The 60,948-nt window shown below is 48.8% G+C and overlaps 3 protein-coding genes and 1 long non-coding RNA gene across 4 annotated transcripts in view; 1 reads left to right on the top strand and 3 right to left on the bottom strand.

The window, feature by feature from the left end:
* Positions 1-764: 764 nt before the first annotated feature.
* Positions 765-25,843, bottom strand: UBE2G2 (ubiquitin conjugating enzyme E2 G2). The gene is made up of 6 exons (XM_081139341.1): positions 25,753-25,843; positions 15,606-15,641; positions 15,468-15,513; positions 7,268-7,386; positions 5,226-5,366; positions 765-2,494 (listed from the first exon to the last, which is right to left on the bottom strand). The coding sequence occupies exons 1-6, from the start codon at positions 25,793-25,795 to the stop codon at positions 2,382-2,384; spliced, it is 498 nt and encodes a 165-aa protein (XP_080995467.1). The 5' UTR covers positions 25,796-25,843; the 3' UTR covers positions 765-2,381.
* Positions 25,844-25,924: 81 nt separating this feature from the next.
* LOC308558131 lies at positions 25,925-33,693 on the top strand. Its single transcript, XR_013998960.1, has 3 exons — positions 25,925-26,111; positions 26,434-26,701; positions 31,962-33,693. It is a non-coding gene; the product is annotated as an uncharacterized lncRNA (long non-coding RNA).
* LOC308558124 (small ubiquitin-related modifier 3-like) lies at positions 27,729-35,504 on the bottom strand. Its single transcript, XM_081139333.1, has 4 exons — positions 35,141-35,504; positions 32,446-32,574; positions 30,749-30,820; positions 27,729-29,081 (listed from the first exon to the last, which is right to left on the bottom strand). The coding sequence occupies exons 1-4, from the start codon at positions 35,429-35,431 to the stop codon at positions 28,989-28,991; spliced, it is 585 nt and encodes a 194-aa protein (XP_080995459.1). The 5' UTR covers positions 35,432-35,504; the 3' UTR covers positions 27,729-28,988.
* A 10,646-nt stretch (positions 35,505-46,150) lies between these two features.
* PTTG1IP (PTTG1 interacting protein) overlaps positions 46,151-60,948 on the bottom strand; it is a 19,595-nt gene continuing 4,797 nt past the window's right edge. The window contains exons 2-6 of the mRNA XM_081139340.1: positions 59,327-59,379; positions 56,696-56,804; positions 51,884-52,058; positions 50,848-50,894; positions 46,151-48,014 (exon numbers count right to left, since the gene is read on the bottom strand). Coding sequence (XP_080995466.1) covers positions 47,968-48,014; positions 50,848-50,894; positions 51,884-52,058; positions 56,696-56,804; positions 59,327-59,379 — 431 coding nt within the window. The 3' untranslated portion in view covers positions 46,151-47,967. The remainder of the gene's footprint in view (positions 48,015-50,847; positions 50,895-51,883; positions 52,059-56,695; positions 56,805-59,326; positions 59,380-60,948) is intronic.

The raw sequence follows: 60,948 nt of genomic DNA, 5'->3' as shown, positions 1-60,948 counted from the left end.
CTAAATGCTGCACCTGGTGTCCCCGACTCCTCCCCATGGGGGTCTTGCCTGTGCCTTATATCCTTTTACTCTCCTGTATCCTAGCTGTGAGTCCAGCAAGTCACCAACCCTGGGATGGTCTTGGGCACCCCAACTCAAAATCACATCAGAGAGCACTGCTCAGGGAGGAGGGATTTGAGCCTGAACCGGGAGCACCTCAGAGGCTGCAGAGAGCTGGGGGCAGGAAAGGAGGGCCAGCCCTGGTTCTAGGGAAGCCTGTGGACGACAAAGAAAAGCCGACTATGACAGTCACCATAGTACTGCAGGTCAGCAAGACTGGCACCTTGTGCCCCTTTACTAATTACACACTCAGGAGCTTCAGAAGCAGGTCCCACAGTGACTGTGACTTCAAGTCCCGATGAGAATTCACGTGTGGTCTTGGCTTCCTGCTCCCACAACTGCTCTTTGCTGCCCACGTCCACAGTCAGTGGTAAACACAGACATCTCCTCTACCCAAGATCACAGTCCTGAAGCCATCCCAGACCCCAGCTAGGATCCCAAGCATTCCAGAAGGAAATACACGGAGAATGGAGGAAAGGGACTGAGAGAATGAACCTCTCCAGGGCTCACACAAGTCTTCAGAATAGAGTCTTGGTGCCCATGGGCAATGCCCACAGGAGGGCAGCTCTGCTGAGGGGCCTCTGGTGTATTCCACGGTGGGCAACTTGGCCATGGGTCTCCATATGATTATATAAAAATGTGACAAAGAAAAATACAGTGCAGAATGGGGAAAAATATATAACTTTATTTTTAACCAGGGGATTCTCTTTTCCATTTAATTGTATTTAATAAATACAAATTAATAAAAATACTTTGTTTTGCAAAGAGACCACCTCCTCTTCTTTCTCCAGATTTCATGGAAGCCTGTGGCCACCTGCTGATGTGGCCACAACGTCCACACTCCAGCCGTGCCCACAGACCACATCCCCACACACTTTTCCTTTCTGTGGAGAGGGCTCCACCTCCTGCAAACGGGCCTACAAATACTACTGAGGTGCAATGCCTCCCTTCTCCCTCCCCTTCCAAATACAAGTCCTTGCACTGGATTCCAAATCTTAAAAGACGCCCTTCTGAGGAGAGAATCTGGTTTCCATTGAAGCCCGATGCAAAGCCCCTTCAGCCAGTATTTGTTAACCCAAGAAATTACGTGTGAGGTGGCAGTAAAACAGACGCCACGGCCTGTCCACCAGACACATCATGAAGGGAAGGGAAGGAAAGGACAAAGTAAAGTAAAAGCTATTCTAGGTCTTGGAGGCCGTCCCTTACTTAAAAAATAGAAATTCCTATTTGACAGCAGCCTGTTGAAACAGGCTGAATGTGTGACTGCAACAGGTCTGTTATTGCTCATAATGGACCAGACATCGTGCTGCTGAGCCGCCCACGCTGGAGACCGACGGCATCAAAACCACAATCCACACGTAAGTGACCTGTGCCCACCAGGGCTGGGACCTGCGTGCCCCACTTCCACGAGCGCCGGTCAAGTTTGGAGATAAGGCACGCCTCTGCACGGCGCCAACAGTAGAGCCCTTCCAACTCCAAGCTGCAAAGAACAATTTTGTCCCAACTGTCAAGTTCCTACTGCAGCCACAATGTACAAAGGCCTAGAACTCCCCGGTTTTGAGCTTGGGGAAGACAAACTCCTGTAGATCCAGAAGAAATCTGACTAAAACTCCAGTCTCCTATCCCCCGCATTAGCAACTAAGACACGGCTGGTGTCTGAGGAACGCGGTCAGGAAAGATGGGGCTGTGTGGTAGCAGTGAGCTTCCCCACGGCCCTACTGTTCATTCTTCCACATTCTTAGAAAGTATTTATTTCCTGAAAGTATTTCTAAGCGTGATAGTTTGTAATATACAACAAATAAAAGAGATGTAACTAGATTATAAGAAAAACACCTGCTTATAAAATATAACGTATTCGTGGGCACACAGGGAGCCGGAGGGACCCATAGACACCTGGCCCCGTTTCTTCGGAAGGAGCATTACTGGTTCCAGTCCCGGGAGGCCAGCACATACCCCTCAGCACTCAGGAGGGAAGGGAGGCTACTAGCTGTTGGGTTCGCAGGCGCTTCAGCTGGGAGAGGTAGTGGTGACAGCCTGGACAATCTACCTGAACCACCTTGCTGGGAACACTCCAAAGCTGCATCCAAGTGTCATCATCCTACATAAACTGTAATTTCAGAAGAGAAGCTGTTTGGGGTGGGAAGGGTGGAAAAGAAGACCAGAGCTGCAGTTCTGCGGCCTTGCCTTGTTTGGTACCAGCACAGAGTGTCACTGTCACTCAGCGTCCTGGAGGAGAAACACTGGAAGCTGCTTGGTGGTGACTGTGCACACATGGCAAAGCCTTAGAGCCCCAGAGACTTCTGAACGATCTGCTTGGCAATCTTGTAAAACTGCTCTCGGTCATCCCGCCACATTTTGGAAGCATCCACATTAGCGCCGCTTTCATCATTGGGCTCTGAAAGAGAAGGCATTGTCCGCTTGAGAGGGGCTCTTACAGTGAGATCTGAATTGGCAAGCTCTTCATTTCATTCAAAAATACTGAATACATCCCTTTTCAGGGATGTGTCCCAGAAATCAGTGAGAGGCTAAGGGCTGAAATGCCTGGGGTCGGGGGGTGTTCTTTAACAAATAAGAGGCCCTCGCCTGAGAAGAGGTGAGAGGTCAGTGGAGAGAGGCATCTCAGGGCAAGATCTACTCTCATGACTTGGACCTCCTGAGCGTCCAAATGTGCCCACAGAAGTCGCCTATCTTGCTCTGGGCACACAAGAACAGCCTGAACATGACCTGTGGGGTGCCCAGAGAGCATGCCCAGATGACCCACCGCCTGCTTATTCCCCTAGAGCATGCTCTGTGCAGACTGCTCCTCTCTCAGAGCCCTTCTCAGTGCAGCTCCCCGCTAGCTCCTACTGGAGTAACGGCCAGGCAGATGTGGCCGCACATGGACACTTAGCCCATGTGGACACCTCACCCCAAGCTAACTAGTCTGTGAGCTGGCCAGATGGGGCCAGCAGTGGCTCCAGGAGAGAACTAGGAGACAAACAGAGAGGCAGCCAGGGCCTTTGGGAAGGGGACAGGGGAACCGGCAGTTAGAGGTGCAGGCAGTGACCACCATGCAGGCAGTCAGAAGGCCGAGAAGCAACCAGATCAGAGCAGAGAAGGCTGCCTAGAGATCAACAGAATAGTAAGCACAGTCCTGATCCCAGCGTGGCCCAGGGCTGCTCCCTCCCACTCAAGCCCTCCTTCCCTAAGCTGTCACACCTTCTCTGACCCTCCAATAGGATTGTTTCCCTCCCTCCTTCCATTTATTGAACAAACCCTTCCTCACCAGGCCCTACATGAGGCCTCACTCTGGACACTGGCTATGCAGCCGGCCCCATGATCTGAGCCCTCAGAGAGGCAGCATGTACTGAACCCACAGAGACCACTGACACCCACAAACGCCTCATTTCAAACTAAGTGCTACAAAGGGGAGAATGAATAGGGAAGCAGGAGGCAGAATGACCGGGGGTGCACAGGCTTCTCAAATAATATGGTACTTAGGGGACCCCTGACTAGGGCAGGCTGCAGGGAACATCCACCCTGGACAGAGCTAGCCCCCAATCCCTGCCCAGAGACTCTGACCGAGGAAACCCCAATGCTCTGTCGGCTTGCAGAGGCCCAAGGGACACAGCCTCCTAGAGTAGCACCAGGAGGGAGACAGCTAAGCAGGGGAGGCAGCCCAGCCAGACTAAGCATGGTGCCAGCACTAGAAAAGCAGCTCAGAGCAGGGGACTGGTATTCCAAAAGAAGTGTGAAAAGACTATATTAAACCTTAAAAAAAAAGTAAAAGAATTTATAGCAAAATGTTTATAACAGAATTTATAGCTGACATCTGAAGATAGCCAAGTTACTGCCTCTCTCCCATCTTCAAACACCTTTCGTCTGATTCCGTCCACTCAGTGGGAGAATGGAGAGAGCCTCCCAGCTTAAACCACACATGCACTGAAATCCTCGACTTCACTGCATCCCAGGCGGTCAGCCCAAACCTAGTGGCTACTCAGGCTGGCCTCCAGGTGGAACTTCCCCCCGGGCCTCCTACAGCACTGTCAACTTCCTCCTTCAGACATGCTTCCATTTCCTACTGACTTTCCAGACCGCTCCCCCACACTTCTCTGAGGACCCCTTCCTTCTATGTGCCCTTTTTTCTATTATGCTCCTTGTCCCACCCGTGACCCACTGTCTTATCCACAGATGATCCCACCTCACTTCCACAACCCACCCTCGGCTGAATGGCTCCCAGACAAGCCCCACAGGGTGGACACTCATATCCCAAACTGTTCCCTCCCCAAATCCTGCTCCCTCTGGATTCCTGTCCCCAAAGACAGCACACCCCCTTCCCCAGGCACTTGGATCAGAAACACAGGAAGGAGTCACCTACACCCCAGTAGCCTGAGTTCTACAGCCTGTGTCTCCCACACCCTTTCCCTGGGCTCCAGGATGCCCTGCCTGCTATAACCACTGCTACACCTGGCCCACAAGTTCTTGTGTCAAGAAGGATCTTTCTAAGGTTCAGTTTGTATGATCTGACATCCCATGGGGGGCAGACTCTAAGAGAGCACACTTCTGCAGGGCTCCCTGCCACAGCTGGGCTCCAGCCATAGAGGTCCTGGCAGTGCCTCCACCAGAGTTAGCGCCTTTCCTTCTCCGTTCCCTCATAGCTCCCAAATGTCCTAAACTCATCCCAGATAGTCCCAGCTTGGGAGCTGGCCTAAGAGCCCAGATATATTGCGGCCACAGGATTTATCAGAGTGGCCTGTGATGGCTAGTGAATCTGGACTGTTTCCTCAGAAAGTGGGGCCCTAAAGCTGGGGTATGTGTCATACTGGGCTTTACACCCCTGGTGTAAAGTGTCTGTACACAGTAGGTCCCCTGATAAATGCCTACCAAATGAGGAGAGGCCCACGGGAGGCAGCACGGCTACTTCTGGTCAATACCACATATACAACATGATACCATCTTTAAAATTCAAGATTATGAGAAGTATGGTTACGCTTGGAACAGTGTATACAAATAACAGGAATAAAAAAGCAGAAAAGCATATATATAAACTCCCCAGTGAAACAAGAAAGGAGGGAGGCAGCACAGCCACCGAGCCATCTGGCTCCTCCACTAGCGGTGAGCCCATAGCGACCAAGGCCTTTCCTTACCTGCCAGCATGCTCACCACTGACAGCAAGATCTTCTCCACGCTCTGCACAGGGCTCCACCTCTCAGCGCTGCTCTCGTAGCCCATGGGGTCGTCACCGGGAGCATGGAGGATGGAAATGCAGACTCTGCCATCAGGGTAGACTGCAGGGGCCAGTGACACGGCACGTGGTCAGGCCACAGAGGAAGGGAGCAGGAGGTGCAGACACAGAGAGTCGGCTATCTGCACAGCTGGAGCACAACCTGAGGCCCCAAGTGTCACACTCCCGTCCACATCCTGGTGGGCATAGGCAGGCCCTCAGGGCACTGCTCATCCCGATGGGGCTCTAGGCTGGTCTGTCCAGTTCTAGTCATCATGGGACAATTCCACCTTCATATGGTTTTTGTTTTTTTTAAATGGTCACATGGCTAGGACAAAGGCAACTGGACTTATTAACTTACTCTAATATAAAAATGATTGTCTGTACTCTCTGGAAATCAACTATGTTTAAATCTAATCCCTCTCTCATCAAATAGCATCATTAACAAGACGCCCATGGACTGACTAGAGAGCAATGAATTTTCAGTTCACAGTAATGTAATCACTCCTACTAAAAATGTTAAAAAGCAGCCCTAGCCGGTTTGGCTCCGTGGTTAGAGCATCGGCCCCAAGGAGTAAAGGGTCCCGGGTTCAATTCTGGCCAAGGGCGCATACCTCGGTTGCAGGCTCAATCCCTCACTCTGGTTGGGGCATGTGCAGGGGGCAACCAATTGATGTTTCTCTCTCTCTCCCCCTCCCTCTCTAAAAAAAAAAAAAAATCCTCAGGTGAGGATTAACAAAGGGAAAAAAAAAAGAACATTATTCTAAATTTGGTCACTGAAAACAACATTTTTCCTTATTAACTCTCTTACCTGAAATCTCTACCTACCTCGACAAGGAAGACATAAACACTACAGCCACTCAGGAATTCTAATCCCTGATACTAGATACTTTTTCAAATAAAGTACAGTAAGTTTATTTAAATCACATTAGTTTCCTCTTTTTTAAAGTAATACATGGTGGTTTTAGCGGGAAAAAAAATTTATAGAAAGAAAAGCTCATCCCATTGAGAGAGAATAAATTTTAACAGTTTTGCCCGGCTGGGTATGGCTCTGCGGTTGAGCGTCAACCTGGGATCCAGGCAATCGGGGTTCAATTCCCAGTCAGGGCACATGCCCAGGTTGCGAGCTCGATCAATGACTCTCTCATCATTGATGTTTCTATCTCTCTCTCTCTCCCTCTCCTTTCCTCTCTCTGAAATCAATAAAGATATAAAAACAAAACAAAACAAAACAAAACAAAAACAGTTTTGTGCTACAGTTCCAATTAAATTGTAACAAACTGCCCAGCCAGTATGGCTCAGCAGTTGAGCATCAACCCGTGAACCAAGAGGTCATGGTTCGATTCTCGGTCAAGGCATATGTCTGGGTTGTGGGCTTGATCCCCAGTAGGGAGCGTGCAGGAGGCAGCCAATCAATGACTCTCTCTTTCTCCCTTCCTCTCTCTGAAATCAATAAAGATGTATTTTAAAAAATAAATTAACAAATTTACAGATTATAACCTGCTTTTCTCATTCAATATAGCACAAATATCATTAAATATTTTCTAAGTCATTTAAAATATCCATGTAGTATGCTAACATATGGATTAGTACAACTTACTCAATGAATTCTCTATTGTTGATAACCCAGGTTGCTTTCAATTTTTCCACTGTTAAAAACACTGTGACGAGGAGGACCAGGTGGCCCTCTCTGAGCACACACCCACTCTGGCTTCCTCCTACGACCCCACTACCAGCAGGATGGCCAGCTCAAATGGCACCCAATGTTAGGTCCACATTTTCTTTTATCTACATTTCACTGTCCTTCTAAACTGAAATCACTGTCAATATCACCATGATTAATCTGCTCAAGTTCAGAACATAAAAAATATTTTCAGTGGTCTATGTCACTTCCTGACACTACCTTTCATGTAGTTACTCTGGGACCCTCCTCGAACCATCAAAGCAACTTCCAAAAGCACTTACTGTTGGGATGAAACATCTCACAGGTAAATCTCATCTTTGGAGGACTCAATGGGTAATCAAGAGGGAAACTCAGGATGGCAGGAAAAACACCAAACTCAAAGCAAGTGTCTTCTGGGCCCCTGGAAGATATAAAATACATAGCACTTGAAGGTAGATTTTTCAATGTCTACCACACTTTGGAAATAAGTTCAGGACATTTTTATTGTTTTACTGCACATGAAAAGATTATCTAAATACTAATGACAAGTTGGCATTTTTTCCTGAATGGAAAATACTGTCTCATTGTCCCTTTCTAATCTAGTTTAAATCTTAGGTACAAGCACAAAGACGAAGTTACTGGCAATTTTTACATAAGAGGCAGCAGCAGGGCAGCAGAGCCTCCATCATGGATCAGAGAAAATAACTAAGGCGGCCCGGCAAGGCCCTGAGGACTCTGCTTTTCTGTGTATGCGATACAATTACATTTTCGGAGAAAGACATAAATTATGGCACCTGTTATAGCAAGATTCTACTGTAGCAAAATATATAAGGGGTTGAGAGTTGTTTTCCAAAGGCTATTTTTAATTTTCAAAGGAGCCTCAGAAGTAATTTTTGTAACCTTCCAGAAGCAGGTAAGGAGCACACAGGTGGTCCCTGCCAGGTTTCCTGCAGGAGGCTAGGCGTGCACACGTGCAGCAGTGCAGCGAGCGAGCCCTGACCTGAAGGCCTGAGCTAGGGGCCACACCCTGCACCTACACGGTCACCCAAGCACTCAGTGTCGCCAGGCACGTGCATGCCTGTCTGCCTGGGTTCACCAACTCCTCCTGTGGAAAGTGGCAGAAATGGACTGAACCACTTCAGAAGTCCCATCACATTTTAAAACTCTATACGCATCAATGAACACTCTCTTGATCAATATACATACAGTGGCCAGCAGGAGAGGAGTGAGAGCCACCAGCTCACATCTTAACAGAGATGAACTCGTCCGCCTCATACAAATGTCATTTACAAAATCTGCATTAGAGCAGTTTTAACACATCTCAGACCATTTTTCCTATATAAATTTTCAAAGGAAACAGGACTGCTGAATGACAGCTACAAACACTACAGCAGCAACCACTTTGGGTACGCCCCATCAACTCAGTAAGAAAAGAAATCCCACTCTATTCTTGAGAACTGAGAGGAAGCCCCTTTAGAAACACCTGTCTCTCTCTAAGCAATGACCCTAACTTGTTAATCCTACGGCACAGGGAGTCCATCACAGGGACTGAAGCCTTGGCCACTGCAGAGGCAGTTCAACACAGGAGACCTGTTGCCTCTCAAAATAAATAAATACAAGATATGGCACTGGAAAAAAATTAGACAAAAAATTCAAAAGCATAGCTTTAGCCCTGGCCAGTGTAGCTCAGTTGGGTGAGCACCGTCCCCTGCACAGAAGAGTTGCCGGTTCAATTCCTGATCAGGGCATATGCCCGGGTTGATATGTGTGCAGGAGGCAGCCAACTGATGTTTCTTTTCTCTCTCTTTCTTTCTTGTTAATCCTCACCAGAGGATATTTTTCAGAGAGAATAAAAGGGAGTAGGAGGAGGAAGAGGGGAGGGAGGGAAGGAGAGAGAAATATCGCTGCAAGAGAGACACACAGACTGGTTGCTTCTACAAGTGCCTGGACCAGGGGTGGGGAGTGAACCTACAACCGAGGTACATGCCCTTGACTAGGAATTGAACCCTCGACCCTTTGGTACACAGGCTGACGCTCTAACCACTGAGCAGACTTACCAGGGCTCTCATAGATGTTTCTCTCTCTCTCCCTTCCTTCCTCTCTCTAAAATTAATTAAAAAAACATTTTTTAAGAAAAAAAGAAAGGGAAAGGACAGGAAAGAGCTTTATTTTCATTTGGTGTCAACACTCAGAGCTTTCGATGACACCACCACAGTGGAGGCCAGGACGCAGTCACCAGCCTTGGAGGCTGGGCTGCGGTAAAATGGTCAAAACAGGAACAAGGCGAAGTGTTCGGTGGAGCTAAATATTTTCCATTTAAGAGGCTAATCTTGATTCTGAAAACTGTGTCCTTGCTACTTTGGGGGAAGCCATAGTGAATAGCTACTTTGTTTTGGAGGATGTCACTGCAAGACAGCGCCCTGAGCCTTGGCCTGAAACCAGGACAGGAAAGCCACATGAAGAGGCGGGCATTGGGTGGGCCCCTGGAAGAGAGGTGGCCCAGCTCCGCTGCAGGGGAGGGTGTCCAGCCTGGGACAGGGCAGCTCCAGCCCTGCTGTGCTCTTCCTGAATGATGCCTGGAAGCCTATCCTTCTGCACACAGGTCAGCACAGACCACTCACGGGAGATTTCCCATCGGTCCACGCCTCTTTCCCAGAAGCTCAAAGCAGACAGGACATGCCACTTGGACCCTACTCCACATGTCTTGATGAAGACTGTCAGGAAGTGCTGCTTTCACTTAAGCAAAGCTGGGACATTCAAGGATGAAATGAGTTGGTCAAGGTCCTAAATCAGTTCAGTTCCAGAGTTAATAGGAGAACACAGTTCAAACTGCTAACTCAGAGGTTGGGCAATAAGAGATACTATCGTTAAAGCAACAGTGTTACTATGTCAGGAATGCATGCCAGGGCTTCAATCTCCCTGGCACCCCTGACAGAGAAAAATGTCTGGGTAATGTCTTTGGAATGAGCCAAATGGTACTTGCTCAATACTTTGATAACAGTTCTTTGTTTCTCATAATAGTGCTTTCTTTAAAATTAAAAAAAAAAAAATCCACTGGGTCGTCTGCAGCCTCAGAAACATGATCAAACATTTCCTAAAGTGTTCCCACATCTTAAATATCAAAGTGATTTTCAAATGCTCTGGTTCGCTACTGGTTTAAAACCAGGGCTCCTTTCTCGTCCAGAAGCTCTGGTGCCTGGGAGAGCCTGCAGCTGGGCCACGTGGGCAGTGGCATCCAGCTGACTGATGGAAAACACTAGCGAGTAAATTCCTGAAGCAAGACAGGGAGACATAATTAGTATTATTTTTGGACGCATTTTAGTGCCATACTCCAGGCAATACAGAAGTGATACAGCCTCACTTCATCACTAAACGCTCATCTCAAAATCTCCAGGAAAAAACTGTACAAGAAAAGCAAAGGAAACAAATATTTATCTGAGGCAAATACACGTTCTTCAAAGTCCCAAAATTACTTTTCGTCTTATTAATTAAAATAATGGCCTAAGTTATCTCAGAGCTCTGAAACAGGTGCTTACTTATTTGCTAAGATGAGTATTAAAACAAAATACCCATGCTGTACTCTGTAAAAGAAATTGTTCCAAATCGCTCACTCTGATCACTGGCTCAGGTGAGCCAGATGCCGAGGAACAAATACTGAGAGCAACACCGAGGTCTAACCCTGACCGCTGGTTCACAGTGACTGCTCTGTGCAAGGGACAGCTGCCTGTTGCCTCCACCCGGAGTCCTGGCACCCCGATCCTGTACCATCCATCACAACCGATCACCTGTGGAGCTAGGTGCACCTGGTGTGAGCCACCTGCCCTTGGGCGTGTCCCAGCACCACAGCCCACACGGCTCTCCAGCTGGGGCAGGTGGTGAAGACACTGTTTTTGCCATTCCCTTTTTCAGGTTTGTCATAGCGCAGGAAAAAAAGTCTCATACATATGACCGGGGTTTAAATAAAAAAGACTGTAAACCCATCATTAGTACTTAAACTTGAATTGGATTACTAAGGGACTGCTTTGCTCCAAAGATATAACTGCCTGAAGCATAAAAAAGAAAGGCACTGCCGGGCCAGCATGGCTCAGCAGTTGAGCATCGACCCATGATCCAAGCGATCGAGGTTCGATTCCCAGTCTGGGCACATGCCCGGACTATGGGCTCGATCCCTAATCGGGAGCATGCAGGAGGCAGCCCATCAATGACTCTTTCATCGTTGATGTTTCTGTCTCTCTCCCTCTCTCCCTTCCTCTCTCTGAAATAAATAAAAATATATTTTAAGAAAAGAAAGGCACATTACTTTCTAACACCCTCCACTTCCAGAAGGGTCCCCAGCACAGCCTGGCAGGCCATGAGGGGCCTGGTCAATGCACTTAGTCCTCAAGGGAAAGCTGATCAAATCCACAGTAAGGTCCCACTTCATACCCAGTAGGACGGCTGGAACCAGACAGCACCAAGTGTGTGTGGTGGGAGGGGGAGGGGCAATGAAAACCCTCATGTGCTGCTGGTGGGAATGTAAAATGGCAAGTGAACTACTGTGGAAAAGTTTGACTTTCTTAAACTGTTAAGCATAGATTTACACTACCCTCCAGGAATTCCAACCCTGCGAATCCAGCCAAAAAAACGGAAAAGCATGTCCACACAGACAGTTCACAGAGGCACTAAAGCCCAAACATGGACACCCAAGTGTCCATTGGCTGGGGAGTGGATACATCAGATGTGGCCCATCACAGAGCAGAACATGACTCAGCAACAAAAAGGAAGGAACACCAACACCCTGCAACAGAGGATTTCAATCTATGCAGTACACGGAGTACCAGAAGTCAGACACAAAAGACTAGGTATTTTATGATACCACTTGGAGGAAAGGTCCAGAAAAGGCAGCTCTATTGAGTTAGAAATTAGAGCAGAGCTGTCTGCAGCTGAGGTGGGTATGGGGACTGGCTGCAAATAGGCATAAGGACCTTCTTAGAAATGTTCTAAAACTGGATTGTGATGATGACTACAGAACTCCATATTTACTAAAATCACTGACTTGACAGTATAGGACAACTTAGGGGATATAAATTACATCTCAATAAAACTGAAAATCTTACACTGGGGGATGCCTCATGCCACATCAGGGTGTCTCAGCCTCAGCACTGCTGCATCTTGGGCCAGACAGTCCCATGCTGTGTGTAGGGCCATCCTGTGCATTGCAGGGTGCTTAGCAGTGTCCCACTAGATGCCAGTAGTGTAACTCCCGCTACTCAGTTGTGACAACCAAAAATGTCTCCAGACATTGCCAAATGTCCCTTGGGAGTGGAGGGGGTGGAGGGTGAGATCAATACCAGCTGACAACACTGGTCTAGACATACTCTTCCAGAGTTTGCTTCTTCCACCCCATAATCATTGTGGACCCTTCTCTAGGCCAGTGCGTGGATGCTGCCTGACCCTGTCCAAAGCCACATGGCATTCCACTGTGTGGATGAGCAGTAAATTACATTAGATAGTGGCATGTCCATATTCCTGCAGTAGTGTTGCGTAAATGGCCTCACACAGAGATCTTGACAGCACTTCTGTTGAAGAAATACCTGGGGTTGGGACTTCTGGGTCAGAGAACATACAGTACAAATCAGAAGCATCTATTTTAACATCTCGGGTTTATCTTAGTAGGCACAACACCCATGAGAGAAGCTCTGTGGTAGTCTTCTGTAAACTAGAAAGCCCAATCTAAGGGTGATGCTGTGACCACGATGTTCATACCTGGGGTAGGCCAAGCACAGTCCTGAGAGAAGCAACAGCCTGGGAATCCTCACACCCACGGTGGTAACCCAGCTTGGACCCAAATGTGCCACAGTAACATGGGGGTAGAGTCAGCCAAGGATCCCCAACCATTCAAAAAGGGGAAGTCTTTGTCATTTCCCCCTGGTCTGGAGAAGGAGCAGCAGCTAGGCCCACTTTGCACCAGGGAGGTCACCACCACCAGCTACCTGGAGAATGCTGGGAAGGACAGAAACAAGGTGGCAAAAGTCCAAGGGACTTCTGCCTTTGCACCGCAGGGCTCTGTCCTACTGAAGGGCTCCAAAGAGCGAGCACACCCAACCTGCACAGTTAAGAACCTTAGCTCCCCCAACCAAGGCCAGGGGCCAATGAGGTCATGCAGCAAGACTCTGGAACATGAAGCCACTGTCAAAAGGATGCTGAACCTCTGTTTTGATCCAGATAAGTGAAGGTCAGAGAGGCACAGTGATTAGTCAAAGACCATAAAGCCATGGCAGCCATATAGCCCTGCCCACCCCCCGCCCCAGTTGCAGGCTCTAACATAAGCTCCGAAGAGTAAACAGAGCTATTTCCCACTATTAATCAGAAAATAGGCGGTGGCAATCTTATTATTTAGTTCTTCCCGTTCATTAATTTCTTGTGCTCCCACCCCAGTCCCTAAATCTTGTTCTTTCAGGGTAGAGGTTTGGGGTCACTCCTGACATGTCTGTATCTGTGAACAACGGCCCTAATAACAGGCTCTCAGTATCTGTGTCTGGGACATGTGGAAAGATGTTTTCTTCCCGGCACGGCTGGGACGGGGGCTCCAAAGGCAAGCTGCAACTCTGGAAAATGAGGCGAGCGTAGCTTTTATAAACACCAGGGTACAGAAGAAACTCTGGAAACAGTCACAGAATAAAAAGAAATAAAAGAAAACCTATCACTAAGTAGAAAAACTCAGCCAGCTGTCTGCCAAGACAGGAGGGTGAGCCGAATCAACGGGAGGACAGTTAATTCCTTAATAGATGTTTTAAGCACACTGGTGAACGGACTCTTGTTTGTAAAAGGATCTGGAACAGGACCAAAGCCCACAAACTCACCAGATCCTGAAGCAGGGGAATTCCACATTAAAGCAAAAGCCTTATTCAAACATAAAAGTGCTTTACCTAAAAACAGTTCTAATTACTTTTTAAGACAGGTTTTCAAAATATTGATTTAATTTTATACTGTTTATCTAAAATTAGTAATCGTTACCCTAACAGATTTTTAACAATAGCACTATTAAAAAAACATAGTGAAAGGCTCATGTGTCCCTTTAAGGGCTTCTAAATAGTCTCCTGGGCTTTGCATGGCCACTGCCTCCCAGAAACAAAAGACTTATCAGGTGCCCATGGACCTCTGCACTCAGAAGAGACTTCCAAAAATCTGCCCCTACAACCAGGCCTGCTGCTTGGTGGTATGTGTGTATGACCGTGTTAATATAAAGAGTGCAAGTGATACAGTAAATGAGAAAAGCAGATTACAGATCAAGTCCCTACAGTGTGATCTCCTGTTTCTTTAAAACACAAAAAGCTACACTAACTAGTGCCGTGTTTCATTGGAGGTAGGTCACCGATGACGCAATCCAATTTATCATTGCTGTAGGAGTGAAAGACACAATACCGTATAGATACAAATATAGGCTGCAAAGACATCCTCATGCCAGAAACTAAAACAGAGAAAAACTATGAAGTATCATGGACTCAAGCAATGAGGTCATTACAAATGATCAGAAACATTAGCATGCTGCTGTACTGTCTCTGGATAGTGTTTACTGATTTTGAAAATATTTTGCTTATCAAAAAACTCATCTTCAGCCCTAGCTGGTTTGGCTCAGTGGTTAGAGTATCGGCCCACGGACTGAAGGGTCCCAGGGTCGATTCCGGCCAAGGGCACATACCTTGGTTGCAGGCTTAATCCCTGGCCTTGGTCGGTGAGGTGCATGCAGGAGACAACCAATCGATGTGTGTCTCTCACGTTGATGGTTTTCTCTCTCTCTCTCCCCCATCCTCTCTCTGAAAAAGCAATGGAAAAAATATCCTCGGGGGAAGATTAAAAAAAAAAAAGGAAATGGCCAAAAATTGCACATCTAAGGTAGAAAGAAGAAAAAGAGCCTGGGTCACAGAGACATAGAAGACTCTAAAATCAGAGGTCCATTTGTTGCTCTTTAAACATCACTGTACATGAAATACCATGAAATCCAGTCACAGTCTTTCTAGAATGGAGCAGGAAGTGTACTGGTCATCTCAGAAAAACTGAGCATGCCTCCTGGTCAGGAACATGAAAGGCCAGGCACACAGAAGGAGAGGCAAAGGGGCAACCAGAGCTGGTGCACAGACAGGATGGTCACCCCCACACAAAAGAGCCTTTCCAATCTCAAAGCCTTGGTGCTTAGAATTTCTTAAAGCCAAAGCCACCCATGCTGTTTGAAGGTAACGCTGCACAGCCCAGAACACTCAACATTTACTTTAAAACTCTACAAAATATATAATGCTTACTAAACCTTTTACTGGTGGTGCTAAGGAAACACTCATTTCTCATAGATAAATGTCTGTGTTGTTTTCCACCTTCAGATGATCAGATTAGAGAAGAGCTAAACTTCAGATGCACTTGGCCCTTTTTCTAATCAACACTCCTGAGCACAGTCGCGCTGCCAAACGTGATGCACAGGTCCAATTTCCAGTAAAGTCTTAAGACTAACAACACATATGATTAACTTACATGATCAATGCCTCCCATTCAAAAAAATTCTCTTCATTCATGGGGCCTGCAGGAAAAGAAAAATATCCACATTGTCACTTCAAAGGCAGCTTTAGCTACTAGAAGTAAATTAGAAAAAGGTTAACTTTAGTGCCTCACCTGCCACAATTCCCTCTGGAGGATTCAGTGTTAACTCTGCAAAATTAAAAAGTAAAACCATTATGAAACAGAACAAATATTATGTTGGTATTTTAACAAAACAACTGTAAAAAGTATATAAACTAGCCCGGCCGGGCCTGGCTCAGCGGTTGAGCATCGACCTAGGATCCAGGCGATCGGGGTTCGATTCCCGGTCAGGGCACATGCCCGGGTTGTGGGCTCAATCAATGACTCTCTCATCATTGATGTTTCTCTCTCCCTCTCCCTCTCCTTTCCTCTCTCTCAAATCAATAAAGATTAAAAAAAAAAAAAAAGTATATAAACTATAAATTACATAGTATACATATTAGCAGATCAAAATTCTTTGTACAAAGTGAATGACTGCTCCGGTTACAGTTCTGATAAAAACTACGTGAACAGTCTTTATACCAGCAAAAAAGCAGAATTTTAAGCTAGAAACCCGTTCATTCTACAAATGGAGAAACAAACAAAAGAGCTTAACTGTATTTCCAAAATACTCCTGCTAGTTATTTAAAGCTCATAAATCAAACACAGTGTATTATTTTCCAACTGAAAGGCATCTCATGTCACTATTAGACAAACTAGAGATGGGACCAGAGCTGAGGCTTCAAAAGCTTGATTGAATCAAGCACCTCGAGCACTGTTGCACTGACCAGCTGCCAGCCTCTCACATCACTGCACAACCTATGGGCCCACAAACATGATATACCACAGAGAATCAGACTGCAGAGCTGAGGCAGGAACAGTGAGAGACAAGTCTGCAGCAGCACTGTTCTGCAATTAACCATTAGTAGCTGTTGAAAAACTTGAGGCCCAGCTCTGCCACTTAGAAGCTGCCACTAAGAAGTGTATTTCAATTCCTGGCCTCCTAGTTTTTATATGAGAGGCTCCAAAGTGAAACTCTCCCAGTGAACAAATTCAGAAATATGAGGAGCACAAGATGAAAAATGGGCCAGAGGGGAGACAACACAGGAGGAAGGAATCAGGCCAAATGCATGCCCCGTTTGAGTGCTGGAGAAATGACTAAGATAGTAAGAACATGCAAATAGAAGATCAACAAAACCCAAAGTTGGTTCTTTAAAGAGACATAAAATTAACAAATCTCTGCTAAATAAACAGGTCTAAGGACTGGAAAAGAAAAAATAACCTGTCATTATTCACAGATGCTGTGCCACTGTACATAAAAAGTTTAAAAGAGCCTGAAGATAAATTATTAGAAAAACTGAGTTTGCCATCACTTTTGAATAGGCAGTGTGTATAACTGAGTTGTATTTCTATATATTAACAAGTTAGAAAGGGAAAGTCTAAAAAAAAAAGATACCAATTATAATCAGAAATATATAAAAATAACTTTTAAAAAGATGTGAAAGATCTGTAAACAGCTAAAAAGAACTTATTAAAGAAAGATTATGTCCAGCTGGCATGGCTCAGCGTTTGAGCACCGACCTATGAACCAGGAGGTCGAGGTTCCCGGTCAGGGCACATGCCTGGGTTGCGGGCTCGATCCCCAGTAAGGGGTGTGCAGGAGCAGCTGACCCTTGCTCTCATCATTGATGTTTCTATTCTCTCTCTGAAATCAATAAAAACTTTTTTTTTTTTTTTAAAGATTATATCATACTCAAGGATAAAAAACTTGGTATTATATAGTTACCAATCCTTCACAAAATGAATCTATGGGTTCAGTGCAACCTCAGCCAAAATCCCAAAAGACTTTCGTGTTTGAATTTGACAAGACTAAGGATACATGAAAATGGAAACAACCAAGAACAGCCAAGACACTCTTTAAAAGCAATAAACTGAGAACTCTCTCAAGACCACTACTCCAAAACTACAGTATGTGCATTGTGATGCTAGCAGAGTTCCACAAACCAATGGACTAGGATAGACCACAAGCCAGAAACAGACCCATGGAAATACTGACCCTCCATTCACTCTGAAGGCAGTACTACAGAAGAGAGAGAAAGGACAGTCGTTTCTACAAATGATGCTAATCTTTAGACCAAAAAAATAGAACTTTTCACCCTGGCCGGTGTGGCTCAGTTGGTTGGGTTTCATCCCATGCACCAAAAGGTTGCCGGTTAGATTCCCAGTTAGGGGACATGCCTGGGTTGCAGGCTCCATCCCCAGTAGGCGGCGCACAGAAGGCAGCCAGTCAATGTTTTGCTCTCATGTTGATGTTTTTCCTCTCTCTACCCCTCTCCCTTCCTCTCTATAAAAATCAATAAAAAAATTAAAAATTAAAAACAATAAAACCTTCCCCCTATTTCATACTACATACAAAAATTAAAATATACATAAATATTTTAAAAGGGGAGAAGAGACACTTAACGTAATAAGAAAATATATACTGGTCTCTGTCTCCAACTTCTGGCACAGTGCTCCTGAAACCCCTGGAACTTCCTAAGTGATAAGAACACCAGGAGCATCTTTGGTTTTATTTGTGCCCTGCGCACCCCCTTACCCCCCCAAATCCTGTTCCTGATACAAAGCTCCTAAATAAATCCCTTGAACTCCCCTGGGTAAAAGGAGTCTTTTGTTCTAATGAGGTGACTTAGGGTAGGGCTCCTGGATGTGAGCTGGTCACCAGAAAGACCAAGCTGTGATTAGAAATAAGCCTGGAACTTTCAGCCCCACCCCCCACACTCCAGATGGGAGAGGAGCTGCAGATGGAGGTAATGATCCATCATGCCTACAAGAGGAAGCCTCCATAGAATCCCAAAAGCATGACATTTAGGGAGCTTCAAGGTTGGTGAACATTCAGAGGAACTGGGAGAGTGGTGCTCCCAGAGAGGGCACCCAAGCTCCACACCCTTTCCCCATACTTGGCTCTATACATCTCTTCCATCTGGATGTTCATCAAAAGATGTGAACAGACATCCAACGACGACATGGGTGGCAAATCAGCACATGGAAAGATGTTGAACACTGTGAGTCGTAAGGGAAATGAATATTAAAACCACAAAAAGACATGGCTCTACATCTTTATCTGCAAAAACACCTTTATTCAGTCAGAACAGAATTGCTAAAATTAAAAAGACTGATAATACCAAGTGTTGGCAAGTTTAGCAATTGGATCTCTGATGCATCGACAGAAATGCAAAACGGTCTGGTTGCCCTGTTACACAGTTTGACCATTTCTAATAAAAAGTTTAAACATACAGTATTCTTACCCTGAGACCTGCAATTCTACTGGTGGCTATCTACTCAAGAGAAATGAAAACATACATCCCCAAAGACACACACATGAATGTTTACAGCAACTTCATTCCTAATAACCCCAAACAGGAACCAACCCAAATGTCCACTCTCCGTCACTGAACAAGGTGTGATCTGTGTGTACAACGGAAACACACTTAGAAATGAAAGAACAAACCACTGACATACCCAACAACATGATTACTCTCAAAACACTAAGCAAAAGAAGTCTATTTATATGAAACTTTAGAAAAAACAAAACCATAGTAATAGAAAGCATATCAAGTGTGGCCGGAGGCCAGGGGCCACACAGGAGAGAGAGGGGACTGCAAAAGGGCACAAGGGAACTTTCTGGGGCCATAGGAATGTCCTGTATCAGGATTGTATTGATAGTTACACAGCAATATACACTGTCAAAGCTCCAAGAATGGTATATTTGAAACTGGTGCAATTTACTGCGTGTAAATTGTATCTCAATAAGCTGACCCCCACCCCAAACTAATGTCAGTTGTTTTATGAAATATAAAATAAAGCTCCTAGAGAATAATACAGGGGAATATCTTCATGCTCATTGTAGAACTAACAATACAGTTAAATAACCAAAAAGTACTAATCATAAAGGAAAAGACTGATAAAATTAAGAACATTAAAAGTAAGAAACTCTGACATCAAAAGATATCTCTTTAAAAAAATATAATCAAAAGGCATCTTTAAGAGAGTAAAAAGGTAAGTCAGAGGAAGGTGGTATTTGCAACAGATATAGCCAACAAAGGGCAAATACCTGAACTTCTAAAGAATGCCTTACAAACCAATAAAAATATAGAAACAACCCAAAAAAAGAATCAAGCACAAAATTTGAACAGGGACTTCACACACACACACACACACACACACACACACACACACAAATATATATATATGTAAGTGGTCAGTAAACCTGACAAGGCATCCACCTGATTAACCACAGGGAAATGCAAACTAAAACCACAATGAGATAGCACCACCCCCACCAGAATAACGCAGTCACCAAAGTTTAGAAAACTGACAATAAGAAGTGTCCGCATAGATGAGGAGCAACAAAAGCACGCTGCTGGGAGGAGTATAAATTGTTATTTTGGAAATGAGGTTGCTATGACCTACTAAGACCCAGCAATTCCTCGTAGGAGTACAAACAGATATGTGCACACATGTGCACCAAGAGACATGTCTAAGAATTTTTTTTTTCACTTGCTTACATCATCGCTCAGAAGAGCTTCAGATTCTAAGAAGCAACCAACATGCTTCTATGCAGAGCAACATATACCAAACTATAACAAATCCCCTATGAATCCACCTCTGGAAAAATACAGGGAAACAGGTGAAATGTCACTGGAATAATTACAGAGTTTGATATTTAACGTTTTGGCATGCTCCCTAAAGAGACAGAGGATACCAGCTTAAGCAAGTGAGCATCCAATGACTCTAAATCCTCAGCTGAAAATTTTTTAAAAAGTGCATGCTTTCGTGGAAAAGCAAAGCTAAACAAGGAGACTCTTCTGTGAGGAAGAGCTGCCTGGGGATGGGCGCACACCACGGGGTTCTAAAAACTGGCAGCCATCTCACTTCCCCTGGCTGGTAATGCTCTTCCTGAGAACTCCCTGGGCTGACTGTGTCCTTCCTTGTACTTTTCTTTGTCGGTTATATTTCAAGCTAGTAAATAGTTTTAAAAGCTGTTACTCCAACAGTTCCCACAGGGAAGATGATTCCTTAGGCCAGAGTGGCAACTGTGAACGTGGTAAGGAACAGAGAGGCTGAGCTCTGGTCCACAGGCAGAGGGGCAGGGCTTGCTGACGAAGCTGATGTGCTACTTGAGGACAAACAAGGAGTCCAGACCACTGAGTGAGTGGTGGCGCCATTACTGGGCTGGAATGGGGGAGTTCTCACTTAAACCTGTGAAGGCTGACATCAGTAAACAGACAAGCAAGGTGACTAACAAGGAGGTCAAGAATGAGTCTGGAGCTCCAGGGAAGTTGAATGCTGGAGAAGGAAAGTGGGGAACTTACTGCATGGGGAGTGCACAGAGCCCCCAGTGCCTGATGGACTCTCCAGAGCAGTGTTACCCAGGAAACATTTGGAAATACAGGGGGTCGTTTTTAGGTTGCACGGTGACTGGGAACTGACATTTGATAGGAAGTGATCAGGAACACTTAACATTCTGCCATAAATACATCCTACACAAGGAAAAATTATCTCACTCAAAATGCCAGTAACAACTGTAGAGAAACTCTGACCCAGGAAACAAGTAAAGGGACACAGGAGAGCCAAGTCTGCTACCAATGGTGAAGAGGAAGAGGCAGCAGATGGGGGGGGGGGGGCAGTGAAGCCACACAAATGAGTGTTGGTCCCAAACACCCAGGGCATTAAATACTTCAAGGAGGGAAAAACCAAGTGCAAATGAGGTCAATTACCAGTGAGGCTGAAACCCTTGGATTTGGCAAGGGTTTGTAAAAAGAAAAAAATAAACAACAGATTAAGGCAGTTGAATTATAAACTGCTAAGGGGAGCAGGGGGGACGGGGTGGGGGTGGGCGAAGACAATGTTGATGGGAATGGGAGTAGGATGCCTAAGAGCAACACAGAGAAATAATTACACCAATCATTTTCAAGGGATCTCGAGGAGAAGCTCACACCAAAAAGAGCTAGCTTTCTTCTTCATTTGTGGAGTTCCCCCTTGGAACTTCCCTCTGTGCCACCTTCCTTCCTTTAGGGAGAGGCAAAGGGTTGTCTAAACTGTAGCTGGAGAACCAGTCCACATCCAGCAGCCTTCCCACCAGCATTCCTATTCAACAGCGGCATCTACTGGTCATACAGAACTACAGAAACCCAGTTCTCCAGATGGAAGGAATGCTCTGGACTACACACCCGCCACCCCCACCCCCCAACAGAGTTTCATATTTACAGATAAAAACAACTTCAAAAAGAGAAACAAAATCTTAACACTGTCAGAAAAATTTGCAAAACTATGTCACTGATTCTTTGACAATGTTGTTAAAAGCATTTTTTTAAAGTAGCTTAAAAATAGCTGCCACGCAAAATGAAATATACATTTAACCTTTAACTCAGTAATCCTGTCTCAGAATCTACTCCACAGATACACTGGTAAATATAAGAAAGGATACATGCATTAGGTTATTCAATTCAGGTCTATTTGTAATAGTAAAAAACTGGAAACAAGCCCAATACTATCCATAGGGGACCAGTCAAATTATGTTCACATGTCCCAAGAGAATACCTGCAGCTGTGAAAAGGAATGATGAACACTCCTGTGCACTAGCATAGCATAAACTCTAGGACATTATAAAATAAAAAAGCAAAGTGAAGGAAAGTGTGTAACTAGCATCTCTAAAGAAGTGATTCAGGTTAAACGTTTTAAAAAGCTAAAGGGTTCATGACAGGGAAGATGACAGTACCAGGAAGGATGGGTTGCATCCAGTGGTTCAGGGATGGCTTCTCCAGGGGAGCAGGGCACAAATGATGAAGATATCCAGGGAAAGGAAGTGCTGACGTCCAGACAGGAGTGTGCCAACAACAAAGTGAGCAGGGCCAGCAAGCAAGGTGCCAGGACAGAGGAGTAGATAAGGTCAGATAGGCAGAAGGGCCAGAACATGTAGAGCCTGACAGCTCATTGCAAGGACTTCAGTTTTTACTACAACCAAGGGTCCCAGGCAGAGTGACATGATCTGACTTTCTGCTGTACTAACATTAGAACCAAGTGGGGCAAGAGTAGAAGCAGAAGACCAGTTGGGATTGAATTGCAGTCATCCCCAGGCCTGGGGATTGGCTTGGGCCCACATGGGACCCTGGATAAAGTCTGAAGTAGGACATCAAGAAAATAGTGGATATTAAAAAAGTGAGGCATCAGGATGGATCCAAGGTTTTGAGCCCAAACAACAGAGAGAATGAGCTGCAAACACTTGAAATGGGGCACAACAATGGTACAAGAAAAGCAGGGGCTCAGTTTTACACATGGAAGTTTGGGGTTCCTGTTAGACACTGTACTGGGTTGAATAATGTCTCCAAAATCTGTGAAAATGACCTTATCTGGAAATGGAGGCCTTGCAGATGTACTCAGGTTAAAATGAGAATGACAATGAACTAGGGTGGGGCCTAAACCAATGACCGGTAACTTCACAAGAGGGTAGACAGCCATGTGAAGACAGAGGCAGAGACTGGAGTTACACTACCACAGGCCAAGAACACCAAGGATTGCAGCAAGCACAGGAAGCTGGAAGAGGCAAGGGATTCTTCCCAAGGGCCTTTGGTGGGAGTGTGGCCCTCCTGACACCTTGATTTGGGACTTCTGGCCTACAAAACTGTGAAAGAATAAATTTTTAAGTCTATCTCTGACACCCCTAGGAAAAGCTAGATGATGTATGAAGACAAAAACCTCAAGAAAAGATACCAGTTGAAAACATTTGAGTTTTTTCCTGGCTCTCCTTTTTTCTGGTTTTAAGAACTTAGGCAAATAATTTTGTGTCTCTGTTAATTCAATTTCCTGTAAAATCAAGGGCCTAAACAGAATCCTATCCAAGGTCCTACCACCTCTAAATTTCTGTCCTTCTATAACTGTTCCCAAGTACCAGGTCCAACAGTGCAAAGGCTGGACTGAAGCAACAACCTGAACTTAATTCCTTCTCTACAGAAATGAGAAACTAATCCCTGCTCACAGTCTAGAAACGGGGCAAAACAGGCTAACAGATCCAGAAACAGAGACCAAGATGACAGGAAATGGTAGGTGTTCCCACACATTAACAGCAGCCCCAGCCATCAGGTTTCCCATGAAGAAACAGAGGCACCAGTCCCGTGTCTCCCCCCCCCCCCCCCCCCCCCCCCCCCGGTTCAGAGTGAACCATCTTTCCCCACTGTCCTCTCCCAAGTCTCTCTTAACTATATGTTCCTACTATGGAGGGTGCTAGGTGGTGAGCATTGTTTAAACGTTCATTTTAATGACCCCGCATTTGCAACACTGGTTTGCCCAAGCCAAACATCAACTCTTCCAGCACAGTGCCACTGATATGGTTCAGGAAATTACACTGCATGCGTATCTACCAACTATTTTTACGACTTCATCATGTTAGTTCATTTTCAACTTCCTTCTGAACGTATCCTCAATGTAATAATAACAGTAACATCTAACATTATCAAAAGCCACCTATCAAGGACCCTGAGAAGCACAAGTCTTCCCAGGTGTGGATGAAAAGGGGCCACATACTAAACCTGAAAAGCTCAGGAAAGGTCTATGTGGAGGCCTTACAAACTGAGACCTAAAATAACCACACAGGATGGTCTGAAATTAAAACTTTTTAACTAAAGGTGGTTCATGGCAAGTAGTTATGTAGTTAATCCTGACCCGAGGATATTTTTTCCATCACTTTGGGGGGGGGGGGGGAGAAAATCTAAGTGAGAGACAAGGATTGGTTGCCTCTCTCACAAGCCCTGACCGGGGGCAGGGAGTGAACCCAGAACCCAAGCACATGCCCTTGACCAGGAATCGATCCCTTGACCTGCCCGCCCAACGTTCTAACCACTGAAAACACCAGCCAGGGCAACAAAGGTTAATCCTCACCTTAACTAAGCCTGGCGTCTTTTTTCATCTAGAATAACATATCTGATTAACGTGCCTTTGCAAAAACAAAGTAATTTCCCTTTTTCCGGAACCCTCCAAGCAGGGTGAGACCACAAATCCCCGCATTATCACTGCTATCCGGTTAACTGTTGACTTAACTATCCCGCACCCACCTAGGTGAGGAAAGAAGTGTGTGTCTACCATTCTACTTTTCATCCAATCCCAGGGGTTCCCTGCCTTGCTTTCCCTCCCGCCTCCCTAACCCAAGACCAGTGGATTTCAAGTAACCCTCTTACGCCTTCTCTTTTGATTGTAATGTATAAAGTAAGGTGCAGAACTTCCATTTCCTGGACCAATTTTCCAATTCCTTGAGGTTTCGCTTCCCGACCATTGTCAATTTAGCTCAAATAAACTCATAAAAATTATCTACAGGTGTGAACGTTTCTTGTGTCTTCCGTTGACACACGTGAGGAAGTGCAGAGGTTGAGGGCCAAGGTCACTGCCAACCAGGAGAGGCAGCGACCGACCCCAGGTCTGCGGCTCCGGAGGCCCTGCCCCTAACCAGGAGGGGACGCCGCGGGTCCCCACCAGCTACGGCGGGGATGGCCCCCCGGGACTCGCAGCGGCAATTCTCCCCGGGAGCACTCCGCGGTGAGAACCTGGAATACGGCATGTTTCTAGGTCCTCATTTCTCCCTTTGCTTCGCCCAAATATTAAAAAATTCTGCGGCTAAGAAAGCACTGAGGGTTTCCGACAGGCGGTGGCACAGTTCAAAACCTCCGTTCCCGAGTTAGAGAGAAAGCCAAAAGTTGACCTTTCACCTCAGACCCATCACAAAGCGCTTGTTTTCTTGTAACACTTTTTTTTTTTTAACCCAATAGGCAGTTTAGGCTTTCCTCCCCACCCCCCTCAACCGCACGTGGGCGAGGCTGGAATTGGGGAGCTCTCCAAGCGACTAAAAGGGGCCAAGAGGAAAACCCACAACAAACGACGACTGAACCTGACCGCAACCGCGGCTGAACCAGCGCGGCGGGAACGTTCACTCCGGCCCTCAGCGCGTCCTCCGTCCAGGTTTAGGGACACCTTCGGGAGGGGGCGGCGGGCACGGCGACCGGAGAGCCCTGCGGCCGCTCGCTGCTAACCGCGGGCAAACGGGCAGGCCCGCGGGCTGAGGAGGCCGAGGCGCCGCGCGCAGCTTCCCCGGGCCCCGCGCTCCGCCCAGGCCTCAGGGAGCAGCGCGGGACGGGGGCGCGGGGCTGGGGCCGGGAGGAGGGGCGACGGGGCGCCGCCCCGACGTGAGGCGGCAGGGGGTGGGCCCCGGACTCACGTTTGTACTCGGCCATCAGCCTCTTGAGCGCCGTCCCCGCCATCGCCGGGGTAACAGCTGTGCCGTCGGACCCAGCCGCTCAGCTCTGGTAGCCTCCCGCCCGACGACGGGGTTACTTCCGGGTCGCCGCCGGGGCGCAGAAGCCCTTCCGGGCCGCGGGGTGCGCGTGCGCAGTGAAGAGGAGGGAGCAGAAGGGGGCGGGACAGGGACGCGGAAGGGGGTCGGGGGTGGGGCGTGGGCCGGTCCCAGCGTCTCCCGCCGCTAGTCCCGGGACGCTTTGTGGGTTAAAGCCGCTTCCGGCAGCTCCGGTTCCTGTAGGGCCCGGTCTCCCCGAAGGTTCCGGCGGGCGCCCGCGTCAGGTGCGTGGCAAACGCCTGTTCCGTCACGGCGGCCGCGGGAGGGTCCCGTGGAGAACGGAGGACTGGGACACGCGGGACTGGGACGAAGGGCCGGCGGCGGCGGGCGGCGTTCAGATGGGGTGTCTTTTAAAGGCCCCGGGAGGGGGAACCCGGGGAGCCCCAGGGGCCCAAGCCGCGGGCAGGCCAGGCCAGCCCAGGCCGCTGACCAGCCAGACCCGGGCGCCGAGCGGCAGGCGTGACCGGTGAGGGCTTCCTACGGAGTCACACTGAGGCGAGGCGGCCAGCAAGGTCAGGGTGAGATCAAGTCTTTTTCTGTCTTCAGCCACTGAAGTCCTGAAGTATGGAAAGTACCTCACGGCTGAGCCTGGCTTAGGGTGGCGCTTTGATGTTAACATGAACGTCTTGCTTCCCCGGCTGTGAGCTTGTGCAGCCCCGCAGGTGACACCCGCCAGGGATTCCCGGGAGGCGGGGCTTCCAGCGCGGACATGAGGCAGTGCCAGCTGGGACCCTGGCACCACTAACAGGATTAACAGGGCATAGCTCCTCCTGAAGCGTCAATTTAACTCTAAGACCCCAAGAGTCAGATGTATGTAAGTATATTTTTTAATTTTATTGATTTTAGAGGGAGGAAAAGAAACCTCGATTTGTTGTTCACTTATCTATGCATCACTGGCTGATTCTTGTATGTGCCCTGACTGGGGATCGAACCACAACCTTGGCATATCAGGACACTCTAACCAACTGAACTACCCAGCCAGGGGCTGTAAATATTTTTAAAATATTAATACCAAGAGGTATTATTCCAAATGCGTGATTGGCATAAAATTTTAAGAGAAAAGATCTCAAGGACATGCCCTGTTCTCTCTTCTTACCATCATGCTGTGGGTGGGAATTCAAGAAGCTCTGCTCTGATGTCCCAAACTCCTGGCCTCACTCTCCTCGCTTAAGGGAGGAGTGCAGGGGCTCCCCTGCGGATGGAACCCCCCACACCTCCACTCTCCAGGGCACGCAGCAAATGACTCAGTCAATGTAATGTGCCTGAGCCCACCTGCTTTGGCTTGTGTAAATGACCAGGTGGGAGCGTGGACGACTTATATCCCGGCCGCCTTTGACCTTTCAGCTTGTGCTCCTCACCAGATGGTCATTTTCAACCCTGCTTTTGTCATAGCAGTCCACTGGGAAGTTCTGTCAAACTAGCAGATCACTCAAGTACAGAGCAGGCAAAGTTGTCAATTGCACACAGGAAAATTAGTCTGTGAGGGACCGAACAACTTAAGAGGCCAGACTGATGTCCATATCCACTGCCCCCAAAACCAACCCTCCTTTACATGTGACACCCAGGAGAGGCAGTGTGGTCACAACGCTAATTCAGCTTACCCCAAGGCAGAGCCCTGGGAGATGTGAGAGGGTGTAGTCCCCGGGGGGGTGGGGGGGACGTGCCAGCCTAGTACGTTCTGCCAGGGATGCAGGGAATGGGGGAGGCAGCAGGTGAATACTTACTTTTCAGCAACTAGCCTTAAAATCAAAATCTGAGTGGCCTCGCTGAATGGTCATTACAAATGCTCAATTGTGACAGTCAGCCGCAACCTCTAAATGCAGTATTTAGTACAAGAGACAGAATACCAAACTATATTTACTGTTTACAGTAGTAAAGGACAACAAAGAATGTACAAATTGTGAACAAACAGTAGAGCCAGCAGACACCACATCCACACCCCAATAGCAAAACACAAAGGAAAGGCAAGATTCCAGGCAAGCAAGAGATAGATGATGGTCGAGGTCACACTGTCCAGGTGCCAGAACGAGGCAGAGCAGGGCCGTGGGGCAGCAGGGGTTCCATACAGGGCAGTAGGCAAACTGAAAGTAACCAGTACAGGTTCTAAAATGTTTCACAGAAATGAAATCAGCTAATGTCAGGAAAGCGGCAGAGCACAGTCCATGAGAATAACATGAGTCGTCTGCACGGGGCCCATTTGTAACTACACTTGGAAGTAGCTCTTTTACACAAAAGCATCACTGCAAAATCAGCACTACTTAATCGTACTTTCTTATATAGAGACTGTAATTATTCATCAAAAGCAAGTACTGGAAGAAATCTGAGGCCACAGAACTACCACCAAGTGACAAACGTGGGAATGACCTTCCTCTGTGGTAAAAGGGGACACCTGAAACTAATACAAAATAATATTGAATGTAAACTGTAACTGAAAATTTTTTTTAAAAAAAGGAAGGGGAAAAGCCGATTTCTGCTGCACCCCAGGTTGCCCGCACACCATCGAGGGCCCTGGGCCCGCCCCTGCCCAAGCGGTCACCAAAGGAACAGGGTGCCCAGGGCCACACTACGGAGGGACTCAGTTATTTTCACCTTTTAAAAAGCATTCCAGTCTTCTCCCTTCACCTTTCCCATATTCTCACAAAACCTAAACTTGCAATATTTAGCATTTAAAACGTACAAGAAACATTAAGTGGCAGTTTGTCTCCCATCCCCACAGTGCCCCGAGGCTTGCCCCAGAAGCCCCCACTGTGGGGACAGGAGCGCTCACAATGGAATGAGCAGGGGCCTTATCCCATTCCTGGGGTAAGATCCCCGCCTAGGCTAAAAGGGAGGGAGGCTCACGCCACAGACTTCGGGAAGTGTCACAGGAGGGGGAGAGACAAAAATGAAAGCAAAGACAAACCCCGACACCTCGCAACTGCTTTCCTAAGGAGCGCGACGGCGGCTGGCCGGGTGCGCCCTGCAGACAGTTCTGAGTGGCACCCGCAGTGTGCCGGAGAGGAAGGGGATCGGGTGGGTGTCCTCAGTTCCCGCAGGCTCCTTGTGATTGGCGTGGTCACATGGTCACTATTCCACAGCAGATGCGAGGACGTCCCTCGGCGCTACAGACCGCACCCCGAGTGGCGGCGGGCGGCCCGCGAGCCCCCAGTCTGCTGCTGGAACACGTCGATGGTGTCCTCATCCTCCATCTCCAGCTGGCCGGGCCGCGTGGGGGGTGGGGGGGGACGACACACGACACAGCCGTTAGTGTGCTCGCATGGCATCACTGTCCCAGACGGACGGGTCAACCCCGCCTCCCGCGCCCTGAGGCGCCCCCTCCCGGGACCTGGGCCACGCGCGGAGAAGAGGCCGCCCTCGGGGTCCAGCGAGTGACCATCGCCACCTCCCCGAGCAGAACTCACAGAACATCCACAACTGCCTTTAACTGACGTGAGACACTCGGTCCCCTTAAAAGCTGCTCTCCAGAGAGGCTCAGGTGGCCGAGCCCGTGCTGGGCACCAAAAGGCTGCCGCAAACTCGCGGGAGGGCTCACGCCCAGGCTGCGGGTCAGCCCCCAGTCCACGTGTAAGGCAACCAAGTGAGGCTTCTCTCATTTCTCTCCCACATCGATGTTTCTCTCCCTCTTTCTCTAAGCATGCCCTTGAGTGAGGATTAAAATTTAAAAATTTTTTAAATGAACAAGTATCTAAAATTGTTACTGAAAATCACACAAAATCAGATTCCAATTAGGAACATTCAGTGAGTGGCACCAAGTCCTGGGGACTAGCAGGGGCCACGCACTTCATAACAAGTGCAGTGGATGGTGCCTGTGGCTCCCAAAGCAAAGCAAGTCAGGAAGGAGCCCATCGGTAAGGGACCTACGGCTGGCTGCACCCCACCCCTTCAAGACCAGGCAAGAGATGGGCAAACGCTCCCCACCTGCTCCTTTCTGACACCGAGGGCATGGACATCTGCCCTGATCTTTGTCCGTTCTCAAACAAAATGAAGCTCTGCCAAATCACACAGACTAAACAGGGCTGGGGGCAGTAATGCTTCCCAGAAACATCCTCAGAGAAGTACGTCCAGGTTAGCAGCCCCATCCTGCTGCAGACACTACCTGGGCGGGAATGACTCTACCTGGACAAAGCGACAGGCCTGAGGAGAGCTTTCCTGCCCCCCACCCCCATCCCAGGGAAAGCCCCCCAGAAATCCTCACAGAGCCAACCACCATCTAGCAGCAGAAGAGTTCCTCAACTGGGCAGAAACATGCAGCCCTTTGACATGAGCCAACCCACTGATCCTGCCTCTGAAGGACCAGTCAATGACTTTGGGTCACAAGGCCATCCAGCTGATGAATGACAAGAACCACAGACTGAACTCAGCCTCCACCCCCGTCCAAAGCTTTGTCACTGGGGGGCCATGCATCGCAACAGGCTGGGCTGATGCTGAGATTGTTGCAAGGGGCACGCGCTTAGCAAAAACTAACTCCTGACTGATGAAGGGGTGCACACTCCTTTCCATCCACACCCCTTCTGCGCAAATGCTTAAGGGCATGAGAAGCAAGCCAGGAAGTTAGCTACAAATTGACTGACACTGCAAATGCAATGTCCAGACCACCAGTGAGTGCTCTGCCCCCCTCGCCTGGACCCCTGTGCTGAGCCCACAGCCTGCCTGCTGTGCCTCCCAGCCTGGAACAGGATGTCCGACAAAGGGCATCACCCTCATCTGAAACACTGAACTGTGCAATTAAAAAGTTAAATATCTAATAAATGAGAACATTAAGAGAAAGTAAGACATCCCCTATGGGCATCAATCGGTAGATCCCCAACAAGAACATTTCCAACAGCAGTCGGTCAAATGCAGGTCGAAGCTGCACTCATACCTGGGCCGGGGTGTCTGCTTCATTAATTGGCTGCCCATCAAACCTGAACCTAATCTGTCTCATCGACAAGCCCTGAAAAGAAAAAGCAAATATAAATAAGTATTTCCAGGCAACGCATTAATTCAAAATCATCAAATATTTACACCAGAATACCAGAATTCTGAACATGCAGATTGATAATCCAGTGGGTTATGACCTACTGGTGGGCCTACAATCCATTTCATGTGACACTGACACCAATACCTTCAGAAACCACTATTCTAGTGGCTTGTAGCCCCTGGCACCTACCATCACTCAGCCTTCTCACTTCCCTCCAGAAGCCAAGCAGGTTTTCTACACCTTCCCCCTTTAAAAAATTCTCAGAGAAACAGGTCAGGGGACAGGAGGCATGTGACAAGAAGAGTGCATAGAACTGGGAGGCAATCCCGACGGCTGTGGCCTTGAGAAGGGCAGCAGGGAAGGCATTTTCGTCCAATGAGGAGCATCCTGAGGGAATGGTGAACATGGTCAGGGTGCAGATGCTGCCTTTTTAAAAACATGCATCTCTGCTCCTCCTGAAACACTACTGAAAAGACATAGTAGAGGACGAGGGGGGGCGTGCGGTGGCAGTGTCAGAGCTGAAGCCCCGCCTTTCATAGGCGAAAATAACAGGAAGCGTATTTACAAAAAAAATGAGAGAAAAGTGGAAGGAGTTGATGACGATGCCTCTGAGGAGCAGGGTTTGAGAAGCGGGAAGGCAAAAAGGAGGTGTAGCTTTTCTATGGTGTTTTTTACAACAAAAATTCCAAGGCAAGAATGACCAAAGCCAGGAACGGAAATGGACTAAGCTCTTGTATTTCTAAAGCATCCAGAAGGCCTCGTCCTGCTCAAAGGGACAGATCTCCTCAGGGAGGAGGCCAGGGCACCTGTCAACCGAAGCAGTGCACAGGCAAAGCCATGAGTGAGGACGAGTGGGTGGGACAGGCCCAGGACCAAAGGCAAGTCCAATTGAGCTTGATGGGAGCAGAACAGATGCAGGACGAGGCACAGATAAACGCGCCTGAGCTGTAAGTTCACAACACTAACAATAATCACAACTGAAAATGCTCAATTTAACCGGTCACTGTGGGAGCACGCAAGTGAGTCAGCTCATTACTTTGAAATCTGGGTCAATAAAGGGAAAGAATGAAGTACTTTGTGGAAACCAACTGTGATGAGGGCTGTGTCTCCACAGCATGTTCCAGCCACCGTGTGAAGGAGCAATGGGACTGCACTCAAGCTCACTGTTCTGCAACCTCTGGGGAAGGCACCCGAATAGGCACTGATCGATCCCAGCAGCAGAGGTGTGACCGCACTCCGCCCCCAGAGGAAGAGGCACCATTTCACCTGCCTGCTGAAGCAAGAGCTGATGGGCACAACCTGGAGGCGCAGAGGGCTGAGGAGAGGCCACCAAGGAAAGTGTGCGTGCACACAATGTAAATGCAGACACACGTGCACACACCAATGCACATGAAAGCACACGAATGCACACCTGCAGACACACCTGCACACACCAATGCACATGAAAGCACACGAAAGCACACGCCCACACATCTGCAGACACACCTGCACACACCAATGCACACCTGCAGACACACACGCATACTTCCAGGGTAGTGTAGCCCTGAACAGCCCGGACATGGGCTGATGGCAGAGTTGCACCCAGCCCACAGGCGCACCTGCCGCTCGCAGTAGGCCTTCATCAGCTTGCTCAGGGGTGTGTGTCTCTTGATCTTGAACTGGACCACGGAGCCATCCTGCCCGGCCACTTTCAGGTTGATGTGGTCATTCTCCGTCTTCACTCCCTCCTGCAAAAGACAGGACACTGGGCCTCAACACCGTGTCCCAAAATAACCACTATTTTAAAGGGCAAGTCTTTAGCTAATTGCTGGAGTTTTTTAAAGGGCAAATCTTTAGGTAATTGCTGGAGGTTATTAAAGTCATTAAAAGCAACCCAATTCTTAAAATTCTCCAACAATCCAGTCACTCATGTGATGGTTTTATTTTTACACAGAATTTATTTTTAACTTCTACTTGTTAAGCATCCGTGTGTAAGGAAATGCAGTGCAAATCTACAGAGTTCACAGATTGGTAATTCAAAGGAAAAATATCTGTTCAATAAGTCTAGAAAAAACTCAGAGAAAGTCCATGCTTGCCATAGATTACCCTGGGAAGCCAGAGGGAAGCTAGTGCAGCCAGGAAAAGCCCCAGGTACCTCTCTCCTCCAAAGGAGGGACACCAAGAACAATGGCCTATACCTACCCCTGGTGAATTCCTAACAAACAATAAGTAAAAGGAAAGAAACAAAACAAAACAATTACGATTCACTGCAGTCAGTGCCCTGACTCAGCTACGCAGGGAACAGAAGCTGCCGTCCCAGCTGACGCACAGGGTTTTCCCTTTGCCAGCATGATGGTGGGGAAGCGTGCCTACTCCCCTCCTCGCCAGGACCAGAGCAGAGAGGGCTCTTCAGCAGGCGCCAAGGGCACTGCAAACCATTTAGTCACTTTGGACACAGTTCAAACAGGTTTATTCAACTGAAGGACCATGGAAGTTGACCACGTGGGAGAGTTAAGTTTAAACCCACTGAAGAGCCCACCGGGCGTGGCTCAGCGGTCGAGCGACAGCCTAGGATCCAGTTAGGGCACACACAAGAAGCAAGCAATGGCCCGGCCGGGCGTGGCTCAGCGGTTGAGCCTTGACCTAGGATCCAGGCGATCAGGGTTTAATTCCCAGTCAGGGCACATGCCCAGGTTGTGGGCCTGATCAATGATGCTCTCATCATTGATGTTTCTCTCTCTCTTCTCCCTCTCCTTTCCTCTCTCTGACATCAAGATATGTTTTTTAAAAAAGAAGCAAGCAATGAACGCATAAGTGGAACAACAAACCGATGTTTCTCTCTCTTCCTAAAATCAATAAAACTGTTTAAAAAAGAAGCCTTGGCCGGTATTGCTCAGTGGTTAGAGCGCACCAAAGGGTCGAGGGGCTCTATTCCTGGTCAAGGGCAGGTACCTCGGTTTGGGGTTCCCTGATCTGGACCTGTGCCGGAGGAAGCCAGGACGTGTCTCCCTCACATCGATGTTTCTCCTCCTCTCTCTTCCCCCCCCTCCCTTCCACTCTCTCTAAAAATCAACGGAAAAAATATCCTCCGGTGAGGGTTAACCAAAAAAAAAAAAAAAAATTAAGAAAATCACTGCCCTAGAAAAGTGCACACCAGAGAGCGCATTAGGGACAGGAGGAGACAGTGATGGAGCGCATGGGCGCACACTGGGGGACAGCAAAGAGGAGAGTGAGCCACACTCGGAAGACTGCGATGGGGGGGCGCACACTCGGAGGACAGCGATGGGGAGGGGGGCGCACACTGGGGGACAGCGATGGGGAGTGGGGGGCGCACACTGGGGGACAGCGATGGGGGGGGGCGCACACTCGGAGGACAGCGATGGGGAGGGGGGCGCACACCGCAGAGCCTGCGGCGGAAAGACAGGCGCAGACCGGCTGTGGGGTAAAGGTCGGCAGTGCGCACTGACAGAACAGGCTACACACACCCCCGACGATCGCAGACGCGGGTGCCCGGAGAGAGGGACATGGTGGGGGAGGGCCTCCGCGACCGAGAAGGTCCTAGGGAGATGGGGGTCCCCGAGAGATGTGGAGGGGGAGGGGGCGGAAGAGTGCGTTTCTGCGTGAAAGGGGGTGGCGGCGTCCGAGATCCCTGCAACTGGAGTCAGAGCGGGAAGGGGGCGGGGTTCCCCAGCGGGGGAGGGGACCCCGACGGGAGACTCCGGGGGAGGAGGAGTCTGGCTGCGGCGCTGGGGTCCCGAAGACGGCGCGTCCCGGAGGGTAAGGGGCGGTTGTGGCTGGGGACCAGGGCGAGGAGGGTCCCGACACGGGGTCGCCCCGCTCCACCTCGGAGCTCTGCGTAAGCTAGACGATCGGAGGCCGGAACCAGGGCCCCGCAGCCCCGCAGCGCGAGGGGACCCCAAGGACGTAACGGCGGCGAGCGGCGCGAGCACCTGGGGCGGAGCCTCGGGGGGTGCGGGGTGCGGGGGCGGGCTGAGCGGGGGGCGGAGACTAAGCGCAGGGCGGGGACTCAGCGCGGGGCGGGGACTCAGCGCGGGGCGGGGCGCGGCCTGGCCCGTGGGGCGGAGCCGGGCGGGGCGGGGCCTGGGCGGGCGGAGGGGGGAGGGGAGCCCAGCGGCGCGGCCGCGGGGGGAGGGGCGGGCGGCCGGGCGCGGGGAGGCCCCGCCGACGCCGCCGTCCCCTGGCCCCGGAGGCCGCGCTGAGCCGCGGAGGGCGCCCGGTGCGCGGCGGGGGCGGGCGGGGACGGCGCGGGCGGGAGTCGAGCGCGGGGCTCGGCCCGCGCCCCCCGGCCCTTACCTTGGGCTTCTCCTCGGACATGGCTGCGAGCGGTGGCGGGGCGGCGGGGCGCCGGCGGGGAATCAGGCAGCGCGGCAGCGGGCGAGTCACGCTCTCGGCCCGCCGCTCTCCCGCCGCAACTGCTCGCGGGGCCGCGCTTTGCCCCCCAAATCCCGCCGCGCCGGTTGGCCGGTGCGAGGTCACGTGGCGGGCGCGCGTGCACGACGCGCGCACCCGGGGCCTCGAGCGCGCGCCGGTCGGGCCGAGGTTCCCGGCGATTGGGAATGCGTCACGGGGCGGGGCCCGCGCCATCCCAGCGCCCCGACACCGGGGGGCGCTCAGGACCCCGAAGGGTAGGGGTAGGGCACCTGGGACCTCCGGGGCTCGAGGCATCTAGGGCGGGTCGCTCGGGATGTCGAGCTGGGGAGGGGCGCGGGAAGGGGAGGGGCGCACCAAGCGCTGAGCGGCGATGCGGGCCAGGTGCGGGGTCAGGGGCCAGGACTGGCGCACTACCTTGGGGCCTGTCTGCCTGGGTGCCCTGGCCCACACACCCGGCGCGTCACCTCCTTGAGCTCAGCCAGCCAAGCCCAGGCGCCCCCACTCATTTCCCACGTGGAGAGTGCGTTTCCCCAAGGAAAATGAGGCCAGTTTGGTGAACCCCCTCCAGTGGCCACTGAGGACCTGGGTGAGAGCCCGGGTGCCCACTGGAAAAGGCGCCTTCACCCAGGTGCGAAGTGTCAGGTCATGAAGAACTGCGGGGTGAACCAAGACGGCGGGCGAGGCTGACCCTCCTTCCATCAGCTCCTTCCACCAAGGACACACCGCACGCATTTTGAAGCCCATACAAACTCTGGCCTTCACCCGGAGCTGCAGGTGGACGGAGGCACAAACAAGGATTAGGGGCGCAGAATGTCTTTCTCTGTCCGCTTCTCCCTGACCTTAGCCAGGCTTCCCTCTGAGGCTTCCTCTCTTCCTTTTGTCTAGTCCCCATTTGAGGCTTCTGAACCTGGCAAGTGAAAGCTGAGCAGCTGGGAGAATGGTGCGATGGGTGCAGGAGACCCTCTTGTGACTATTTTGCTAACATTTCTGGAGTGCACATCCTGCGCCAGATGCTAGTACTCTGCACCTGATCCTCACAGCAACACATTTCACAGGTGAGGAAGTTGAGGTGCTAAGAGGTTACATTCCATACTTGAGGTCCCAGAGTTTGTAAGCAGTGCGACTGGGATGTGAAAGCAGGCAGCTGGTCAGTAAGATTGACAGTGTGCCCTACTACCTGTCAGGGCAAACCCAGGGTGAGACCCCTGCCAAGATGGGCCATGTGGGTGGTCAGGTGGACACTGGAAATGTGTTGGAGAAGGGGGGCCACAGTGAGAAGTACATCCTTTCGGTACTTTGACACGCACATTCTTAAAAAGCCCTGGCTCTTCCTGTCCTCCCTGTCTGTAACCCTAATTAATGCCCTCAGATGAAATAGACTAGTGGTGGCCAACATTTATCTATCACTCAGAGCGTGCCAAGCATGGTAGCAAGCTCGCATCATCCACTAAAGCCTCACAAAATTGAAGTAGGGACCCTCATGATCCCTATTTTGCCAATTAGGAAACTAAGGTTTGGGGGAGGGTGGACTGCACAGGATCAGACAGCTAGGAAATAGCAGGGTCTGGATTTGAACCTAAGTGATGGAACCATTTCCATCCTAAGACCCAGCCAAGTGGGTTCCGCTCATTTCCTGGTAACATCTCAAAGGCAGAGAGCCAAGTTTTCATGGACTCTGTTTTCACAAACCAGCTTTGACTCCTAAAAATTCAATTTCTTGGCCACAGGTACATTTAGAAGAGGGGGAGGGAGCTCCCCAAAAGGGGGTTGTCACGTCACAGGTAGATAAAGTCTCTCTGTGAAAGGTCTAGTCAGAGCCAACCTCCTATCTCAGCCACGTCCAAGGATCCGGTCCCTTTCATCCTGGAATCTAGACTATGGCCCGCCTCCCAGAGGATCCCTAGGTAGAATGGCCAGCTCAAGCTGTGCTTCCAGGAGAAGAGAGCCTTTAGACACCAGCCCCTTCAAAGTCAGAGATGGACAGTGGGAATCACACCCCACATTGTTGGCTGTGGTGTGACTTTGGGCAACAGTGTTCAGATCCATTAACTCCAAGATAGCAACAATTACAAAATGTAACATCATATGTGCCACATACACATTAAACTATGGTGGATTATGGATGGTAGACACATCCTGGTTTCAGACCTAAAGTGTGAAAAATATATAACTTAGAACTGATGAAATAGTATCTAAACGTGTTACAATAAGAAATTAGTTAAACTATGATCCACTAATGAAATGTTATGTCACTATTAAATGTATGAAAAAAAGGAGTAGTCGATAACAGGAAAAGATGCTCATATGATGTTTATGTTTTTTAAAGCAAATTATAAAACTACTGTGGCCCTGGCCGGTATGGCTCAGTTGGTTGAGAGTTGTCCTGTGCACTGAAAGGCTGCCATGCCAGTTCGATTCCCAGTCAGAGTACATGCCCAGGTTTTGGGCTCGATCCCTAGCGGGGGGCATGCAGGAGGCAGCCAATCACTGTTGTGATATCACATCAATGTTTCTCTCTTCCTCTACCTTCCTCTCTTTATATAAATCAATTAAAAATCTTAAAAAAAAAAAAAAAAAAAAAAAGCCCAGCCAGGGTGGCCCAGTGGTCGAGCATCAGCCTATGATCCAGGAGATCAAGTTTCAATTCTGGGTCAGGATACATGCCCAGGTTTCAGGCTCCATCCCCAGCCAGGGGCATGCAGGAGGCAGCCAATCAGTGACTCTCTCTCATTGATGTTTCTATCTCTCCCTCTCCCTTCCTCTCTCTAAAATCAATAAAAATAGATTTTGTTTTTTAATCTAAAAAGAAACAACAAAAAACACAACAAACTATTGTGGTTTTTGAACAACCAGAAAAATCTGTATGAAATATTTTGAAAATCTGTTTGAAGACATCAGATAGCTATCAAAACACAGAAAAATTTCTCTGAGGGACAAAGATCCCAGAAAGAAGGGAAGTGATTTTTCCCTTTGAGACATTTGGTGATTAGTATGATGTATTATTCAGCTCCAGCTGCCAGGACAAAATACCACAGACTGAGTGGCTTAAATAAAGACACTCTTTTTCTCACAATTCTGGAGGCTGGAAGTCTGAGATCAAGGTACCAGTAGGGTTGGTTTCAGGTACCAAAACTGAGAGGGTTGGTTTCTCTCTCTTTGGCTTGTACATGGCCACCACCTCCCTGTGTCCTCTCCTCTGTGTGCGCATGGAGAGAGGGAGAGTAAGAGAAAGAAAGGAGGGAGGGAGGGGGAGAGGGAGATACCCATATAAGGCAGTCCATAATATATGCAATGGACAGGAAGTTAAGACACTGAACACAGCTTTTCAGTCTCAGAATGGGCATGGCCAACAGCAAGAAAAATTGGTGGGGGTGGGGGGTGGTTCTGATAAATAACCTGGAACTTGAGCTAAAGCATTGAGGCCTACAACAAAGAAGTAAGGCTGAGGTATAAATAGATCAGTCCTCACAAAGACAGAAACCCCAGCATCCTGACAGCTCACTCCAAAATTGGGCTAAGCTGATATGCTCTCCTTCCCATTACCAGCCTTAAGAAGAAGAAAGAAAAAAATCTCTGGAGGAAACTAGCATCCAGGGCCTCAAATTAACTAAAATATTGTCATACATGGCATCCAGAACTGAATAAAAGTGTTCAAAGAAAACTGAAGATGAACCAAAACCAAGATATACATATATATATATATATATATATATATACATATATATATATATATATATATATCCCACAGGAGAATAGCCATTATCACAGATTTGAAAGTCACTTTAAATAAAATGTTCAAAAAAATAGATTATGAGATGCAAATTTTCAGCAGAGAAGTGGAATCTGTAAAAGAGAATCAAATATAAATTTGAAAACAAAAATACAAATCACTGAATACAAAAATACAATCACTGAAATTATGAATTTGGTAGATGGGTTTAACAACAGATTAGGCATAATGGAAGAGATGATTATGAATTAGAAGATACGTCAGAAGAAAATATTCAGACAGAAGGAGAGAGAAAAAAGTATGGAAGATGTAGTAAAAGGCCTAAGAAACATGTACAATATTGTTTGACCTATAAAAAGTGAAACATATTTGTAAAATGGACTCCCAGAAGGAGAGAAAAGAATAGGCCAGAAGCAATATTTGAAGAGATAATAAAAGAGGATTTTTCAAAATTCACCAAAGATAATACATCACACATTACAGAGAAACTGCTAACCCAAATCAGAATGAATACAAGGAGAGCTACACCTGAGTATATGATAGTAAGGCTGCTGAAAACCAAAGACAGAGAATATCAGCCAGATATTTAGAGATACAAAAAGACGTACATCAGACTTTGCAATAGAGACATGGAAGCCAGGTGACAATGGAATAATATCTACAAAATGCTGAAAGAAAATAACTGCCTACAAAGCATTCTATAACAGTTAAAATTTTGTATAAAAGTGAAATAAAGCAAATCATCAAGAATTCATTGCCAGAAAGCATGCAGTAAGGGAAATACTAAAGGAACATCTTCTGGCAGAGGTAGCTTGATCCCAGATGGAAGCATAGAAGTACAAGAGGTTTACTGACCCAGCAACAGTATGGTTAAGATTGTTTTTAAGTTTTTGGTGTTGAGCAATGAGTGGTTCTTCTCGCCAATATGCTTGTGTGTCACTTCAAAAGTTGGTTGAACCCACAGATGCAGACCCTGCAAATACAAAGGGCTGAATATACTAAGAATATTGCTGAGTTCCTGATGTGTGCAAATATGAACATTATGATTAACAAACCAAATAAATGCCAAGTTATAATTAAATTATATGTTGTAATCTAATCAACATGATACCTGTTCCTACCCTGCTTCTCGCCAGACTGTCAGCCAACCACACCATCCAACCCTCCGCCTTGGGCTTCTACCACCATGTTTCACCTGTGTTGGTTGATTTTTACTAGAATAACAAAAAACTGACCCGAGCTAGCCTGAACCAAGCTGGCACTGATCTCACCTCCAGGAGACCCTGAACCTCGTTATACCCTGATTATAATGCATCAGCAATGCTAACTGGCACACTTGCTTGTGCTATGACAGATCTGACTTAGACCATCAGGGAAGAAAAGGGATGGTGCCCCAATTCTGGGAAGAGACCTGCCTATTCCTGGAAAACTAATGCATATGTCCCCTGTCATTATGTTGCCCCCATTATCTCCCCCAGACTTCTCTAGAATGAGAAATTGATCTGTGAGTTTAACTCCTAATTCTCCATTCTCTGGCCATTGAATTAAAAGCTTGTGCTGTTAAAAAAAAAGGGGGGGTGGTGGAGAAAAGATAAAGAAATACAAGAGGGAACAAAGAGGGAATGAAGCATGGAAATACAATAAAGAGCATACATATGTAAGTCTAGATAAATACCGACTCTGTAAAACAACATCAACAATGTCTTCTGAACATCCATCCACCATCCAACCCATCCATCCACCCGTTTGCCACCCACCCACCCATCCATCCATCATCCATCCATCCATCCATCCATCCATCCATCCATCATCCATCCATCCATCCATCCACCCGTTTGCCCACCTATCCATCCATCCACCATCCATCATCCATCCATCCATCCATCCATCCATCCATCCATCCATCCATCCATCCACCTGTTTGCCCACCCATCCATCTACCCAACCTCCCATCCATCCATCAATTCATCCATCCATCCATTCAACCATTTATCCCCTCATCCATCCATCCACCCACCATCCACCCATCCATGCACCCACCCATTCACCCCTCTATTAATCCATTTCACAAATATTACTGTGCTTGTAGCAAGTGCTGGTGCTGTCCTGGGGCTTAGCCTTTCCTTGAGAAGACCTGCTGCTCGTGACCCTCCCTTCCTGTCTGCCCACCCTGTGGACTTTAAGTCCCAGTGTTAGATGGGGAGAGCGCCTAACGGGGATTGCATGGGACTTACAACCCCATGATCGCGGAAGCCAGTTCCCTGTAATAGATCCATAGAAGATGGATGGATTGATGGATGGATGGATACATGGATGGATGGATGGATGGATGGATGGATGGATGGATGGATGATGGATGGATGGGTGGATGGGTATATAGATGGAGGAATGAGTGGGGGTGGGCAGGCAGGTGTCCTACTGGTTCTGCTTCTGTGGTTAAACCCTGCTACATTAGGTGGCCAGAAGAACAGAATAGTAGATCTGAGTTAGGGATCAGACTGTAGCAAAGGAGAGCTCTTCAGGTAGGTGGCTAGGGAAAGTTCACACCCTTGAAATGGAGGGAGCGGGATCAGGAGCTGCCAGGATGCCTGGGAAGGTGCTCCAGGTGAGGACCTGGGTGAGTTCCAGGCACGCAGGAGCTGGTGTGCTGCAGGCGGAGGGCAAGGGCTTTTTCTTTTCTTTTCTTTTTTTAACCATCACTGAGGATATTTTTTCCATTGCTTTTCAGAGAGAGTGGAAGGGAGAGAGAGGGAGACATCCATGTGAGAGAGACGCCCGGATTGGCTGCCTCCTGCACGCGCCCCGACCGACCAAGGCCAGGGATGGAGCCTGCAGCCCAGGTGCGGGCCCTTGGCCGGAATCGGCTCGGGGACCCTTCAGCCCGAGGGCTGACACTCTGACCACTGAGCCCAACCGGCCAGGGTGAGCTCGAGCCTTTTCCTAAGTGCAGTTGGAACCATTGCAGGGTGGGAGTGGGGTTCAGTGGGTCCCCACAATCATATTTGCAGTTGAAAGGGGTCCCTCAGGCCAGGGAGGGGAAGAGGTTGTGGGGCGAACAGGGCGCAAGCCATGCTCCAGAGGAGCAGGATGGTGGTGCGGACCACGGCAGGCCAGCATGGGGACACTGCAGTGCTCTGCAGACTGTAGGGCTCAGGTGACAGGGTCTGGCTTGGGCCGGTCATGGTGAGAGTCCTCTGAGACACCATGGGGGCAGGGAGGGGTCCGGTGGAGGAGGAGTGTGGCGTCAGGGTCACCTGGGAGCCTTGGAGCGGGGGCCAGGGAGGAGGGGAGGGTGAGAGCATGGGCTTCCCGCAGCCCCCCACAGTCCTGGGCCTGCTGGCTCCGATCTAGAAGCCACCACCATATGCTTCCAGAGCACAGCACCGAGCTCCCGTGTCCTCTGAAACAGCCTCTCCTGATTTTGGGTCTGAGCCCCTGGAATTGTCGCCTGTCCCAGCCCTGTGGCTGAGCAGGCAGGCTTCTCATGGGCTGGCCCCACCTCTCCTGCCCTCCCACCCTCCCTTGGTCAGTGTCCACGTGGGGAGGGGGTGCCCTGGCAACCTTCTCGGCAAATGGGCCCAGGTCTCCTGAGCAAGACATCCAGCTGCATGCTCCCACCCTGTGGTTTCCGTTCCGAAGAACTTATCCCAGTGGGGTCAGTCCTCCAAGCAAGCTCAGGAGAGCGGTGCCTCCTGCTTGGGGCCAGGCCCACCACTCAGGTCCTGCGCGAGGCACCCCACCTCCTCCCAGGTGCCAGCTGGTGCCTCTGCATGCCCACTGCCCCTTAGTCTCCCAGTTAGCAACCCTCTGTGGCAAGCAGGTTAACTATTATTTATGCCTGGTTGACTATTCTTTATGCCCCGTTAACTATTCTTTATGCCTGGTTAAATATTCTTTTTCTTTTTTTTTAAATCTTCACATGAGGATATCTTTTCCATTGCTTTTCAGAGGGGGTGGGGAGAGAGAAAGAGACAGAGGAGAACATCGATGTGAGAGATACACATCGGCTGGTTGCCTCCTGCACGTGCCCTGACCAGGGCCGGGATCGAGCCTGCAACCGAAGTAGTTACCCTTGACCAGAACTGAACCCGAGACCCTTCAGTCCTCGGGCCAGTGCTCTGACCACTGAGCCAAACCGGCGAGGGTGGTTAAATATTCTTTATACAAGTTGACTATTCATTATGCCTAGTTAAAAATTCTTTATATTGGGTTAACTACTGTTTATGTGGACCAAGTTAACTATTCATTATGCGGAGTTAACGACCCTTCAGATTAGGTTCCAGTCAGAGATCCCGGTGCTGCTCCGGGCTGGGGCCCTGACGCCTGAGCTGACACAGGGGCAGCCCCGTCCCAGCTGCTGCCCTCTGAAAACGAGTCCCTGGGACTGAGTAATTGGAAGCGGCTCTTGTGATGTTGTAAAAGTACTGAAAAAACAAAAATGGCAACACTGTTACTTAGGATCCAAAGTCGGAAATCACAAGCAGGAGGCACGAAGGAAGTGCAACACTTCACCCCGACAAACTCAACTTAGCTGGGCCAAAGGCGATCCCCTGTAAAAGGGACAAGAGGGACACACATTCAAAACACGGGACATGAGGTTACATCCCGAGAGGGGCAGTGCCAGAGGCGAATGTGAGCGATGACAGAATTAGCATCAAGAAAGGCCAGCGGCTGGTGGGGAGCCTCGGGGAGGGACAGGGCTCACCACGATCCAGCTGGCCAGCAGGGAGCAGAGGACAGGACCAGGGCCACCACCGGTCCGTCAAGAGCTGGCTGGTAAACAGCGTCCTCTTGGAAACGTCAGTAAAAGTGGGGCCGCCCGGCCGGGCGTGGCTCAGCGGTTGAGCGTTGACCTAGGATCCAGACGATCAGGGTTCGATTCCCGGTCAGGGCACATGCCCGGGTTGCGGGCTCGATCAATGACTCTCATCATTGATGTTTCTGTCTCTCTCTCTCTCTCCCTCTCCTTTCCTCTCTCTGAAATCAATAAAGATATATTTAAAAAAAAAAAAGTGGGGCGTCTTGCCAGGCCAGCACCCCAGCCTCACTCCAAGTCATGGCAAAAGCCCCACGGCAAGTCCCACTATCAAAGAAAATCCATTCTGTGGACTCAGTGCCCCTGTCCCTAAGCTTAGAGAACTAGAATTTATGGAAATACTCAAAACTGTTATGTTGACTGTATTTGGTGATTTATCCATAATTAGGAATTGTTCTTAAGTCTGCAGGCTTTAGAACAATTCTGTGTCTGCTCCACAACTGGGGATTAGTGATGTTCTTTAGCTCTGGAGAGAACACCCATAAAACCAAGTCTGTCTCCGCTGAACTGGCGAGGTCGGCCTCTCTGCGCAGGGAAGGACCGGCCCTGGGGCCCCATAGCTGGCTTTCTGGAGGTGTGGGTGCTGGTAGAATGGGATCATCTCAAGTGGATGCAGTTCCCCGCCAGCTGGACATGCTCTGGATGTGGCCCTAGAGGCAGGTGGCTGCCCAGCCAGTACACTCCTGCCAATGGAATCCAGTGGAGGTGTCACTTCCCCAGCCGGGGTGCCCTGCTGCCCTCCCCACCTGCTGGCTTCCAGATGAGGTTCTGGTTTGGGGCCATGTACCTCCATCCACCTTGCAAAGCATTATAGACCCCTTCAAGCGAGGGGGGTGATTTGGCAGATTCTACCAGCACTTGAAATGAGCGCCACGGACACTTTGAGCCAGAATTCTACCTCCAGGAACTGACCCACAGCTCACTCACGTCATGCCAAAGCAGCACCAACAGACTTGGGGTAGGAACTACAGTGCCCCCCCCCCCAGGGGACAGAACAGGCGCTGCAGGCCTGCCCCGAGGCAGTGGCCGAGTGCATGGTTGCATGTACATGATGGGAGCCCTGCGACAGAGACCAGCTCTGGAAGGAAGCCCAGAACCAGTGGATGGGGACACCGCCACTGTCACCCATCTGATGCGCCTTTTTAACCAGGCAGTGATTTTTCCTAAGAGCAGGCACCGTACCAAAGCACTGCACTCACTGTCCCTACCTTCCAAGCAGACTTCTCACCGTCCAGCTTCTTAAATGAGGCCAAGGCTGATGTGAGCCCCCCACATAAACTGGAGACTCTCTAAGGACTTGCCAGGCCCAAGGCCATCCCGCGACCACACCTGGGGGTAGAGACACAACCTCCGGTGTCCCGCATCCTAGATGCAGGATGGTAACCTCCAGATGTTCCAGAGCAGAGGCCGGAGCTGACCTGCGCGTGTACTTCCATCTGGGTGGGAATAGAACACGGCTGGGTCCTGTGGGGCAGGCTCGCTCCCCAAGGGGACTGATGACCATCTCCAGACACGAACTCAGCAGAGAGGCCCCACAGTCCCAAATACTGATGTGATGGTAAAAATGGCTCAGAGAAGGATGAGCTGCTCCTCATGAACCAGGCATTTAAGACTCCCCCCAAAAGAGAGGGATGGAGGGTGGGCCCCTGTTGATAGTTATGTTTTAAACAAGGGAGTCAAGGACGCAAAGCTCAAAGGGAAAACTGCTTCCTCCTGGGCTTCTTTGGATCAGACTCCAGCTAAGTAGAAGGGAAACCCCGGGGGAAGGGGGGCTGCACCCACTGGAGAGCTAACAGCTGGCTTGCTGGGGGCTGGGGCACGGCATGGTCATTCCTTATCAGCCGTGGGTATTAGAGCCGAGTGTTCACATACCTCACGATGGGGCTGAAAGTCTGTCTTTATCTAGACAGTCTAACCGCCCTCTCCGAGTACAGTCCCCAACTGACGATGGTTCTTTGACTTATAATTTTTCAACTTTACGATGATGCAAAAGTGATACAGATTCAGCAGAAACTGTCCTTTGGATTTTGAATTCTGGTCTTTTCCGGGGTTAGTACACGTGGTGTGATCCTCTGGTGATGCTGGGCAGAGGGTGAGCTGCAGCTCTCCATCAGCCACGTGATCAGAGTCAGAACAGGCAACACCTACAGTGTGTCTTTGCTGTTGGACGGTTCTGCCCAGCTGCGAGCTCACACGAGTGTGCCGTGCATGCTTACGGTGGGCTTGGCTCAGCTCGAACGCTCGGTAAGTCAGGCAGGCATATCACAAGCATTTTTGACTTAGAATCTCAACTTGGAATAGGTTTATCAGGATGTAACCCCACTGTCAGTTGAGGAGCATCTGTAATCATATTAATACTAAGAAATGAAACACAAGAAACACAGAGTATTCAGCAAAAGCATGTATGAAACTATGTACTGGAAACTGGTTAAAAATTAAGGCACTCCAAACTTTATAGTTTCTTGAGGTTGGAATTTTTGGTTGCTTTTAGCATTGTCAGAGAAAAGCATGTGGACTGGGATGCCTTTCAGATGCCCTTGGGAGGGCTGTCTCCTGAGAGGATTAAACACACTGTATTCACTGTATCAGCTCAACAACCTATAGCAAGGGCCTTTACATACACACTAGCTACTTATTAATACAAAGCTTGTTACAAAGTTACAAGTCGGTTACAAAGTTTCCCTATGAATAAAGAGCAAAGTGTCCAAATTGTTAGGCTACGTTAAAACACTAAGGAATGTCCTGAAATACTTTAAATTGCAGTCAAATGCCCAAGGAGTGGAGAAATAAGACTGGACTTTGTTCAGGTTAGTTTCTCGGTTTTGTGGAATTACTCCCAGCACCGGCTCCGCGGGTAAAGGCTGTCGTGCGGTTTTGATCATTCTGATCTGCACGTGAGCTTTATTTGGAGCTAAGAGCAGCAGGAGTGTGGATACTGAACGCACGGCTTCTTTTATGTGCCTGCTGGCCTACTTTTCCAAAGTGAAATGTTTTTCTAAGTCAAAGCTGGTACCGGGGAATGTGTCAGATTAAGAAATGCTGCTCCCACTGTTCCTTCCTTGTCTGCTGCTGTCCCTGACATGCACTCAGTCTATTACTGAGGCCCTGTCTCTTGATCTGAAAGAAATGAAACCACCACATATGGTGCCACAGGGCACCTGGAGGCCACCAATGCCCTAATGAAAGCCGCCTCTAAAGAAGTCCCAAGACACACCTGAGCCAAAGGAGCAAGGCTCAGAGCCAGGGTCGTCTCAGAAGCAGGACAATCACCAGTGTCTGTGTGGCATGTGGAGATTTCCTCAGCTGGCCCTGGACGCCCCACTTCCCAGTGCACAGAGCCTTGCAGAGGGGCTGCCCAGGGCATGGTGCCTTCCTCAGGGCTGGCACACAGCCCGGCAGCAGGGAGAGACCCAGGAGAGCGCCTGCTGTTACTGGGGCCAGAAACAATGAGTTACAGGGCCAGTTACAGGGCAGTTACCAGCACTCTCGTGCTCCATGCTGGTGTGTGACAGTACCATCTATTGCCTTAGAGAAGCTGTTTCAAAACTTCATTTATAATTCATGTTTTCACTGGATAATAACCTTCATGTTCCAGTAAAGATACAAATTAAATCATATAATATGTGGTCTGAATATTAACAGTGAAGTTTTTGGTGAAATCTTGTAGGTGGGGAAATAAAATCTAGAAATTATTATTTTTTAAAATTTTAAATAAGCTTATTCCTCAATGCTCTTCATGGCAACTACAGTCAGGAAGTAGGGCCACTGACACTGCATCCTGGATGCGGAAAGCCACCAGAACTGACACTGGGGAGAAAGTGTGACAGGGACTTGAGATCTGCCCCTGTGGCTTAGGGGGAAATGATGTGAGACTGGTCCATCCAGCAGGAGGATGGCTGGAGTTAGTGTCATGGCTATCAGTTTGCAATCAGGTCACAAACCGAGAAGTGGAATGTGCATGATTCCTCCTCAAATTAACAACAAAACAAAAGCAACCTTCCCCCACCCCCACAGACTCAATATCACAACTAAATACAGAAACAGAACAGGGTACAGAAGCTCAGGGGATAAGAACAGGACTGCCTCAGGGCAGCTGTGTCCTGCTCACTTCGTCAAGGTGAGGAGGCAGGATGGGCGGCCAGGTCTGCAGACTGCTCTCCCTAGGAGCGCCTTTGGGACTGCTTGACAGGGCAGGAGTGTGTTCTAGTTGTTTTCAAATCTAGCATATGGGTTTTCCTCTTTAAACAAACCTGGAAAAAAAAAGGACTTGGTTACAAATGCACCCGGTCAACAAGAAACAAAATTCAAGAAAGCAATAAAATTAAGCTTTACATGAAAATTTACTGAGGCCAATAGGGAAACAGGATCCTAAGCAGATTCAAATACTACGCTAAACCTTTCCCAAAAGTCCAAGTACAATGACTTTAACATTGAAATAAAATGCACCAAACCCAATTATTTCAAGAAAAACAGATCTCAAGAAATAAAGACTTATTTGCTGATTCTCTCAAAGAGAAGTTAAGAAATTTACAGCCAGAAAAAAAAAAAAGGTTGAATAAATAGGGAAAAAACTTGAACAGAAGAAAAAAAAGGAGTTTAAAGCTAGTATTTCTTCTCACTGTGGCTGGCTAATATCATACACAAAACTAATGAACAAAAAGCACCTTCCTTTAAATGTCCTTATAAATGTGGATTAACTTTTAAAATTAAGACTATAAAAATAAAGCCACCACCAATTTAACTGTCAAGCATTAGGACATACCTGCAGTAAAATGTGTTATTTAACCTTAAAAATAAATCTACAGTGCTAAACACCGGACTAGGAGTTTTCTCTCTCTCAGCAGGGACCTGTATCATACACCGAAATTATCTGGAGCCATTGAAACTCAGCTGCTTACTGCAGGGTTGCTCACGGTGGGGTGGGAAAGAGACACGAGGGGAAAGGAAGGGGATGCAACAACGGTGCTCGAGTGGGAGGAGGATGGGAGCCTCAGGCCCTGGGGGAAAGTGCATGGATTCCATCGATAAAGAACTACCATAGGTCAAAGGCCAAGTACAAGCAGTTGCAGGACATGTTCAAAAAAGGAAACCGCTCCCAGCTCTATTTCTAGTCAGAAGGAAAACTGTTGTGTGATACGGAAATCAAATGCCTTCTAACACCCAGGCCAGGGCTTGGCCTGCACTGCTCGCTCTGTGTGCTGATTGAACCGAGAGCACTCATGTGCCACTTCCCCTCACCACCGGGAACCCTGAGACTTACTCCAGGTAGGAGGCTTTCCAAAGTCCAGGACATTCAATGGGCTTCACATAAACCGGCACACAAGTTAATTTTATCAGTACAGTTAAAGGCCAAACGAAAACGATAGAAACCAAGGACATCAGTGCACTGCTACAAGGAGCAGAGCCTCCACTAAGCCCTGAGCACTGAGCCCTGGCCCCAGGCCCTGCCGCACACCATTGCGCTCGGCACACACCTTGTCTTTTATTTACATTAATGCTAACCAGATGTCCAAAGCTCCTTTTGAGGCTCCTCACTTTCGTGGAAAACCAAGCAGCCCCCAGCCACAGGAGCCGACACTGCCACTCAGTGGGCACGGGCAGGCACCCAGGTAGAGGCACCAAGGGAGAGTGGGCAACGTGCGGAGGCCACCGGACAAGGGAACTGCTCCCACACAGAAGCCCACCACCACCTGCGCTGGAACAAGGCCCAACACTGGGGTCCATGCTGTGGGCAGGAAGAATGTGGCAGCCAGGTGGCAGAGAGAGATTGGTGGCTCTGACCTCACAGAACACACAAGAAAAGGCTCATGCCTGGAACTAACACTTGGAGGCCACCAGGGCCAACCCCAGGCTGAGGCCAAGCCGGGTACACAGCACACGCTTGTGTCCTGCAGCCTGCAGACCATGAGAAGGACATCCAGCCAGTAGGCCGCTGAGCCAGTGCGCACAGCTGAGCACCAGCAGCCCGTCAGGGAACCCAGTCTTCAGGATTTACTGTGAGTAGGATCCTAAAATACCACTAAACAGAGTATTTCCTTATACACACTGAGGACTTCAAAGTAAGTGCCTCAGTCGGATAAGATTCTGAAATGTTCCTGGTCAGATTTAGGATTCAGCACAGCTGTCTGGTCCACGAAACAGGATCCCCAGGTCACAAGGTCAAGGGAGGCACAGTGGCTCGAGGCTAGAGGCCATGGTGTCATCAGTTAGGCCTGGCCTCAGGATAGGCCAAGCAAGTCCACTTCCATCATTTCCAAAAGATCGTTGAGCAATTAACAAGCAAGAGCATTAGTACTCATGCTATCCATGAACGTGAACCAACCAAACACTAAAAAAATAGTCTCTCACACACACCAATCCCTCCAAACAAAAAACAAAACAAAACCAGGACAAGACAAAATATCCAGGAACCAGGGAAAGGATAAAGGCCTCAGTTTTGGCTGATTCCTTAAAGAGGGAATGCAGCTCAACACCCAGAAGCTGGAATGAACCCAGGGTGGAGAGAAGCACGGAGGAGACCAGACTCAACCCCCGCAGATATTCAAGGCAAACAAGATGACAGAGCAGGAAAGGGGCCACAGCAGACTACTGTGATGGCCTGCACTTCATAAGCCAAAAAGCATTTCTGGAAAAGTTTGGTTGAAATCAAAATATTCCAAAGCTGCCCTGGTCAGTAAGGCTCTGTTGGTTCGGCGTCATCCTGTGCACTGAAAGATTGCTGGTTCAGTTCCCCGTCTGGGCACATGACCAGGTTGCTGGCTCAATCTCCGGGAGGGGATGTGCAGGAGGGAGTCGACCTATGTTTCACTCTCACATGAATGTTTCTCTCTCTCTCTCCCCCTTCCTCTCTCTAGAAAATTCAATTTAAAAGAAAAAATTCCAAGACTCCATCTCTTAAGACATTAAGAAGAATTAGTTAACAGCACCACTTGTAATAACCATCTCCCAGTAGAGACATCTTTCTATTCCCATAATGAACCCAAAGCCCAAACCCTACACTTAGGCCTCGCGTGACATCAATAATGAAAAGGATGGCTTGGCATCAATTTCTCACCAACCGAAACAGATTCAGTTGATTCTTACCATATTTTTTTCTGATTTCATCATGCCTTGACTTCATCTCTGCTCTCCTAAAAAACAAAGAAACCTCATTTAGCATCAAAATACAACATAATTTTAAAAGAAGCACCTTCCATTACCCTCAGCAGAGAAGCAGTGGCTCGTTCTAATTTCCTGGAATGAGCAGGTGGGGATGAGCTTGGCCATCAGGTCACACTCCCACTGGGACAGGCAGGGTGACGTTGAGCAAAGCCTTCCGAGCTGCTCCAATATCATGTCATTCAACAAATGCAATTCAAATGTCCAATACTGTTCTTTTAGAAATCGTTTTCTCATATAAAGAAAACTTAGTGATCAGTAAAACCTTTATGTTAGGTTCTAAAGTGGCTAGGAACACACAAATGCTAGTTTATTTGGGACACGTGACTTCAGGTGATGATACGGGAACCTGTCGAGCCTTAAGCCTCACAGGCTGCCATCCTGACAAGTCCGCACATCCCCAAGCCACAACGTGTCCTTAATCACGTAGGGACAGTGACCAAGGGCTGTTCTGTGGCTGCATCACACACACACACCAAAATGCTTTGTAACCGGGAAAAGTGCTGTTTATCGGCACTGCTGGCACAAGACCCAATTTAGCCACAGGTGAACAAGTGACCAATCAAATGCTTTCCTCCCTCTGAGCCTTGGTCTGCTCATAAATGATGACTGAACAATCTGCCTCCATAGGCTTCTGCCCCTGCAGCATTGCGACCCCTCCACCATGACATCAGAAGCAGGAGTGTTCTGTCACCAGCTACCTCGAGCTGCAGCCCTGATGTCACTGACTGGAGGAAACAGACAAGGAAGCAGCAGGCCTGTGACAAGAAGGGTCGTGGCCCCTGGCTAGGCCCCCATATATAGCTTCTCACTCTTTATACCACAACCTAGAAAAACCCACAGACACTCACGTGTTCATAGTTTTTAAAAATGGAGAAGACTCATGACGTGTGCATGTCACTTCCCGATCTGAGTCCCTTGAAGGGAACTTCTCCCAGTGGGAATGAGCCTGTGGCCTCACCTTTCTTCCTGCCGTATTCTCCTCTCTTCTTGCTCCCTCATGGCCTTCTCCTCACTCTTGTCTGGCTTCCGGCTCTTCTTCTTCCTGCAGCAGCAGTAGCAGCAGCACATGGCGACTGCCAGGAGGAGGAGGCCCCCAACCACCGACATGGTGATAATCAACGCCTCGAAGTTCACTGCAAGTGAGGGGTGAGTCAGAGCTGCCGGGCACGGAACCCGTCCGGGAGCAACGCCCCCCCGGGCGGGGAGCTGTGTAGTGAGGCCTTTCTTAGGACATGGCTGCCCCACCTAACAATTTCCCCATGACCCACATGGGCCCCGGCCTCCAGGTCCACCAGACACTGAAAAGATGTTTCAAGAACAAGGAAGGTTAACAAGACCAGGAAGAGAATATTCAGCCGTGTATTTGGACTTTCCTAAAACAAAATGTAAGCCTGATGCCACTTATTTGATAATTTACGTCAAAGTCAAGAGCAATCCATTTGTTCTGCACAGGAACTCACTTCTGACCACCGCGAGCAGACAGGACAGGGCTCTTCCCCCAAGGGCTTGAAAACAGCCGACCATCGGCATCAACTGAGTGCACTACGTCCTGTGCAACCTAACTTCTGAGACAAAGGCAAACCCAAGACAAACTTCACTTTCTTTTCAGCTTCTCTTAAGAATTTATAGTTAAAACCAGTCACTGTTTTTCTAGTACTTCTCTTGTGAGTATATTTTTTAATCATCCAGTTAAAGCGGCCACTGAAGCCCTGGCAGGTGTGGCTCAGTTTGTGGGGCACCATTCCGTGCACTGAAAGCTGCAGGCTCGATCCCCAGTGGGGGGCGCGCAGGAGGCAGCCAATCTCGGTTTCTCTCTCTCTCTCTCTTCCTCCTTCCTCTCTCTAAAAAAATTAATGGAAATGAGGTTAAAATGCCCACCACAGGAAGCTGAAGGTCTCCAGTCTCACTGGGTTGTGGTCAGGGTGGGGCTGGGAAGGTGAGGGTTCTGTCTTGGGGACCGGGAGGCAAGTGCGGGGCTCTGTGCCTGTGTGGACCGAGTCACATTCGGATTGGCTGCCACCAGAATAGCGCTCACTTGTGGCTTCCTCAATCACTTTACAATCAGGAATAGGTGTGACATCTGATCACATCCCTCTGAGCTACAAATCATGTTTTTTCCTTCTCTGACCTGCTCTAGAAGCACTAGAGTTGCTAGTACTAATATAGTTAGAAAACAAACCTTCACTAGCAAATGGTGTTTTTGACTTGAGAACTCGATAATAATTAACTTTAAAAACCACTGAGATCCTTAGATAACTGGCTCTAAACTATATCTACCCCAAAACAGCTCTCCTGATTAGCAGCTAAAACCAGTCGTGACATAAAAACAGAAATAGTAGTAAGAGGAAGCAAAGCTATGGGCTCCTTTCCCTGTCAACAGCACGGCAAATCTACGACATTCTACTAAAGAAGGCGGGATGACTGGAATGACCCAACAAGGGAGTGACGCCTTGCTTCCTCCGGACAAAGGTTCAGAATGGCAAAGCCCTCACTCTCCTCCAAGCAAACACACACAGGGCGCCCCAAACATGTACGCGTTTTAACAGCTGGTAACGTGCTGAATTCTCACTCCTTTTCAGTTTAATTGACTTGAAATAATGGCGGAAGCCAGACTAAGCTTTGAACAAAGAAAAATTATCCTAAACTGCGACCAGACTTTTTTATGGGGACACACAAAAGATAAAGTTTACGGTACAATACCAGCCTCGGTTGACGCATTGAGGGCGCACAAATACCGAGTGAAATGATTCTTGATGTTTGTGACTCCATTACTTCGCGTTATCAGCAGGGCCTGGACCAGAACGGTCATCAATTTGGAAACAGGCATTGACAAAAAAAGTACTCATTTCTGCAGATACTTTCAAATTTTGAAAATGAACTGTATGTTAATAAACACTGACTTTTATAATCAAAGTGTGTATACACTTTTGGGGACACCTTATATTTTTAAGATCATTACAATTAAGACCCCAAAACATTTTTGCCTAAACTGGGTAAAAGGATTCTAAATTTTAAGAAAAAGCACCGTGGTGGCCCTGGCCAGGTGGCTCAGTTAGTTGGAGCATCGGCCCGTACGCCAAAAGGTGGCAGGTTTGACTCCTGGTCAGGGTACATGTCTGGGTTGTGGGTTTAATCCCCAGTCCAGGCCCATGTGGGAGGCAGCCGACGGATGTTTCTCTCTCTCCAAAATCAATAAACATATCCTCTGGTGAGGTGCGGCGGGGTGGTGGTTGCGGGAAGCACCTGTGGTATAAGGCCTGACATTAGTGTTAAGTGTGCCCTGACATCTGGTGAAACCAGGAGGGCCTTGAGTGGCCAACAAGTTCCCCATCCCATCTCCTCCCACAGGTAAGGCCCCAGCCAAATAACCCTGCTTGTCCTTACTGTGGGAACCAGGTGCAATTCCTGCTTATTTCCAAGTGGCAGGTGTCATTTCCCTGTCATCCCTTGGAATTGCTCAACCAATCAATTACGTCTTCTCTCAGCCCCAGGCACCACCCCCTCTTGTTCCGGCAAAGCCTCCTCCCACAGCCGCAGCTCATTCCCGTATCCCCTCTCCCAGGGCTGTGACCAAGGGTGATGAATAAACTGCTGTGGAACTCATCTGTAAGCTCTTGGGAGGGACTTTCATTTCACAAGAGAATTATCAAAGCTGCCCACCACCTGGAAAGGAGCTCAACACATCATCAGCCTTCAGGTAACTGCACATTAAAACCACACAGTGAGATGCCACTCACATCCGCCAGATGGCACTACTGCGAGGATGACTTGAGTGGTCATGCTGACAGGAACTGGACCTGGAAGCCCAGCGCTGCTTGGAGGAGCATGAGCTGGTGCACCACTCTGGGGAAACGCTAGCAGACCTACTAAGGCTGAGCACAGTGCATGCGGTAAGGCAGCAATTCCAAGCCTGCGTATTACCCTGTGGTGGGAGCTGCCACCCATTCAACACAAGATCGTCCACAGTAGCTGGAAACAGCCCAAATGGCCTTCAGCAGCAGAATAGAGGGACACCTGTGAACACTGCCCAAAGCGAGAGACAAACTGGCACCATAACACACAAGGAAGGGCCTCAGACACACAAACTACTGAATGAAGTCAGGTAAGGCAGTTCAGAATTTCCTGTATGTGAAGGGCAGGGACAGGCCGCACTAACCTGTGCTGATGGCAGGTCAGTCCAGCAGCTATCCACGGGGTCCTGAGAGTAACAGCTGCGAGTGCAGGAAATGGGCTGTATATTTTGCTGAGGGGGGAATCACCTATGTACCATGTAAATGTTTACTGAACAGACGTATGTACGTATACGTGTGTTTATGTTGTAGACTACAGCCTACAGAGAGAGAATTAACATGTGTGTACCCCGTTAGAAGTTAAGCTTCAACTTAAACAGGTCATGCCCAACACACCAGGGTCCCCTAGTCCAGGAGTGGTCTCTGTGGAACAGTGAGCAAGGACAGGTTCCATGAAGACGGCCAACAAGACGGAAGCAGAGGGCAGGGGCGAGCGAAGCCTTTCTGGTAGGACGAGAGCAGAGAGGACGGGCAGCCATGAGTATGACAGGGTACGCTGGCCACCGTGCCCACGCGCATGCGCACACACACTCCTGGATTTCCTGGGGCCTCAACAACACAAGTATTTCCAATGGAGGCAGATGGATTCTAAGATGGAAATCAATTAGAAGACACACAGGAAATAAGCTGCTGACACACAAAGTGAGGCAGCAAAGTCCCCTCAGGAAGAAACAACTCCTTTAGCAGCCTAAGAAGGTGACTCAGTTGGTCGACTGCATCCAGTGCACCAAGTCGCCAGTTCGATTCCTGGTCAGGGCACATGCCCAGGTTTTGGGTTTGATCCCCCGTGGGGCCCGTACTAGAGGCAACCGACAGACATTTCTCTCTCCCTTCCTCTCTTGCTAAAATGAATTTTTAAAAAAATAATAAAAGAAGGCCATGATCTCTGTATGACCTCAAACCTGAAGCCATAAAAGAAAGGACTAATAAACCCAACTACATAAAAATGAGTTTCATGTAGCAACACACACCACGACCTAATTTAAAAGCAAACTAGAGCCCTGGACAGTGTGGCTCAGCTGGCTGTAGCACTGTCTCGTGCATCAGAAGGTCGTGGGTTTGATTCCTGGTCGGGGCACGTGCCTGGGCTTTGGATTCAATCCCCAGTCAGGGCGCGTACAGGAGTCAGCAGAACCATGTGCCTCTCTCACACTGATGCTCCCCTCACCCCTCCCTTTCTAAAAAATACATAAGTACATAAACAAGTAAATAAGCAAACTAGAAAACAATCTGATTCTCACACAGAACTAATATCCAATAAAAAAAACCTACAACAACCACACGCAAAGGGACACACGAGAAAAGGTGGGGACATGCCCACGCTGAGCAGGGATTCCTTACTTGGGAAGTTGGAGCCGCTACAGGAACTGCAGGTGTCAAGGCAGCCCACGAACACCACCAAGACACAAGGTAGTGAGCCATTCAAAAAGTAGCTTTCAATTCACCCGCCTACCCCCACCCAAGGGTGTGGAGACCCTGCCAAGCCAAGGCATGGCCTGAAGGTGGGCCTCCAGAACCCCAAGGACCCTCCAGTTGCTTTGAGACACCACAAGCTGTCACTGGCTTCCCGATTTCCCGCTGGGAGCATCAAAGAACTAATGGGTGTATGTTTGCTGGCAGCTTATGTTAATGAGCACAACCAGATTTTTCAAAACCTGTACTGATTTTGCAAGAAGCCAATTTTGAAAATGACCACTTACCCCAGCAAACGCCCCAGCGTGCAGAGCTCAGCTTACAAAGAGAAGCAGGCGGTAAGATTTTTGACACTGGATAGCCCATGCACGTCTTATCAGTGTTGCACCAAAGACACTGAGAGAGATAAACATCAGATGTTAGAAATTCAACGTAAATGCCAACGAACCAGCCGGACATCTTGAAGACAGTGCAACTGAGGCTCAAAGGCACCTACTGGAACCTCAGATGTTCCTGGGACCCTAACAGTGCTGGGGAGAGGTGGTCTGGGGGAAGGGACAGTGCCTTCACCCTTCACCCCAGTGTGCAGGAGGGCCTGGAGCTGGCACTGCGGCCACTGGCAACAAAGGAAGTGCAGCTCAGGCTGCAGAGAGTGCCTGTGCAGGTCAGGACTTGGCTTGTTATTTTAGATCTTGAAGGTAATAGTTTTATGGCATTTTTTTTCGAGATTTTTTTTTTTTTTTAAATATATCTTTATCAATTTTAGAGAGAGGAAGGGAGAGGGAGAGAAAGTTAAAATATCAATGATGAGAGAGTTGTCACTGATAGGCTGCCTGCTGCACACCCGACTGGGGATCGAGCCCACAACCTGGGCATGTGCCCCGACCAGGAATCAAATAGCAATCTCCTGGATCCTAGGTCAACGCTCAACCGCTGAGCCGAGCTGACTTTGAGATTTTAATAGGCTAGAAAATCATGGTATTTTTTTTGTCCCAGGTTAGGATGAAAGTCTACCACAAAAAATATTAAAACAAAGCATGGGCTAACCCAGGAGTCTTTACATAACACCCACTGTAGTGTGTTGTGTTTAAAATGGTTGAGCATAGTTAATAAACAGCAGGAAAAACCCCTTTTTATTTTGGCTGTTTGAGAATATCTTGCATTTTAGTGGTTTTGTTCTGGCTTAACAATTTTTGGTAAATCTTCCATTTTCAAACAGCTTAAGTTTTAAATGTCTAATTTCCCAGTTTAATTGGCAGAGGCAAGGCCTAGCATCCACAGGTGTGTGGGGGACCCAAGACACAGCCATGTTTTTTCCCCCCACACCACTGCTTTTCAGAGAGAGAGAAATAGAGAGAGAGAGAGAGAGAAACATCGATGTGAGAGAGACACATGATTGGTCGCCTCTCACACTGGCCGTGATCAGGGCCGGGGATCAAGCCTGCAACAGAGGTACGTGCCCTTGGCCGGAATCAAACTTGGGACCCTCCCTTCTGCAGGCTGACGCTTTAACCACTGAACCAAACTGCCTAGGGCCACAGCCATGTTTTTGTAAAAACACAGCCCACATTTTGAAGTGGAAATCGTCTGATATATCTTTCCTGGCCTGCCCCGTGCCATTCAACCCCACTGCCAGGGAGAGAGAGAAACAAAGGCTTTGTAGTTCCAACACACGCAGACACCTGGCTGGAAGGGGGAGGCAGCCTCTCCAGAGCCCCAGGCCAAGGCCCCACAAAGGCGGTTTTCTCTCCTAGCCACCCCTCCCCATCAGCTTCTCTCAGGTTCTCAGTGCTCACCACACAGTATTGCAGTGACACAGGGCCAGACACTCACAGGCTGCTGGATCAGGTGCTGTCCAGAAGTCAATGCCTCAGGAGTGGCAATAGGACCCTAATAAAGCAGTGCTATTCCCACAAGTCCAGCGATGAGCCGGATATGGTGGGAAGTTTCCCCAGCATCACATGTGACTCTCTACTTCTCCCCAGTGGCTGGCTGCAAACACCTACGTGTTAGATCCCAGGATGGCCCCTCTGGAGGTGACCCCCATGAGCCTTGGGCCTGCACTCCAGAGCAGCTACCCTCTTGCTTAAGGTCACACAGGGGCTTATAAGAACTACAGACACTGGAACATCCTGAATGTGAGGCTCACTTTGTGACTAGTGAGCTATGGACAGTCTGACCCCACTGGACAAGAGCCCCCTAAGTCCCTCACTGATCTGACACCTGTCTCTCTCCTGGCTCTTGCTTCTCTTCTCCATTCCTGTGTGAAGAGCTGAGAGAGAAGCACCTCCCTGACCCTGCTGAAGACCCGGGAAACAGAGCTAGGACTCTGGCTAGAGGTCTGGAGACGGCCCATGTACGTGACCCCAGCACTGAGCACAGTGGTGGATGAAAAGGGCTCTGGGCCCTCCCGCCACATCTCCACGGCCCATCTGCAAGATGGAGTCATAACCCCTGTCCCCAACAGGCCTCCAAGGTCTAACGACACCAACACGAGGCCCTAGTCACAGTTGTTGATTACAAGTAAATATGACCCCTCAGCCCACAACTCGACCCATCTGTTCTTCTGTTCCCAGAGCCCCCACCCTGAGCAATGTTGCTCACCGTCTACTGCCACCTCCGGGAGGTCTGAGGTTTCCCCACCAGCCCACACAGGCTCCCAACCACAGGCCTGGCGTACACCTTTTATAACCCCACACCTGTTTCAGGAGTTAAATGTGCCCATTAGTGATGCTCAGGTGGTATCTGTAGCCATCATGGGACGATAGCTTGAGATACCTGAGAAAGGCTAAAATATTTAATAACTGTCATGACAATACCCCACATCCCCAACAGCAAAACCCTTAACACACACCAGGGACCCCCCGTTGGAGAAAGTGAGCTGCTTTCAGTCACGTGCTGGCCCACATGCTACTTACAGAGACATTTTTCAGACATTCTTGGCAGGTCCTGTTTGTGTTCTCGGAACAAGCTGTGGGGGGAAAAAACAACAACAAATCACTGAGAATCATGCGTATCAGCCAGGAAGGCAGGCAGGGTGCTAGTGAGTGATGCTCAGGGTCCTTTCCGGCCACCAAGCCTCCAGGGACAGAGTGGTTACTGAGCCCCGCTGAACCAAGAGGTACACGAAAGCAGCACACGATTGTACCCACGGGGGTCTTCCGGGAAACACGACTCAGCATACCCTCAGAACCACGGGGTCAGGTACCACGGACCACTAGCCAGCTGGGGCCACCAGCTCAGCCGTAGACACTCTCTGTGGAAACAAAGGCCACAGCAATGCCAGGCCCACATGACTAAAGCCAGGGTTTCGGGCCTGGCCAGCCCCCAGCCCCTCAGATGAGGACATGCTCTGGGCACACGGGAGAAGCTGGCTGTAATGAGCAGCAGCACCTGGGACTCTCCCAGCACTGCTGCTTCAGGGAGGGGTAAACCCCACACTGAGAACGTGTATATGAAGGAAACATTTCCCATATGCTATCAGGCAGCTATTACCTACCCCAGCCTATTCCTTAAAACACCCGCTTTGAAAAGAGCTCTGCACAAACTCATTAATCACCAGGAATCGCTACTTAAAGTCATGATAAGATTCCCTTCCACACCCACCAGAATGGCTAAAATTAAAAAGACTGATAATAATATACATGGGCAAGGCTACAGAGCAAATGGGGACTCGCGTACAGTTTTGCTGGACGTAGATCTGGCACTTCCTCACAAAACAAACATATGTATGTGCCTACCTTGTGACTCAGCAATTCCATGCTTGGGTATTGTACCCAGGAAAAGTTGGAGCAAATGTCCACAGGAAGACTTGTATAGGAGTGTTCATTGCAACTTTATTTTTAATATGCCAAAAGCTGAAAACAGCCAAGATGTTCATGTATGCTATATACATAAAACGTGGATGGATCTGTAAACATCTAAACGGAGCAGTTGAAAATGGAGCCGGAGCTGCCATGCCAGACAAACCATCTCGCATGTTTTCCCTCCCAAATCTTTGGAATGTCAGAAAAGGACAAAATAAGCTTTGGACTGCGCCTGAGCAACCTTGCGTCTCAAAAAACTATTTGTAAAGATGACAAGAATGCAGGTACTATGAGTACTGGACTGAAAGTTAAAAATTGCTTAGAATTAACGTCACTATATTATGTTATCTGCACCAATAACGATGCCTTCCTCCTACTGATGTAACTGTTCCCCTTCCCCTCCTCATCAATACCCAGTGCTTCTGTCTCCTGTAGGGAACACGACTTGGGCTTCTGCCTAAATTAGCACATCCAGAATAACTACTCTTACTGACCTCAGATAAATGCTTGCTGCCTCTCACTTTGAAAGGCCTTTTATTTTCAGGTTAGCAGATCTCATAGCTCATCCAACTGTATACTTACGTTCCTGCATTTCACTGTTACCTAAAGTTTATCTCAAGAAAAGAAATGCTAAACACAGTGAAGTACTGGGGGGAGGGGCACGAAGCCTGCACCTTCCTTCAAGATGCCTTCAGCACAGGATAGGGGGGCCCGGGACGGAGGCGGCACAGACA

Source organism: Miniopterus schreibersii (assembly GCF_964146895.1).
Source record: "Miniopterus schreibersii genome assembly, chromosome: 5".
Taxonomy (NCBI): domain Eukaryota; kingdom Metazoa; phylum Chordata; class Mammalia; order Chiroptera; family Miniopteridae; genus Miniopterus; species Miniopterus schreibersii.
The sequence above is the reverse complement of the archived record's forward strand: the minus strand, read 5'-3'. Positions and strand labels throughout refer to the sequence as shown.

What these genes read in the sequence shown, in the direction of transcription:
- UBE2G2 (XM_081139341.1), bottom strand. Translation starts at nt 25,795, where the DNA reads ATGGCGGGGACGGCGCTCAAGAGGCTGATGGCCGAGTACAAAC. An exon ending in TCCAGAGGGAATTGTGGCAG is followed by an intron (nt 15,514 to 15,605) that starts GTGAGGCACTAA and finishes CTTTTCCTGCAG; the next exon opens with GCCCCATGAATGAAGAGAAT. An exon ending in AGTGGTGAGCATGCTGGCAG is followed by an intron (nt 2,495 to 5,225) that starts GTAAGGAAAGGC and finishes CTTCTCTTTCAG; the next exon opens with AGCCCAATGATGAAAGCGGC.
- LOC308558124 (XM_081139333.1), bottom strand. Translation starts at nt 35,431, where the DNA reads ATGGCGCGGGCCCCGCCCCGTGACGCATTCCCAATCGCCGGGAACCTC. An exon ending in TGTCCGAGGAGAAGCCCAAG is followed by an intron (nt 32,575 to 35,140) that starts GTAAGGGCCGGG and finishes TGTCTTTTGCAG; the next exon opens with GAGGGAGTGAAGACGGAGAA. An exon ending in AAGCAGACACCCCGGCCCAG is followed by an intron (nt 29,082 to 30,748) that starts GTATGAGTGCAG and finishes CGGCCCGGCCAG; the next exon opens with CTGGAGATGGAGGATGAGGA.